Source organism: Colias croceus, chromosome 24, assembly GCF_905220415.1.
Source record: "Colias croceus chromosome 24, ilColCroc2.1".
In the NCBI taxonomy this organism is placed as follows: Eukaryota; Metazoa; Arthropoda; class Insecta; order Lepidoptera; family Pieridae; genus Colias; species Colias croceus.
Genome location: NC_059560.1, coordinates 3,850,756 through 3,922,844, shown reverse-complemented (window position 1 = coordinate 3,922,844; position 72,089 = coordinate 3,850,756). Strand labels below are relative to the sequence as shown.

Genomic DNA, 72,089 nt, shown 5'->3' with positions numbered 1-72,089 from the left:
AATGTTAATATTATAACTTTTCACATTTATTTGAGATACATATAATCTGTAATGCGCCAGTTACTAGGCACATGAATAATATTACGTTCCTAATTCAAAATTAATATCTGACTTTAATGAAAATGGCTGTCAGAAAATATTAGCTTTTTCGTTTCGATCTTGGTTCGATAAAGCAATATTCTTTATTCAAAACTTATTCAAAATATATAAGATTTCAACGTATAAAAACACATGTACATACTACATAGACAACAAAATATCTTACTTGGGATAGTTTGATAGGTACTAACTATTTTCTCTTTGTAAATACAATATGTAGGTACCTACGAATAGATTTAGCAGCTCCGTAGTGTATTGATTCTTCAGCCAAAAAATACAGATTGTACATTTTTAGAATTCGAGATCATAATTCATTTACAAGAAAGATTCAGTTAGAAACGCTATAAAAATGGATCGTAAAATACTGAAGTATTTATTAGCTGTTATGCGAACAAATAATTGGTGTAATAAGTAATCGAAAAGGCAATAAAATCTTGTTGTCCCTTGAGAAATACTGACAGAATTAAAAATATATTAGGTATTTCTTGTGTAAACGATTATTACACATAAATCATATTTATCTTGATCACATGAAATTAAAGCTGAATTTGATTTTACTAGAGTAATTTGTTTCATTTAAAAACATGGATTTTTAAATGATAACGAATCTTCCATTATCGTAAATGTACATACTTAATAATCTAGTTATATATAACTTTATTTATTTATTTTAGACTTAATTAATTGTACAAATAGGAAACCTTATAGAATTAATTACATCTAAAAACAGAGTACAATTAACTTGGCGGCCTTATCACTAAGTAGTGATTTCTACCAGGCTTTATTTAAAGTGTCTAGTATTTGTTTAAAGTTTTTATTTCTATATTTTAGTCAAAATAAATCATGAACATTTCTGAAATTTAACACATAATTAGATATATTGAGACGGAGCGGTAGATTTGTGATTTCTCTCTCACAAATTAAGTTTTATGAATTTGTGGCTATTTTATTTAAATAATTTATTATGATTATGTACCTAACGTATATTCTCGTAGCTAAAACGTCAACATTTCTTATTTATTGAATAGAATATACCTTATTTTATTCATGACCCTTTTTGTATAATGAAAAGCGGCACGCAACATAAGCAATTGCTTATTCATGTTGCAGTAATCGGTAAAGAAAGACTATTAAATTTAGATTTATCCAAACTACGATTGACTATCTATCGGTATTGAGAATAATGCATTTTAAATAAAACGGTACTAACATTAACTTCGAAACGGAAGGTAAATTATCTTGTTTTAATAAAACCATGATAGTGTTTAAATAAAATTGTATAGAAATAAAGTTACATTAAATACATTAAAATAGTTTTTTTTTTCATAATTAATAATAAATATGGAAAAGATATAAGGATTTATATTTATATGGTAAGTAGGTATTCATTGCAATTGCACTATTACGTACTATAACGATAGTCACTGAAAACACAAAGAAAATTTATAACAATGCATTTAATTGATTTAATAATGATACATGTCGTTAATAAATGTAAGTAATACATAATAAGCTTACAAACATAATAAGCTTTGTTTTCAAAGCTGGAAGAAAATTGTATAAAGAGCCTGAATGTTAGCTGAGACAATGCAGACCTTCAAATAATGCTTTATTTACTGATTTTGTATACTAACATACTTTTTAAAGTACTCTATTTAAAGTTACTTTCAACTAGGAAGTAAAGACGGTATACCTACGTCAAATATATCACAGGTATATTTGGCGTATTACCCGTGGTCCCCCCGCTATGACCCATTTGTGGGTCTACTAACCATTGGGTATAGGTACTATTTAGGTACTACTTTCCTGGGAAATAAGACTGAATCGTAATACCTAGGTACATACTTCGAAAAATGATTGGATCGAATGTTATTATATTATTCAGTAAGTAGAAAATATTTCAATCCTACTCTAGAAAATAGCAAAATAGAAATATCACATTCTATTTTATATACAAAGTTATGATTTAAAATGTTATATTTATTGAATTTATTTGAGGTCTAGAAAAATAACTGATGAAAATATTTCCTTCTATTACAAGATATTATATTATAATAAAAAGGTATATTGTATAAGAGAGATAATAAGGACCCAAAAGTAATATTTTTTCAGACATGACTCGCACATGCATTTGCATATTATGCCTTCGCACATACTACTGCACACGCCATCGCACGCACTTTTTATTACTTGTGACTTCGCATATCCCATTTGTATTAAATAAATGCTATTCCTACGTATTTTTTTAGGATTTTATAAATAAATACATTTATCAAAACACTCCATCTCCATTCAAAAAACCAAAAACTTGACAAAATTATTATCAACGTGCCTTTTATAATCCATACAAATATTATAAATGCGAAAGTAACTCTGTCTGTCTGTCTGTTACTCAATCACGCCTAAACTACTGAACCAATTTTAATGAAATTTGGTGTGGAGATATTTTGATAATCGAGAAAGGACATAAGCTACTTTTTATCCCGGAAATCCCACGGGAACGGGAACTATGCGGGTTTTTCTTTGACTGCGCGGGCGAAGCCGCGGACGGAAAGCTAGTTATCTATATAAATGAATATCTCGTAATTGTTCTGCTCACAATATATTGTTTTTCCATATCAGCAAGAATCAAATTGAAATTGTTCATCAAAAAAATAAAATAAATTGCAAAATCTGAACAACCAAGAGAAATCCATATGCGGTTGTACTCATATATCTGCCGTATAACGAGTAGTGGAACCAAATGTTTTATAAAATCAGGTTTTTTTTCTTATTTAAAAATAACACCAAAAAGAAAAACATAACACTGACTCTACGATAACCTACGGAATATCTCTTAACTTTTTAATTTAACATTATTAATTTGTACTCCAAATGAAAAATGTTATATCAACTTAGTATGTATTACTGTGTATTATATTATATCTATTTGTGAGCCAAAAATATTTCCCAAACAAAGGCACCATCAAGGGGTGATTTTTATAGTCCTTTCCACATAAGATGATTTCTGTGACACATCGATTTTTGACACGTGTAGAGATGTCTTAACTGAAATCGTATCAATTGTTTCCGATAATCGATAATATTTTGTATGGAAATGAAATCGATTTGAATAAAGTACCAAAATTAGTTTTTTCGGCATTTCGCCAACAATTAACAAAGGAAACTTAGCAAACAACAGCAACAAAAAGTCAACAATAACAATTAGTAACAATAACAGAATACCACGTAAAGTATCAATATAAAAATGCAACTTGTATACAAGGCTGAGGCACTCGTACAGACGATTCACTCGATTGACAAACGATCACAAGATGGGCGCCGATTATAAGATTTTCCAACTCTATGATTTTTCAACGATCCATTTCATGTACACGAATTGCGTAGGTATTATATTTTTGTGTTATTTTATTTTATTTTTCATTATATTAAACTAAACAATACTGTTTTTATTTATAAGCTTAAGATGTGTCATTTTTATATTTTTGGTAATAATGCCGCCATAAAATAAAAATATTATGCACCACAATTATTTTGGCGTTTTAAACATAAAATACGTAATTCGGAACACGATGAAGTGTCACAGGAATCATCATAGGTGAAAAGGACTATAATCAAAAAATGACAAACAGTTTTAAAAAATATCCACAACTTTCGGAATAAATCTCAAGTGGACGCCAGGCCCGTCATCTTAAAATTAGATAAAATATATATCCCGGATAAATCACGGACCGTGGACACCAACAACTCATATTTTCCACTCCCCGGGGCTCTGAAACCGGTGAAACTTCTCGAAAATCCCGGATCACAACTTTTTACTGGAACTTAAAAATTTCATGTTTCACTCCATTTGTTTCGTTGGAACCCTTTTTATTTTGTACTCGACAAGTGTTAGTGCTATTTTTCTTTATTCTGCGGAGTGCGGTTAAGATTTTTCCCGTTTTAGCCACTGTAAGCAGTTTGAGCGTTGATAGCCATTAATGTTGGCTTGGAACAGAAAATGTACGTTATATTCGACGAATAAAGTCAAAAACGCTTATAGCTTATTGTTTTGTTTCTTCACAAAGCTCTAGATTATACGACTACATTTTTTTTTTCAAATATTAAACAAAATATTATCCACATTATCCTAACTACAAATGAAATCCTGTACAATATAATATTAATACGGTATTTTACAACGAAACATTTCCATGTTGGTTAATTAAACAAATCACATGTTATAAAAACAAGGAACGGCAAAACATCGGCGTATTTCAAACACGCTTGTTACAAATAGAGCCTTAAGGAATAAACGAAGAAATACGTAATACTCTGAGGCTTTTAACAAGCAGAGTTCTGAAGTAACATTGGGCTTATTCAAACAATATTGTTAAGGATAATAATTACTTTCATATGTCGCTTTAATTTTGTGAACATTTCCATGTTTGTAATAAGAGGAATCAATTTTATATTCTCCTTCGTTCAGAATTAAAATAATGTAGGTAGGTAATGCTTATTCCATGTAGAAATATCTTAAGCATCTTATAGGACTGATTATGATAACCTGGACAATAACGTAGGCTTTCGCAGTATCATGAACACTTGAAATATTTTTATTCTTTTTATTCTATTATAGGTATGACGCTACATTTATAAAACTCTCCTACTATGGTTTTCAATATATCTTATTAGGAATTTATCGAAAACCTGTAGATAGTAGAAGAAACTGTAGTAGCATGTAGTTTCACATCATACAAATTTAAAATTATAATATCTGCACCAAATAAAAGACTAACTACATACTTATTAAGTACAACAATTCAAAATAACGATTATATCTACTTACATAGTAATTCCATTGTCTCCAAATATTTTAATCAAGACTCTTCCCAACAATCTCTGCAAATATTTGCCTCAATACGTTTCATTTCATTATGCCATAAATTTCCTCCGCGCAAATCGTTACAACTAGTTATGGGAAATGGTGTTATAACCTCCTCAGAGGATTTATTTCTTATTGCGGTGTTATACCCACCGATAGTGGTAATAAAACAGATCTAATCGATTGTTGTTATTGTTTATTTGACCTCTGTTCTGCCTTTTAGTCGAATACGAATTAGAACTATTTTATACGCAGACTATACCTTACTTAATTAAAAATATATCACGATATTTTCGTAACTACCATAATTTTAGTAAATTATTATTGACAATGAAATAAAGATGAGTAACTAAAAAAATCGTAGGAATTACTGGCATAGGTACTCAATATTTTATAAACGCATTTGCTCCTTAACAAATGTCTGCAAAATACAGACATCGCTACTTTAATAAGCGACATTTAATATATTTTGTAACAATAAGTAAACATTATCTACCACTTTCACACATAAGTAACGAATATTATCAATTAGTTCACGATATGAGCTACCAAATTGCTCTACAAAGTATAAAATTCAACGAACCTTGAAATTCTAACATGGTTTGTTACTCAAAGAGATTTAAAAGGGATATAAATATTCCCAAAATGTTTGTAATCACATTGTTGTAGAAACAAAGGGTTTTAATGTAGTAATTTACAGCCCTTATTTAACAACGCGCCTAAATTTGAATGTATAGTTCGTGTAGATTATAATTAGACCCCTAATTACTCTGTTGTTATGAATTCTCTGCCACAGATAATATAATACAAGCTAAGGTAATTCTTGAGTAGGTATAACAAATGTAAACTACATTTTAAACAAATTAAGTTATTTAATATGAAGGAAAATGTTTTATCAATTATTGCGATCTATAAAAGTTTCACAACACATGTCGTATTTTAATGAGATTTTAAACTCATTGTCCTACTTTTACACTGATGAGAATTTCAATATTACAGCGTACAACTCGAAAGTACAACGTCTATGTATAATAATAATAATTCGTTTATTTATTGTAACATCATTGGTCCATTTGTTACTAACAATATCCTTATAACTATGTTAATAATGTACGTACTTTTAAATGTATTTAGAATACCCTATCATTCCCAGATCATAATTTCGCACTTATATTTTACTGCTTTTGCATCTGTGTGAAAGCCTGTATTAAATGTATGCGTGTTCTATATACGAAAAATTATTCAAAATTCTTCAATATAAATCTACAACTGTACAATATTATGGATAGAATTGACCAACTATTATTACTGAATACTTTCGTATGTAAAAAGCGTTGTAAAAACATAAAATTAGCAACCATTTCTTGTCGAGTTTCATAAACCGCTTGCATATTAAAATGATAGTAATAACTCAAGGCTCCATTCAAAGCATTATGCACCAGATTAAAGCATTCGTTCCGCTAGTTATGTATTTCGTGGCAGTATGGAACTCAACAATTATCCAGGATGATACACCATTTTAATATAAAATGTGTCATGAAAAAACACTTCAATTTCGCTTGTAATGGCTGAAATTTTACTGTGAAATTTTACTAAAAGCTTGATCGTACTCCAAACTATTGGACCAGATTTTTATTAGTTTTATTTATTTATTTTATTTTCTTTATTGGAAAACATACAAAGACAAAGACAGAGATATATAAAACAAAAAAATCTTATTAACTAACCATACATGAAAATGTCTACTTATGTGTATTTATTATTCGACGTATAAAAAAAGCTTTTTATTTTAAGACTGAGCTTTCCATATATGCCTCAAGATACCTGTAATTGTATTTACTGTAGTACCTAGCTGGTTAGTTGGATACCTTTTACACCACTGAGCAAAACTGATTGACATCACACGAACAATAACGTTAAACGGCTTTAATAATCTCATCATAAAACACCACTTCCATTTTTCGTTCGTTATCAAATCCCTTTAATCTAAGAGTCAAATTAAATCATTTAACTAGTACAAACAAACTTCTGGCCTCTTTCATTATCAAGTTAGCAGAACCGTTCATAATTAAGGCGTTACGGCGAGAACCACTTATTAACATCGCTTGAAGGAGACGGGAAATTAACAAAAACTCCCGGATGGATAAATATTTTCTTTGCTTAACCAAAATTTAGAGACGACCTTTACGTAGGCTTAACTCTTAAGTAACTCTAACCATCTTCAAAGAATGCATAATGTATAAAATAGATATTAAGTCTATCGAAAAATTAATTTGTTTAAATGCACTACCACTGCCACGTCACCACAAACTCAGTTAAAAAGTTGCTGTTTACATTAATTATTTCCAATTAATCAACGTCGAATATTTAATTAAAACTTTTAGCATTCAAAAGTCAGGACCTGAAGCACAGCACTGTTCATACCCGTAATGTATTGCTATGTCCGAAAAAAATAGACCACACGTATAGTTCACAAACCAATTCAATACGCCGTACCGAAATGGATTCACTAGCTACGAATAAAATAACAATTCACAAGGATCGGAAATTCTATCTAAATTATACTGCGTATTTGCATCGAAATACACGACGGATTCAAAGGCTTTAACGATCCCGTAGCATGGTCTACAATCATGCAATGGAACCAACTTGAGATCGATCTTACAATACGAGATAATCGGTACCTAGGTGCATAAATGATACCTTTTACATGATACACAGCAAGGGTCGTGTTTCTAAAGTTGGGTCAATTTTTTGTCGGTCTATGTAATTTTGGAGAGTAAATTCGCAAATAAGTACAATATAGGTATACAACGTATAATATGTGGCTTTTAAAAGCAAAGTCACATGCTGCAAGTAGTTCTTAATATTACAGTCCATGTTTCAAAAGCAGTTGAAAAAGATGCTTAGTTGAGTAAACCAATGTTTGTGTTGAGTTTGTCCGAATACGCTGAAAGTAAATAACAACTCTTCAACTAAGTCGGAAAATTACTTTGCAGTCATATCTGTTTATTTTTTTTCTGTTTGTTTGTTTGTTTTCACATTAAATGATATTCTAATCTCTCTATATCTCTAATTTTTTAAATCCGTTAATACCATTAAGAGCACTAAAACAAGATTAGCATGGAAGTTTCTAGATGTGTAGAAGGGGCCATTATAAGTAACGACGTTGAGCCCTATCTAGCTAACTCAAGGAAAATGTCAGTCGAAATCCGACAAAGAACATAAGCGGTTTAATAAAGGTAGATTTAACAATTTATCTGTAATTTCTGAACCAGTTAAAAATTATTTAAATAAAAATTCAACAAGATTTAGTACCTAAAGCTCACCGTGATCTGGTTGTTGGGTCAAAATTTGTTCAAACCTTTCAATCTGAGTGAAATAAAATTGGACACTGTGTCTAGTTTGTCTTGTGCCCTAATATTAGTATATTCATAATACAGATGAGTTTTAAACGATTCTATCAACTGGCGTTCTACTTATAGGTAATGTATTTTATCCTATCTATCTTACATATTATATACAATCTTTCAAATGCATTAAATTACGAAAATAACAACACATTTGTAAGTAACAACCACCACGGCGATGGAGAGCACTCTAAAATACATAAATGGCGATATAAATTATACCTACTAATATAATATGTTATACATCATTATATATTATGCCTAAGTATGTGGTCGTCACTAAACCAAATGCATTAATTTATTCCCTAACATATGCTGATGTAGAACATTCTGGCATCATGCCACGACTGTAATATTTCGTTTTAATACATTTGAGATAATTCCCGCCTGTTAAATTAAATTAAAGCAGCTGTACGGTTAAGAACCGAATTTGTGTTATAGCCAAATATAGTTCAGTTTAACTTACAACAGAATAATTGTTATGAAAACAAAATAATTATTTGGCATGTGTATCTGAGCAACTTTAACAACATATTGTAATGTTTTTGAAGTAAAACTTCTTTAGGTGCGTTGAGAGTAAAATTTCATGTCATGACAATACCGTCACGTCATTATTGGAATAAGACGACGATTTTGGTCTGTGAATATTGCCAAAGAAGTTGCACTTCTGACAGGTGTGCTCGGCATACACGTAATTTATGATTAACTAGGGGTATTATTATTTGTTAATGAAGCTGTCAATGCAACAGTATTTCATTATATTCAGTCAAAATTAAGGCAATTTGCATTTACATTGGCTTCAGGGTCTACATCACTATGCATGGCGGAAAAGTTCATTAATAAGGGATATCTCCCTTATTAATGAACTTTTGCGCCTATTAAAATGCCGCTTATTAAAATTCAGTGGTATGACCTGCATAAGGGAATTGTTTAATCTCATTTTATAGTCAGTATTAATCTTCACTAGATAGTAAAACAAAGTCGCCTTCTACCGTCTGTATGTCTTTAAAATTACGCAGCAGATTTTGATGTTTCTTTTTTAATAGATAAAGTAATGCAAGAGGAACTTTTTAGGAAATAATTTGTCAAGTTTTAGACAAAGCGGCTGAAGCTGCGGGTGGAAAGCTATTATATTTATAAAACGCAAAGATGTCTGACTGAATGACTGATTCAACAAAAAGCTCAAACTACTGGAAAAATCGGACTGAAATTTAGCATACAAATTAGAGCCGCTATGATGAAGCCGGTAAGAAAGGATTTTGATAAATTCTACCCCCAAAGGAATAAATTAGGGGATGAAAGTTTGTTCCTCGAAAATTCCTTAATACCACGCAGGCGAATTTGCGGGTAACAACTAAGTATGTCGAGTAATATAAGACGGATGAATAACATATCAATTATTGTTATCAGCAACCATCCAGGCTCCCTATTGTCCTGATAATGAAATTTGATCATTTTCGGTAGTGAAAGGATCATATATCAATATCATACGGACACAAATGTTTGTAACTTAAACTTCACATATTTCAAAGAAATAACTAAATTCGAACAAAAACACACAATAGAATTGATAACCTCCTCCTCTTTGATAAAAATAATTTTAATTTTATTCAAATTATTAAGCTATTGCATAGCTTCTATCGCGGGCCTTGAGCGCGGGGACCGAATCGAGAAATTCCGTAACGAAAAAACCTCACGCTCTCCACTCCGACGAGTGGAGGTGTGGCTTGAAGGCATGCCATGCAATAGCTTTACCGCGGCAGTCCCCGAGTGCCACACGTATTTTTATGTTCGTCTTCACCGTATGAATAACTGCTTACTTATGCAAAAAGCTTTTCCCATAACTTTTCAAGCTATCAATCATTCAATTCGCCTGCGTTATGCATAAAGAAATTATAAAACATAGAATAAATGGAATTGTTCTTATCCCCTTCCTTCGTATGTATGTCTTATGTATGTATGTAAAGTATGATAATACTAGATTACCGTCCACGGCTTCGCCTGCGTTTTCAAAGAAAAACCTGCATAGTTTCCGTTCCTGTGTGATTTCCGGGATAAAAAGTAGCCTATATGTCTTATACTGGGCCTTTAGCTATCTACCAAATTTCATTGTAATCGGTTCAGTAGTATTTGCGTGAAAGAGTAACAAACATCCATCCTCAAAAACTTTCGCAAAAACCTGGATTGATAATAACCCTTAAAATCGTACAGTGTGAACTAGCCCTTTCTCACCCTCTTGGGCTTAAAGTGCTATTGTAAAACTTTTTTATTTCATTTGAAGGGCGCGAAGTTGTTTTAATGACTGAATTGAAAAACTCCTAATGAATTTTGTGTTATACGACGCGAATTAATTCCCAAACCATTTTAACACCTTTCATTAAAAATGGCTCTGAAAGTCGCTTTTATTTCGAGTTTTTGTTCACCTTACACCATCTATAGTAGGCTATATCAACAATTGTCCTATTTTTACGAGTACATAATAATATATTAATTAAAAGTATAACTAAATCAGTGGGAATTTATACTAAATTCTCTCAATCTAGTATAATATTATGACTGGATGGAAAAGCAGCAGAAGAGCTCAATTAGTAGATAACATACTGCCCTACATGAGAAAGATCAAAATATTATACTGGTACTAATAATAATCCTATCCTATTCTACTAATATTATAAATGCGAATATTTGTGAGGATGGATGTTTGTTACACATTCACGCAAATAGGTACCTACTACTCAACCGATTATTATTATACGATATTACAGCGAAATTTAGCACACATATAAAGGGTAACTTGGATTAGCACATAGGATAGGTTTTATCCCGAAAATCCCACGGGAATAGGAACTATGTGGGTTTTTCTTTCAAAACGCAGGCGAAGCCGCTGGCGGTAAGCTAGTAAATAATACGTAACCGTAATAATTACCGTTACAGTATCAGCGATTATAAATCAACAACACACAATAGTCCCAAACAAATATTTTCATTTCCACGTCCTAAATAAATCATAGACAATAATATAAATATTTAACAGGTCAGTAATGTCAGTGTTTATCTTAATTATTCAGTTATAGACCTAAATAAATTATTCATAAGGGACTACAGCTATATTTATTTTTTGGCATAATTGTTTGTTTTAGAATTTTTTTAGGAACATAGGTAGGAAAGATTGTCTCTAATTGATACAGACGTATCGATTGATAGTTAGTTGGTTAGCAGGTCGCCCATTCATTAATTAATTTTTTTTTTTTTTTTTTTGTATTTTAAGAAAAAATTTCAGCGCTCTTCATTTAATTATAAGTAAGTAGGTACATTATTAATTGATCAACTTATTTTAATTTTGACAAATTTATTTTTAATGGTAAACCATTATGAGCCTAAATTAGTTTGAAAAATGAAGTTTACCTCGTATTTCATTACATTCTATCTATAAGTAGGTATAATATTAAGTATCAAGCGATAACGCGTCTAAAAATTTAAAGTTTATACACTCAATTAGCTAACTAAAACCAACTGGTTTAAAATATCTAATATTATGCTAAGCTACGTCGAGTAATATTATCTATCAATATGTGTATGAGATGGGTCGCATGACGCATCTGCTTGCTTCAGCTTCGGATGAAAGATATTTACTTATTCAGTACACCCTTTAATATATTAAAATATGGTACTACGAGCTGAGCTCAATTTAAACATGACATGTACCTTAGGGCTTGACGATGTTACTCTTATATGAACGTAAATAATAATGTATAAGATATTGAAGTTTAATCTATACTAATATTATAAAGCTGAAGAGTTTGCTTGTTTGTTTGAACGCGCTAATCTCGGGAACTACTGGTTCGACTTGAAAAATTCTTTCAGTGTTAGATAGCCCATTTATCGAGGAAGGTCCACCTTAAAGGCTACGACCAACAGGAGTGGAGCCACGAGGTTGAAACCGCGCGGAGCAACTAGTATTAGATAAAACACGCAGCGAACAACCTTAATAATTTCCGCCGTCATTAGAATATCGGCTTTAATACTCTTTGTTACATTCTACATCTATTTATACGGATTTCTTTAACTGTTTAATTAAGAAAAAAAAAAGAAAATATGTATTACTAACCGAACAAAAGCTAAATTGTGGAATTCTTCAGTAAATCACAGTAATCCTCTTGGGATTGAGCTCATTTGTTTTGTAACTATTTTATAAAATTATTTGGATATGCGCATAGTAGGTATGATTTTTTTAGATCCTATCATTCTACAGATACCTACTTAATATAATACTTACTTACTTAACTAGCTCTGCGACCCAAACAGAGTCTTGGCTTCCGACACGAGTTCACGCCACTTTCCTCGATCGCGCGCAGTTTCTTGCCAATTGACGGCCTCCAGATTGCGTAGATCGGCTGCTGTTGCGTCGCTCCATCGATATCTGGGACGGCCCACGGGGCGTCGGCCAGTTGGAATGCCCAGATATGCCTTTTTCACGGCCCGATCATCCCCCATTCTTAAAACGTGACCGAGCCATCGGAGGCGTTGCGCCTTTGTCTGGCCAATGATGTTGGGCTCGGCCACAAGGTGTTGAATTTCCGCGTTTTTACGGATCCTGAAGCTACCATCTGGCTCTTTAACGGGACCCAGGATTTTGCGCAGAATCTTTCGTTCGGCGACGAGTAGCTTATTTTCCTCCTTTAGCGTCAGCGTCCAAGTTTCACAACCGTACATAAGAATAGGCCTAATTACTGTTTTGTAAATTCTTAATTTGGTCTTAAGACCAAATTAATTAAGACCAAATTACTTAATATAATATTTCAGGACAATTTTTCACACACGGCACGTGGTGGGGAATCGAACCATGTGGAACCCACGACCTCTAGCTTGAAAGGCAGGGCCTCTACCAACCAAGCCAACCGATCAGTAAAGTCTTATCTAAGAAATGTTTAATATTATTATATTAAACGAACCGACACATTTCCTGGTGGCAAATGCCAAGTATGTAGGTAACTACGTCCTACAGACAGCAGACTACAACCTTAACGTGTATACTTATGAATAAATTAAATACAAGAGTATTTCATTTAACGTAGGTCCACAATAATCATAAAATAACTTTATAATATACACCTAAATTCGTGTTAATCAAGTAAACAACATGCAACTCGAGCGGAATACGTAAAGTAACTCATAAAAGCGAACGAAATACTAAATAAACACGCAGATGATACGTATCTAAATTGAACAATCTCGACAAAATTGCGGTTGTACGTGGGTTGTACAGTTTAGCGAAAACATTAGCAAGCCTACACACTACGCTCCATTTTACTGGGAATATTTAACATATTGTGTGCATGGTTTAATTAAACAGTTCGTAAATTTTGGTCGCGTTGTGTGACACGGGTTTTATTATTGATTTATTTATTTTGATAAATATTCACGATTCAGATATTAATATTATGATGTCCGTAAATGCACGATTCAGATATTAATATGATGTCCGTAAATGCACATTAATATACTGGATCTTTATGATTAAAGTAAGCATTACGTTATAAATACGTCTACATCAACGATTTCCTTCTAGTTGATAGAGATCTGAACTTCTACTTGTATCAAATTACATAAATTTTTATTATTTCTACGTTATTAAAATTAAAGTAAAAAATTAGTGTGAGGCTCCTTTAAGCTATAAACTCGATTTACATCGGACTCAGACATCAAAATGTTCCTGGAATAGGTAACCATTACAACTATAACTCGGGAGTGGATTTACTGCCGTGACCTTAGCTGCTTACAGACCCCTTATCATTTACTCGTTACAATGAATATTAACTGAAAGTCACTCAAATTACACTCAGATAGGCTAACATTTAATCGTAATAGTTTTGAATGTAAGGGTTTATTAGATTTTCAGGTTACTTAGGTTTGAAAAGTAAAAGTTTTATCCATTAAAACTTCCCTTACAAAGTGGATAACATATTCTATTCAGTATAGATTTTACGTGAAACTTGAACAAAGACACAATAGTGAAAAGTTCTATAAATCGCTCTTTTGGTTTAACACAATATTTTTTTAGAAGAATATTCAACCACGTAGGTACCACAAAATATTATATTCATACTTTATTTCATATTTTACTTTATATAAAATACACATTACCCATGTAAACTGTTATATTACCTACACATTGCAATTTTTACCAAAATCAGGCCACTGATCTTTGAGTTTTATAGCCCTTCATCCATTGCAGCAGAGATGTGACCACAGATAATATACTTATATAATAACTATAGTGACTAAACTTCTGCCTTCTGATGAATTTATAGGTATATTTACAGAAAAAATATTATTTACAGTCTCTGTAAAAGTTTTAATGAGACTAACTACTAGGTCACTTTTTTTTATAACCCACGGCCCCCGGGGAAGGAGCCGTGGGTTATGTCGGATTCTTACCGACTAAAACCCCACTGTGTTCCGTCGAGCCGCTTTAATGATGGGGCCGCGGGTATTAACACTATTAACTACTAGGTCACTTATTATTTCACATCAATCGACGTTTTCCAAACTTCGTTCTAAGCCTCACATTACACTCAAATATGTAATCGGATTACGCATACGAGATGTTGACGCTGAAAGATAAGAAGGATCAGCTTAGCTTGAGCCGTGCGAGTACATGTAGCTTTTTATACGATTATATATTTTGTGAATATTAATAATACGGATCAAATTCGTGCGTTGTGTGCTAAGAAATGTTTACTCTAGGTACCTACCTACTCTTTGACGAAAGCTAGACTAGCGAAAGAGTATCTCGTACAAGTAATTGCAGATGGACTCTGAATATAATGGATTTGGATATCGGTTAAGATATTATAGATATAGCACAGAGAGAAATACATTTCTTTTCTTCTTGCAGAAATTTATAAATGACATTATCAAAGCAATCAACCACAGAACATGTTATTTGACCAGTACCTATATGAAGATAGGTATCATATTCATATGTGTTATGCCATATGGATGTACTCAGTTTGACTTTATCTTGGCATAAAACTGCAAGACAACTCAACGAGGAAGTACCTACTTCCATCTATGGAATCTCTAAGGAAAATAGTGAACGCGTCTTGCCTCTCAAAAATGTTTAGACCGTACTATATTTTACATCCATATTTATAAATATTATAATAAGTAGGTAGGTACTATCTGCGCAAAAACACCGCCTAGCGTCATGTATATTCAGTAGGTAGGTAGATACCTGGTAAAGGGTAACTTTGTGAAACTTTTAATTTAGTTGATTAACAGACTGCGATTAATGACGAAGAGCGAATAAAATATAAATATAATTTCTTGTTATTATGTCTCTTAAAAATTAACAAACTTTTAATCCCTTGTGCGACTAATAAATAATTTGATTAATACCTAGGTAGTTAGTTAATAAATAAACTTTACTTTCATTCTCTTGTAGAAAATTACGGGACATGTGTTTTTTTTTTTCAAATTAGATTATTGAAGCTGGTAACTACGAGCAGCTTTTTGTACATTACTTTTTTATTACCTATGTAAACGTTCGATCCATGTTCAATCGTTAAATTTAAAATAAATCTAAAAATTAGGTAGGTAGTTGGTTAGCGTATGTGAATAGGCACCTACCCTACTTACAATTATATGTTTTGAGTCAAGAATCAAGATAGTCAGATTTCACAAGTCAATACTAATAGGTAGATAAATTAAAAGTTTATCATTAGCTTCGGCTTTCAGCACTTTCGTTTCATACAACAGTAATTTTATGATAAATTTACATATAATTACCTACAAAGATTTTGCATAAATTTTACACTATGTATTATCATTTACCGTGCTTTTACTATACTTTGACTTAATATGGATAGACTCTAAAGTCGATACAGCGCTTCAATAAAAACTCACGCGAACACGCTTTCCATAAGACTAGACTAAAACAACAACTAAGTTTAAGTAAGTAAATTTAACAATGTTGCACAAATTGGTATCTAGGTAATATTTAAATACATTGTAATATTTCCACAAAAGAGCATATGGCAATAACAAGTTACCGCCTACAATGTTGAGCCGACATAACATAAAGTGACTATATTGCCTCGTCAGCTGAGGTGCTATAAACACAGTATGACATCTTTTTATGAAACGATGCTTATGCCATTATTGCTACAAGGATAACTAGAATATTGCACGCCTCATAAGCGAAGCGTTGAGGTGGGTACTACTGTCACTTCGCGCAAAACATCTGACTTTTCAAACTTAAAATGTCTTTATGTATCATACATTGCACTTGTAAGATAATACATACACACACATATTAAGAAAAAACACTATTTTTAACATTCATGACATGATGTCATTTTTGTTATTTAAACTAGTTAAAAAACAGTTTAAAAAAGTTCTGTCTTGGACGTCCGTGTGTCTGTATGTGCGGAGGATTTTCTTGTTAACACGATAGCGACCGAAATACTTTACTAATCGAGTCTTTTTTTTTTTCTCTTACGCTTGAGTATGCTCAGGAATAGAACCCTTTCATTTTTCAGGGTCTGATTCGATGTGGTTTAATTGTTATTAAATAAACAAAAAAAAATATCGACTGTTCTCCATAATTTTAGTATATCTATATATTTAGTATTCTTTATTTTTTTTATATATATATATTTATAATGTACTCAAAATTCACCATTATAAACTCGATTCTTTATACTATAAGCCAAGGTTTAAAAAAATAAGTTGGTAGTCAGTCCCTTATAAACCTGCGTAGTTTCACATCTAGGTGGGGCCACAAGAAAAATAGCTCAATTATTACGGTACCGCTTTCTTTACTTTTCCAACTGTTTTATTTTATTTCTTTTTTATATTTATAGTGTACCCTTTATAAATAATCAATTTTATTGTAAAGGATGAGATTATGAGGCGTGCACTTTTGGATTTTCCAAACTATTTTAGATAATATAAACAGTTTTCTTTTGTACATAACATACAGTATATGTAACCACCTAATTAGGTGCCTGCCTAGATACATACATGATTAGATTACGCCCGCGTTATTTATATTTTTATTCTCATTATTTACTTAGTTATACCTATCCCTCTAATATTATTTAGTAAGCAATGTCAAGTAGATACACTTGGCAAGTGGCCATGAGATGAGTAAAAGATAATAATCAATTATCTGGTTAAGACATTACTCGTAAAGAAGCCCTTCTCGAACCTATGTAAACAAAATCGAACATACATATATGTCTGCCAGAAAGATTTATAGACCAATAAATTGCTTTGATTTCCGCAAGTGTTTATAAGCCTCGGAAACGCTGGTGACTGTCACAGAATAACCAGAAATAAAATATGGAAAATGACTTCACTATCAATATAATATTAGGTATGTTATTTATCAAAAAATTTCTGAATAGGTACATATAGATTTTTATAAATCAATATAAGTACCAAACTAAGTAGTTTGTACATAAATATAAAACTATGTAACCACTATTATACGAAGGCTTTCCACCTCATTGCTCGTAAGTCGTAATTGATAGTTAGGTACAAGTGGCACCTACGCCCTACAACTTATATAAAAGAAGAAGGTTCATTTACCTCTAACATCTGGTAGATAGGCGTAGATTCATTTTTTACCTTATTACAACCCGATTTTAATTGAGATCAACGGCCAGCTATATTTAGCATAGCTTGAAACTAAACCATTAATCTTACTTTAGAAATAGAACAGGGAATAAAGGCCATGAAAAGGAATGATAAATGATGGCCGATAGGGGGAATGGCGATTTTTGTTTGTAACCGTTGATCCGACATGCAAATGCCAAAGACCTTTTTATAGGTCTATGCGAAATTGTAGGAATAACAATTCTTATTATCTATAAAACAAACACAGGTAGAGCAGACAATAACATTGTGATAATATGGTTCAATATGTATGTACCTCGCTGTTAGTCGTTTAGAATATAAAGTGATCGTAAATGAGCAGAAACACAGTATAAAATAATAGGTACAAGCCTATCTACGACCTAAAACTGATCTAAAATTAATTGCTCTTATTTTTCAATCATTATTTCACCGATTCAATTTATTTACATGTGAAAACATGTAAGTAAATAAATTGAATCGGTGAAGTTATGGGATTTTTCTTACTGCAGTACAAAAAAAGCCCAAATTTGAACTGAAATTATTATTATGCGGTAATTAATTTCAAATTAGAACCTAGAGCATCAAATTCATATTTGCCAAGTGAAGTTTGTAAGTACTCAATTTCAAACAATGGATATAATTTGAACAATGAATTATTGTTCTATTGAAACACAAATAATTAGGAAATACCACAATTTCAACTCATCAACAGTATGTAGCACAGTATGTAGCCATTTACTTATGAGATATGTAACCTTTGCAAACTACTGACTCAAATTATAAAGATTATAATATTATATAAATTTATAAAGAATAGAAAAAATTCGATCACGAGGCGGGACTTGAACCCACATCCTTCGCGCCATTCCGGGGCGGATGCCTAACCAACTCAGCCACTCGTGACCCGCCTGAGCAATCAAATTTATTCTATCCTTTCAGTTATATGTGTCACACACCGCGCGCCATCTATTGAGATGATTTAACAACCATCTCAACCAATATGAAGCACTTTTCAGTGAATACAATATTGTAACGATGGAACACGACCTTTTCTTGAATTTATATTTTTTGGTTTTTATGGCATTCAAATGCTTTATAAATATAAATTTATAAAGAATAGAAAAAATTCGATCACGAGGCGGGACTTGAACCCGCATCCTTCGCGCCATTCCGGGGCGGATGCCTAACCAACTCAGCCACTCGTGACCCGCCTGAGCAATCGAATTTATTCTATCCTTTCAGTTTTATGTGTCTTAAGGGACACACCGCGCGCCCATATTAAGATGATTTAACATATAAATTTATATTTATAAAGCATTTGAATGCCATAAAAACCAAAAAATATAAATTCAAGATTATAATATTATCTATAATAGACATCTCATTTATCCAGAGCCTATGAATTCGTTTAATTGTATTTAAGAAGAATGTATAATAATAAAAACGAAATGTAATTATATCATCATTTATTTTATATTTAAAGATTGCAACATTTATTAAACAGGATACAGTTGCAAAAAATGTACATAACTCTATGTAGGAAATATCAAATCAGTTACAAAATGTGTTCAGTAGAACTGTATAAGTACATTATAATTATGTTTGGTTCTCCTACATCAGTATTGCATGTCTGGGTGGTCAATAGACAAATAATAAAATAATAACTCCCTCTATGGCAGTGGGCTGCTTATATGTGGAAAGAAAATTATTTATTAAAATTCCCTTTTACTCTTCAATAAGCGTAACCCTGTTTTTATCGACCCTCACATTTGGAGCACTCTTCAATTTCTTTATAAACTTATCAGCAATTCTGTCATCTACCTCATCACCAGTGTATTCAGAATATTCCCCCAGGACCTTCTTCTGTAGCCTTTTGAATGGAAGCTCATTGCCCTTCTTCTGTAGAACAGATATGATAACTTCATGCCAATCGAATTTACCATTCTTCTTTTCTTCTGTCTCCTCACTTCTAGCAACATTCTGGTCATGAAGACAAATACTTTCTTCAGCCTCTTCTTCAGTCTTTAGTTTTTTCTTACTCTCTTTAGCGACTACTCCATTATCAACAACTTCTGGATTTGTCACTGTATCTTGTCTCTTACGTTTTTTGATCTTATTTTTACCATCGAGGGGTACATTTTCATCATTAACCTTTTCAGCTTTATTTTTGTTCTTCTTGCCTTTCTTCTTTGTTTCGCCATCTTCTTCTGCATCATCTGCAGCTGGTGCTTCAGCACTTAGAAGCTCTGCTTCATATTTTTGTCGCTTTTTCTCTTCTTTTCTTTGTTTCTTAGACAATTTCACAGGTTCTTTTGCATCTCCATTTATTTCTTCTGCATTATTTTCTTCACCTTCATCAGCCTTTCCATTTTCTGTATTAGCATTATCATCATTTTCATCATTTTTAATTTCATCATGACCATTCTCTATTTTGGCACTTGTTTCTGAAGATTCATCTGTTCCATTTGTTTTGGGTTCATTCTCTTTTTTATTTTGGTTCTGATTTTGCGAGTTCAATTTGGATAGTTCTCCTAATTTCACAGAAATGAGGTCCCAAGCTGCATCTATGTCTTTTGGGTTTGTTTTATGTCCACAAACATTTTTAACAAAGTTGATGAATTTAGGCTTCTTCCTTGGTGTATTGTTATGTTTACTAATAGTCTCAATTATGCGCAAAACATTTTTGGATGCATCCTTTTGTTCATCGAGCACAGCCTGCAACATTTCCACCCAAGCATTTTGCTTCTTCTCGCCTTTCTTTTCTTTGGCCTGAAATCCTTTTCCTGAATAACGCTCCTCTTCAGTTATACACTTTGTGTGAGACTCATAATCATTTCCCCTGTAATCATACAAAAAACTGGTTGAGATACATTATTTTACATCATAGATGTAAATGTTGTATCATCATGTGTTCTATCATCATAAATAGATTTAGTTTCACTCAAAATATAAATCAGTATTTTATATTTTTATTTAAAAAAGGATTAATTTAGCAAAGAGTTGTTGATAGAATATCTATTATTATCAAACAAGATGGAACATTTTATATAAACATTTAATACTTATATGTAATAAATGTTAAAGTTTAAACATTTCAATGGATAGATTTCAGTAATTCAAACTATGTTCAGCGCCACAGTAGTAAGTAAGTAGTAAGTATTACTATCATATTAAGAGCGCTTATTCAATTTAACACAAGTCAAAATCTCCGCGATCTATTACGATAGATCGCGGCTTGCGCTATCCTTTTACTATGAACAGCATACCTCTCTCTGGAAAGGCTCGCTGCCGACTGATTTTAATCGGGTCGCACGCAGTGTTTTATAGTACTTTAAAAAAAATTGTAGAAAAATAATAGAGGTAATATGTATAAATTATATTCAACTAAGTCAAATATCTTGGTGAAAATAATCATTTTGTCGACTATAATTTCTAAAAAAATTCACATTGTTCGGATTTTAATTCCGTAAGTTAGGAGTCCAAAATAAAATAATCTTTTAACTAACTATTTTAATAAGGATTTTTGCAGTAGTTTAGTAAAATTGTGTGTTAGATCTATCAGCAATGTCAGATATTTTTAGCTTCGAAATTGACACTAAAAGTGAAATCAAGTAATCATCGGCTCAGTTATCTTGATAGTATTCACAAATACTGTATTAATTGAAAAAAAACTCTTAAGTAACACATAGACAATAAAATTTACTAAAATTATTAGTAATTCATATGTTTTTAAGATAAGTGGTTGATGGACAATCTGGTTTGAAAAATCACATATTTGAGCCAAACAGCGCACGGACCGCGTACACGGCCTTAACTCTGTAGGTGAAATTTAGCAACTATTTTAATTAATGCCTATTAATAACTCAGGCCCCGGAACTACAGACACAATAGAAAATCTATTGTGTCTGGGACCGATAGGGCCGCTTCATGGGGCTCAATGGGTTAATATACATATGTTGCAGGCAAATTGTATAATTTTGCAGTTTACAAACAGCATGGTCACTTTATGTTTGGAAAAAATAAATTCTTAGTAGGTATATTATTACAATATAAATGTAAAGTGACAGATGACGTTTATAAAGGAAAAATTATAATACTCCAAAATTAATAATGCGCATGCAAATCTTCGCTAATTGTCGTATTTCCAAAATGTATTACATTTGACTAAATAAATATTACTAAATTATGCATGAAGAAAATGCATTTAACCACTCTATATACATAACATCTTCGGATGCTCTGGGAATATGACAGTTACCGAACTGTGACGAAGATTTCTATGTGCATTATCACTTTTGGAGTACTGTACACAATTTGCCTGTGACACCTACATGTGCTGAAGAATATTACTTTCATTTAGTACTTAGCAGCCAACATGGCATACACAAATTAGGGAAATAATCATTATAAAACAAAATAAAACTGTTTACTTATCACCCTAAAGTCTCTGACACTTGTGTGATGCTTATTTTATCTTCAAACCATAATATTATTGGTTGTGTGGTCGATGTATTATGTATAAACAAAAACAAGCTTCATTGATTTTTCATACTCACAGGAAATCCTTAAAACAGTCCATGCACGATAAGTTAGGATTCTTGTTTCTGCATTTCGTCAAATAATGTTTCTCAACTTTCGGTTTTTGAACAGATTCTCCGCAATGACCACAAGTAAACACAACCATATTTTTTTTTTCAAATTTTCAAAAGTAATCTGAAAATAGAAAAGATTGCGTTCTAATAGAGTTGAAAAATAACTTGCTATTATTTGATGCAATATTTTAATTAATTGAAATGTTAGGTATCGCAGCTGTATACCTACAATTTTAAAAACTTACAATATTTTTCTGGAACAAGAAATACTAAACACATGTGCTGTCGCCTGTCGATAAATCTTTCAGAATTGTCAACACTCAACAGCTGACAGTTGTCACTTTGGTTCTATGGTTCGTTCTTTATGGTTCGTTCGATCAAAGTTCGATGTTAGGTTCCAGCGTACCTACTATAGTATTAAACATGTTCTTGCTGAATAAAAACGCGAACAAATGCACAAATCTTATTGTATCGCTATATGATACGTATAATATGTTAAGAAATATACAGTGGTGGACGTTTAATTAGAAACACGTAACAGGATGAAGTGTTCATCAAATTTATTTACTTTTGTGTATTAACGTAGGTATTAGAGATTAAGCATTATTTCATATGTAATAGAAATCCTTTCTAGATTTATAATAAATTGCTTAATTTTAATCAAACGTTAGCATAAATTAATAAAATTAAACAACTTTAAGTGAAGTCTGATTTCCGAGCATTTTCAGTCTGGTCTGGACAACAAATTAGAAACAGCATGGTTCGAGTGTTCCAAAGTCAAAAACCTGTTGAAATGCGGGCAATATTTTTTTCTTCTACAATTATTTGCACTGTTTTTTTAAACATTCCAATTAAAAGTTGCTTTAGGGTTGCTTTAAAATTAAAATATAGTATAATCAACACCGGGCAAGGTTTAAGAGTGCCAAGCGGAACTGACCATCTGCGTACTGCAATAACCCCTGTACTGCGCATCTACGTATGAACGCAGATTTATTGACCAGTGACACAAAATTCTTGATGCTCATTGGTGAATTGGTTTTGTGTTTGACAGAAAATTGATCTCAGATTCTCAGCAACAAAGCGGGCAGCGGCTTCAAAAGATTGACAATTCAGTATTTCGGGTGTGTCCACAAAAAGTTTAAATAATTTGTTTGAAATATACAAAATGTTAGTGTAGAAATATATAAAAATGTGGACCTCGTGTATAATTTTATCGTCGCTATTAATTGGTAAGTCTTTAGTGAGTAACCTGTTGGATTCATGGACGTGGAATATATTGATTTCGGTATAATGAATTAAAAGTTTCTGTAGGACGTTGAAATAGATGTTGAAAACGCATTTATATTTGTTTTTAGCAACCGTAAGAAGTAGTTATTACGGTAGCGAAAGTCTTTCAAATGGTATTCACAGAGAAGAAAAAGTCGAAGGCAGGGACATGGTCACTTGGTGTACAACATCTATACCAGAACAAACGAAATGCGAGAAACTCGCAAAGGCCGTGTTACAAGACAAGGGTTTGTTTGGGAAAGATTTCATTGAAATTGAATGTAAAAGGGTAAGTACCTATTTTCCAATGAACTTATTTGTATGCTTCTAAACATCAAATGCATAAATTACTTTTTAACTGATAAATAAAAATGAAGTATTTCTCCTATTCATATTAGAGTTCATGATTTACTAACATATTGTTACAGGCGTTTGATGTAGAGGAATGTATGACATGGGTGGACCAGGGTGATGCGTCCCTCCTTGCTTTAGACGCAGGTGAGGTATATGTCGCTGGACGATACCATTCCCTTGTACCGCTGTTACAAGAGGTAAGTTAAATTCAGAAATTGCTATTTTCATTGTTGTTCAAGTTCATGTATTTACTTATCAAATAACAAAAATTCAAAGAAATGTAATAAATTTACCATAATGAATGGCAAATGCAAATTAGATTACTAATATCTACCTCCTTTAAAATGTGTTCATCTTAACTTCCAATAAAAAATTAATAACTTCAAATTTCCAAAAAAAACTTTAAAACTCAGAAATGTATTCAAAGCACTACAACTTTGAAAAAATGCCATCATATTCAAAATTTAAACATAACAATCTAATATATCTAATATATATATTATAAAGGCGAAAGTTTGTAAGGATGTATGGATGTATGGATGTTTGTTACTCTTTCACGTAAAAACTACTGAAGCGATTACAATGAAATTTAGCACACATATAGAGGGTAACTTGGATTAACACATAGGATAGTTTTTATCCCGGAAATCCCACGGGAATGGGAACTATGCGGGTTTTCCTTTGCAAACGCGGGCGAAGCCGCGGGCGGAAATCTAGTATACTATAACTGCATAGTGTAGAAGAAGGGAATGCTACTATTAAGTATTAAGTATGTTACTAAATAGAAAACAAAACTCAACAAACATAACATTTTAAATCTTTTTTTTACTATACAGCTCTATGGTGCTGGCGAACCATATCAATATGCAGTAGCAGTGGTGAAGAAAGGTTCTCTACCACATGTGCAGCCTGGTATTGGGCTGGCTGCTCTCCGAGGAGCGAGAGCCTGCTTCCCTGGTGTGGGATCGCTGGCTGGATGGGTGATGCCTGTACATGTGGTAAGTACATGAATAAAAAGATATTGAGTGTTAAAAATATCCTCATTTATAGCAGAAAATTCTACAGATAACTAAGTAGTAGTAAGTTTAAAAATAGTTGAACCAGTTCTAAGATTTTAATTGCATTGGTTTTTAGTAGAACTAATAAATTTGCTATGTCCATAAGTTTATGCATATTATGTAAGCAAAAATGTATTAGATCCGTCATTTTATACAATTCCTAGGAAATGTATGTTGTCCTAAGAATTATTGAATATTTGTGAAATAACTAGCATACGGAAATGTACTGTTGTTTTATGTTAAAATGGTTTAGCAAAGCAACAACAGTGTTTGGTTGTTGGTAATTTAGCGCTGGAGCTGAGTGAAGCGAGCGTGACGCCAGCGAGTGCCAGAATCGACTTTAGGGCGTTTCCCACTCTAACAGAAAAATTCTATGTATTGAGGAATACAATAACTTATAATTAGGGTGCTCCTGAAAACTAAATCTTATGAAACTTGATCTTTATTTTGATTTACAGTTTAAGCGCGTGTATTATTGATTATACATATATGCAAAAAGCATTTGTTTTATAATTTCCTAACTCAATATAAAAACTAAAAAGTATATGTACAACTTCTAGAAATGTATATAATTCCTAGATTTAATACAGTTCCAGTACACAAATAAAGCAATAATTCAAATTTATTGCATTAAGTAGAACGGGCTTTTGCTCATCCAAATTTACGATTTCAATTGTTACATTAATTTTCTTACTTTGCATTAATTTTAATCTTAAATTCTCTTCATTCAATTCATCTTGAATCATATTTTTTTAGCTTATCAGAGAAGGTGGTTTAAAAATAACAGACTGCAACAATCACGTTAAATCTGCAGTTGAGTTCTTTGGTGAATCTTGTGCACCTAATTCACTGAAAGATATGTACAACCCTATTGGAGATAATCCTGACCAGTGAGTGTATTTTATATATTAAGTTTAAAATAATTCTTGTTATATTCTCAATAGCACATAAAAAAAAACATTTCAACTTGTATTTTTATTAGAAAGTACAATGATGAAAAAATGAATTATATGTCGCCGTAAAATTGCTACCCTAATCCCTATTGCTCCTTTTTCGTGTTTTCTATCCGTTATAACCTTCCTTGCGTCTTAACGAAAACGTAATAACGTCGAATCGATCGAGACGTCCTTGAGTTTTATCCTTAGCAACACGTTTGGCGATTCATTTCTATTATATAGATTCAATATTTAATAAAATCTCATTTAAACAACTTTCTCTACAATTCCTTTAACTTCATTCATTGATTTATTTATTCATTCCTAGGTTATGCAAGCTATGTATCGGTGGTCCGGGAATACGTTGTACATTAGCGGATCCATACGCGGGGTATGAAGGAGCGCTAAAATGCCTTGTTAGTAACGGAACGGGAGAAATTGCCTTTGTCAGAGATACCACTATACAACATGCTTTATTATCGCACAAGATTTTGGGTAAGGATAATAAGAATATAGTATTTACTTGTGTTTGATTTAACGCGAGTAACTATATATTTATAAATTAAAGATTTTAACGGATTTTAAATGCGATTTATTAATTTTATCCCGTGCCGCGAGCGTGGTCACGGGGAGACTGCCCGACTGAAATCTTTAATTTCTAAATGATAAGAATATGTTCTGTAATAATAATATTGCATACATTTTAATGAACAGTTTGTTAAATGTACAGGTTGGAGTTATGACGACGGGTCAGTATTTAACCACCTTACTGACCCGTTTCATAAATCCACCCTGTATATTTCATGGCGAAAGTGGAATTACTAATTACACTTCAGAAGATCTTATTTTATAAGCAACATACACGGCAGTAATACTGCAATGTTATGATTCAAATGTTTGGAAAAATAAAGACTGTTAATCTGGAGATACTAATTTTGACAATTTTTATATAACTTATAGAGAAATATGTAATTAACAGAAAAAACTGTTTTTGCTTACTTTTAAATGACTTACAGAGAGAACTCGAGTTTTTATAACTTATTATCTCTTACCAATCTTGGTCTCTATAAATAAATTATAAATAAATATGGTTATTTTCTCCATTTCACTATGCTCACATCAATAATTTTCCTACTAACAGATGCAATACATACCGAATGCTGTGGAAGTTTTCTAGCTGTCTATCAGTTGTTCTTCTTATAGACGGTTCGAAGATTCCAACAGTAGATTGGATTGCTTCAGAGGATGTCTTACTATCTTACTTTTCTTGTGGTTTCTTTGGTGATGGTATGTGAAAACAAAAATGTATGCTTTGTTCGCTAATTTTATATTTTGTTGGATAGCTAGATAGCCGTGGGTGTGGTTTACTTTGGAGCTTTTATATCTGTATCTGAATAATTAAAATAAATTATATGTAGGATTTTTAATATGCTTTATTCAAAATTGCATAGATTAGCGTAAAAGGAAATGGCAAACTAACAAAAAATTTACAACCATTAGTAACTACTTAATAAAATAATACTTAAAGCTTACTACTAATACTTTGATACTTTCATGATTAGGACATAAGTAGAACCTACTTATTTTAATATTGCCCTCAGCATTTTACCTAGCATACTTCTAGTAATGTAGTTGTGCTAAAAATAATATAACATAAAGTAAAAAAAAAAAAATCATTATTCATTCTCACGAGTACATATTTCCTTTAAAGTATTAAAACTAATATTCCATCTAAAATATCGCATCAGTCACTAACAAAATATATAACATTGCTACAGCGAATTTCTATACCTTAAGGCGATTAAGCTAACTACCCCTTAACAAACAAATTTGCCAAAAAAAGCTTATCATTCATAGATATAGTATGTAAAGAACTATTCCATCAAACTGGCTATGCGGTGTAACAGAATGGTATCTGACTGGGAGTCAATTTCTTTCCTTCCTTTCCTTTAAGATATGCATAGCTCAAAGTAATAGGCAAAAAAACTTATCTTAAACATATAATAAAATCCTACGAAAGTCAAAACTGTATGTATGTCCATGCTAAGCTCAAGAAATACTGCATGGATTTACTTCAAATTTTGCATGAATATTACTAACAGGTCGGGTCAACATAATATTGTCTATATATCATAACTCTAAGACCAGTAAGAGCGGAGCAATGCGGGTAAAACCGCGGGGCACAGCTAGTTTTAATAAATATGTATTTTAATGTGCACAGGTGGGGTAACAGAATCAGACTTTGAACTGATATGTCGTGATGGATCTCGCGCGTCAGTAACGTCATGGGAGACTTGTAACTGGGGTCGAGTCCCGGCAGATGCTGTGTTAACGTCTAGTGTTGCTACGTCTGCGCAGAGGGCAAAGTATGTATAGAATATGATACATATTTACATAGACACTAATACAAATACGGATTTTACTAAATTGAAGAATGGATTGGAGAAATAAATCAAGAACATGATCTAATGCTCAATTCCAATGTGACATTCTTATATTCTCTTTATTCAAAGTCAAGTTAAATATCTGTAAAATTTAAATTAAGACCAATTGAAATATTGATAAGGTCTATATTGTGTATTATACCTATATTCATTGAATATAAATCTAAAGGATTCTACTCATTTATTCAATATTGACAATATACATTAATGTGAATTAGAAACAGCAATGGTCCCAACGGTGATCCTTGTGACACCCCTCTTCAAAAAACACAATTTACCACAAACTTAACTTGGATTTCTTCACAAACTTAATTTTGATCTTAATATCTTTGTATGTACCATGTTTTTATGCAATAAATGATTTATTTATTTATTTATATTCTACACAAAATCTTCTTATACCCAACCAACAATACATGTTAACAGGTACCAAAACCTAATAATGAAAATAGTGGAACTGTACGGTGAACCGAATCCAATGAACAAAATGTCGAATCGAACGGACGCATACCAACAAGACGCGTATGGGAATTGGTTATCTTCTACTACGGAGAAAGCGCGGTATTTCGATCAGTTTAGAAGAAACCAGTTTGATAGACAGGCTGATGAAGACAGGTAAAACTTTAATAATAGTTTATTTAGCAGTTTTAGTTTGTATTGTTTTAATGGATACATATAGGAAGCTCTAAAGAAATTTTTTAAATGTTACAGGGAAAAATATTTTTGACACAGTCAATTATATTATGTTTATAGTATTGCAATTGACTATATTTGTTTGGTCGAATTTGAGCATAAAGTTGATACTGAAGAAAAGCTTAGCAGTATAATATTATACTAGCCTCCACCCTCGACTTTGTACGTGCATCCCTGTTTTTCCCCGTTCCCGCAAGAATTTCGGGAAATCCTTTCTTAGCGGATGCCTACGTCCTACCTAACATCTACCTGCATGCCAAATTTCAGCCCGATACGTCCAGTGGTTTGGGCTGTGCGTTGATAGATGTAATTTTTTTCTGCAAATAAATATAATTTGAATTTGAACGTATAAAACATTTTCAGTACATTATCTCCATACAAGCCAAGAGTAGATGGGCGTGGTCAGCCCATTGAGTTACCGTTTAAACTGTTTCAATCGGAAGGAACTACAGATTTGTTATTACAGGTAAGATTATTTAAGTATGCTCCTAGAAAAAATTTATGATATTTTTAAAAACCCTTTTCTGCTGGAAGAGATCTAACTCCGAATATAGTTAACTAATATATACGCCAATAGCAATTGCATAGTTTTATGATAATGGTAAATGAGTTATAACATTACCAATACTAAATTTAGGAATAATTAATCAATATAGATCAACAACATACTACATTTTATTGAATAGGACGCAACAATAAGTTTCCGCGTGCTAAAAGAAGAGGAGCAAGCTGCACAGCACATTCTCAACAATAAATACGTGGGCGAGCAAGCGGAGAAAGCCGTGATCGGTATACGAGACTGTCCGGTGAAACGGGCTGTGCTGTGTGTCACTAGTGATCCTGAGATGGAGAAGTGTGTTAAAATGCGGGTAGGTGGATAAATAAATAGATATATTTCTTACTAGATTTCCGCCCGCGGCATCGCACGCGTTTTCAAAGAAAAACCCACATGGTTCCCGTTCCTGTGGGATTTCAGGGATAAAAAGTCTTGTCTTATTCTGGATCTTCAGCTACATACATACGAAATTTCATTGTAATAAGTACAGTAGTATTTGCGTGAAAGAGTAACAAACATCCATCCATACATCCTCACAAACTTTTGCATTTATAAAATTAGAAGGGTGCATAGTAATGTTGGAAAGGAAATAGAGTAATTTTACTGGGTGGAGAGTAAATTGTCAATAGTAAATACGTGGGCGAGCAAGCAGAGAAAGCTGTGATCGGTATACGAGACTGTCCGGTGAAACGGGCTGTGCTGTGTGTCACTAGTAATCCTGAGATGAAGAAGTGTGTTAAAATGCGTGTAGGTGGATATTATAAATGCATTTTTGCATATAGTAGGTGAAATAAAAACAAATATATATTGTATAGGATGGCGGACTCTTTTCATTTTGTATTAATTTTTTTTTTTTTTTTTTAATTTACATGGTGTACTCTATGTATTATTTTAATTTGTATTGTACGTTTTGCATAGTAAAAACTATCTAATTATGTACTAAACTATCTTATATTAATTTTATATTTTACCTGAAAATCTATGATTGGAATCGAAATTATATGTATCAAGCAATTTTTGAAATAGAATGATGAAAACTAATATTTTTTTGTGAATGAATCAACCCCCAAGACATAATCCATATTTTTGTATAAGAATACTTAATTGAATTTATATTTAATAAGAATTTAAGTAACTAAGGGCTGATTTTTCAATCCTTGGTTAAAACTTATTCATCAAATAACGTATTAAACTACCATTTCAAAAATGTATTCTATTTGACAGTTTACAAGTGAAATTTATTAGAAAATGTTCGTGTAATACTTTATTGGACGGATAAATTTTAACCAAGGATTGAAAAATCGGCCCTAAATATAATATTGAGCACATATAAACAACAGCTACACAACAAGAAGACATCGCTCCACATTAGACTGCTGACTGCCCCATTATTGAAGTGATTTATTAGTCAATTATCTCACTTCCTTACTGGAGTGCTTTCAGGAGTTTTAAAACTGCGCGTGAATTGAAGAATGAAGATATTCTAAATTTTTCATCACAAAAATGTATTAAAATCGGTTCAGTCGTTCAGGAGAAGCTCGGGGATACACTGCACAAACATAATAAATTTATATATATTGTGTTCACACATTATGTAATTATGTAAAATATGTATGGTAGTTATAAGTATATTAAATATAAAGCATTTATTTTATGTACTAAAGTGTCTTTTAAAACTATTATTGGAGCTGCAAACATGTGAGTGGTGTAATTCCTACATGTATATTGATGTGTGTATTTGTTTATTTCGTATTATATACCAAAAATACATAAACTTATTTTCGTTTTGTTAGACAGCTGCATTGGTTATTTTATTTAGTTTTATTTGGTTAGCAGATGCTTTATGTATGACTTTGTATTACTTTATTTTTATTTTATACTCGTTAAATAATGATGCATTGAATGATACCTCTGAATTGGTAGGAACTTCCTTATGGCCTATATTCTGTTCATTCATGTTTTATAAAAATAAAATCTTTCCATTTTTCCGTTTTCTTCTATTTGCTTTATATGTCGAAAACAACCTTTTAAAATATTCTGAAAATTTAACGTAATATCCCACACTAGGTGGCGCTAAAAGCAGCCTTCCTTTCACCCGTACTCGTCTGCTGGAGAGCGCATTCAGCAAGACACTGCGAACGTGCTATCGCAGACGGTACAGCGGATATGGCGTTGTTGGACGCAGCTGATATGCTCCACGCGGCGTACCAGCACCGACTGGTGCCGTTCATGCAAGAGGTGAGAGTTATATACCTAGCTTTAAAATTTTTGAATTTAGAACGCGCTTATATTGGTCGAGTGAACTTTCACAGACGGTATCGCAGACATGAAAAATGAAATGCTACACGCGGCGTATCAGCACCCACTGGTAACGTTCAAACCAGAGAAGCATAGGATTTTTTGACAGTTTTGAACGCACGAATTCGTTGGATAGGTTAAAACTAATTTGCAACTTCCAATTAAAAACTTTGAAGTTATAGTGCTTCGTGCTTTGTCTCATCAAAAAAAAAAAGTTTTATGTGGATAAAATTACTTTTCATGTGGGTTTTTAATTATGTAAATATTCACTATTTGACGTAGTTACATGCGAAAAATTATCAAGAAATATTATATTGATAATAATTTATTACTATTATTCCTAAGGTCTATTCAAGCGGTTACAGCTGGTACTACGCAGTGGCCGTTGCCAAAGAGCAAGATCCGGACACAGATCTGACATATCTAAGAGGAAAGAATACATGTCACACGGGAATCGGAATGGCGGCCGGTTGGATATACCCGCTCGCGTATTTGATGTCTAATGGCTGGATCAGGTATGAGATGAATACAAAAATTGTTTAATGAGAAATGTTTTATTACGTTTTTGTATTGATAGAAAGTTAAGCAAATAAAATTATTTGGACTCTCAAATAAAAAAGTTATTTTGTTATAACTGGTGTTTTGTATAAGAAAAAAGTTCAGGTAAAGATTAATTAATTAAATATGATGAGTAGGATACGTTAAAAAATTTTGACTCAAAATATTTTGTAATGATCAAGATGACTTTAGCAGAAAAAGTTATTTCGTTCTAGATTATAACACAGATTTTAATTTAATATGTAAAACTCCGGAAATAAATTGGTCTACATTATAACAATTATTTATATTTGTAATAACAAGATTAAAAATAACAGGCCATACGGGTGTGACGGAGCGCACGCGGCCGCGCAATACTTCGCGAAGTCGTGCGCGCCCGGTTCGCTGAGCACGGAGTACGTGGACTCCGGGACGGTTCCACATGATAATCTGTGCCACCTGTGCCATGGCGCTTCTTTCCGGTGAGTTGCTTTTTGGGAGTAGTGTTTCTTTTTGTTTGTGTGTTTTTACAATAATTTGGCGATTGTTGATGTTGATGAAATTTGATTTAAATTAATGTAATTTTTATATAATTTATTTTGACAATGTTTAATTATTTGTGTGCGTGAGGTAGATAGATGGCACTAGTACTATCGATCCTGTATGTGTGTGAGTGCGTGAGCTAGATGGCAGTAGCACTATCGATCTCGTATGTGTGTGAGTGCGTGAGCTAGATGGCACTAGTACTTACGATCCCGTATGTGTGTGAGTGCGTGAGCTAGATGGCACTAGTACTATCGATCCCGTATGTGTGTGAGTGCGTGAGCTAGATGGCACTAGTACTATCGATCTCGTATGTGTGTAAGTGCGTGAGCTAGATGGCACTAGTACTAATGATATCGTGTGTGTGTGAGTGCGTGAGCTAGATGGCACTAGTACTAATGATATCGTGTGTGTGTGAGTGCGTGCGCTAGATGGCACTAGTACTATCGATCTCGTATGTGTGTGAGTGCGTGAGCTAGATGGTACTAGCACTATCGATCCCGTATGTGTGTGAGTGCGTGAGCTAGATGGCACTAGTACTAATGATATCGTGCGTGTGGTTGCAGGCGGTGCCGGCGCGACGCGAGCGAGCCGTACTACGGGCACGCGGGCGCGCTGCGCTGCATGGTGGAGGGCGGCGGGCACGCGGCCTTCGTGCGGCACACCGCGCCGCACGAGGTGGCCGCCGGCCGCAAGCGGGAGTGGTGGGCGCGCGACCTGCTGCCCGACGACCTGCAGCTGCTGTGCCCCGACGGTGAGTGGGGGGGACCTGCAGCTGCTGTGCCCCGACGGTGAGTGGGGGGGACCTGCTGCTGCTGTGCCCCGACGGTGAGTGGGGGGGACCTGCAGCTGCTGTGCCCCGACGGTGAGTGGGGGGGACCTGCTGCTGCTGTGCCCCGACGGTGAGTGGGGGGGACCTGCAGCTGCTGTGCCCCGACGGTGAGTGGGGGGGACCTGCAGCTGCTGTGCCCCGACGGTGAGTGGGGGAGACCTGCAGCTGCTGTGCCCCGACGGTGAGGGGGGGGGGGGGCGCGACCTGCTGCCCGACGACCTGCAGCTGCTGTGCCCCGACGGTGAGTGGCACGTGTGGGGCAGCGAGCGGAGGGGGCAGGGGTACGGGGCGGGGCTGCGACTGCCATGCGTGCTGAGTAGTGTGTGGTTGGTGGCGTGGCGCCGTGCGAAGACGGGGGAGAGGGAGGGTATCTGTGTTATAAGCAATACGTGGCAGTACGTGGCAGCGGGGGCAAAACACGACCGCTACTGTTCTACTGTGGAAGACAGCAGCAGCTGTTGGGTATTAAGTTCAATGAGTCGTTATGGTTGTTTTATTATACAAGATGTAAAAAAAGGAACAAAACTTTATAAATTGTATGTACGAATAAGTAAGCATTTGTACTACAAAAATTATACTTAGCATAAATAGTAGATAATAAAATGTTAAATTGTATTTAAATATTTTTCTTTTTCTTTTCAGTAACAATGGTAATTAAAATAAGATTTTTTATATCTAGATACTTTCATAGAATTCAATGAAATAAACATAATATTAACATGGCCATTCTCCCACCCATAGGTACAAGAGCTAAAGTGCACGAATACAAGAACTGTAACCTCGGTAAAGTCCCGGGTTCGGTGCTCATGGGGCGCGCTAATCACACAGAATTGGATACGTTCTCAAATCTCATGCTGTACGCGCAGCAGTTCTATGGAGCCACTGTGAATGATGATTTTAGGTAAGTTTTATGGGTTGTAAGTGAAATTAGTGAAGATTATTTCAAAAATATTCAAAATAATGTTTTTTTTTTTTATTCCTGCACTATTCTCTATTAAGCAGAACAATCACTTAGATTTGAATGAATTTTTAAGAACTTTAAGGCTTTTAGGCTTTGCAACATATTATAAATTCAGTTCAATTAATTAATTAAAGTGGTTGTTTTAATTTAAAAGTTATAATATTTATTAATTATTTGAATACCAGTAAATATCAGACTATTTATCTGAATGTTATATAAATTTTGTTTACGTTTATACTAATTTTACAAAACTTTTCTCCAAATTTCCAGCTTCAGCATGTTCTACTCGCAACCGCCATACGCCGACCTAATCTTCAGCGACGCAGCTGTCCGTCTAAAGCCCCTGCCACACTACAAGCGATCAGCTGAAATTATCGCGGGCAAATCGCTTCCACGGGCGGCTAGAATTGTTTCGTGTGACGCGCCACAAGCTTCTTATTATATCGCGTCGGATCCAGACTTTTTGTCCAACGCGAATAGAGAATATGTGTTTGTCTATGGCATTGTTTTTGCATTGTCTATGCTGGCTTTATTACGATGATTACAGAAAAAAGTACCTAAATATTATGTAATCAATAAGTCATTCTCTTTTTCGTTAAATTTAAATATTTCTTACATTAATGTCTGTCCAATTATACTTCAAATTATGTGTGTCCAACGCACCATGTGTTGGACACACATAATTTTGCGTAGTCTACTCTCGCTTTGTTGAGATGATCTTAGGGGGAATAGACTACTGGAAAAAGCCATTGTTCCATGGATTTTTTTTTCACAAATATTCACAAGTATTCAAGAATTAAATGATTTTAATAAATTGTATACTGTATAGTGTAATTCTGAAAAATGTGGTGGCCTTATTTTCTTTTGATTGGTATTTACATACTAGAATATGTAATTCGTGAAATGCTTTACATGCAATGCACTTTTGATCAGATTTTATCCATATTGATATTATCTATTTTTAGTTTATAAGATTAGGAATATTTCGTAATATTAAATATAATATTTCGTCCGTCCAATTATACTTAAAGTTTTGTGGCTTTACGCACATGACGTATTACCTCTTAGGATGTTTATTTTTGAATGGAATCTAATAGATATTCATTTTTATATTACAAATGTTTCTTGCAATTTATAAATAATAAGTAAGCACGATTTACTTAGAAGAAATATTGTACACAAAGTTAATTTAAATGTCGTATTTATATTTTATATTTTTCTTATTAATAAGAAGCACTGTGTTTATATTTTAAATAAGTTTAAATATATAAGAATCCATCCAATGATAAGTGCCTGATATTAGTATGTAGCATAGATTTAATCCGTCCATTTTAAATCATGACTCTAGGGGTTTCTTAAACATACATAATTATTATGTTTCTCCAATAAAACAATTTTATACAAAGTTGCCAGTTTTATTTCTAAAAAAAACATTCTTAATATCCTTGACACAAATAATTAAAAAATAATACGCTATACAAATATATTTTTATAACACTGAAAGCCAGCAGGTAAATCGTCAAAGGTTTTCATAATTTTTCTAAGGTCTGGTCGTCTACAAACTATTTTGACAGCAGAACGTCCGATTTCACCAGAACTTTTGATCCGACACGCATGTTCCCGCCATTTTCCAAAAATACAATTTGATTTCGATAATTCAACATCTATATAAGGTATCAGCGGACTACATTTTGCAGTCTTTTTTGCACATAACAACAAGGCTTTAAATGATAAATACCGAAAATGATTTATACAATACACAAAGAGATAGTCGTTCGGTTTATTTCTCAATAACACTTCAATCATCGTATTACATAATTTTACAGTGATTTTCTTCTTGTACAGTGTCAAATATATTAACATGTCTCTCTCGTTACATAGTATGGACAAGATAGTACAAAATTTATTTGCTGATACGCAAAATGATGTAAAAATTATACGCCAAATTGTTTCTTCATCGTTGTATTTTAAATTAACCCCTCAGCTGTCGCGGCGCGCCGCCTCAAAAAGGTGCTGTCTGTCGGGCAAATTCGAGCTTTCGGCGCTGATTTGCCGATTTTTTTCGATATTAAAATTTGTGATATAAACTTTAACCTGTGAGACTCTTGTAAATTTTGATGCTAACTAGATAACCAAACTTTATATTAGTTACCTTACTTACTCCCTGGCATGCTTATTTTACTTATTAGAAGCATTTTTTCCCACATATTTTGAATAAATGTTACATTGTAAAGAAAAATACTCATAAAAAAATAATATCAAGGTATTTTAGATTTTTATTTTTGTATTTTCATACTAGAATAGACAATCTTTTGAGTGAATATAACAAAAACATAGGTTTATTTAATAAAAATTCGAGAAAGTTGATTATGAATATCATCGTTTACGCATGAGCATAAGCGGGCGCGATCTCCAATCATGTTCATACAAATACAGACTTTACAGGGTGCTCCAAAATGACAACATTTCAAAATTTTTTGCTACTTGTTTTTATTTTTATTTTAATCAAAACTAGATAAAAACTAACAGTAATTTTTACTTTTTGGAAATATTTAGGTTTTTATTAATGTTTAAAAATCGTCTTATTCCTAAATGACGTTATTCTTATAGTGGGCTTTGTTCTAACGTCTGTATGTATAACGTCTCCACATGTCTAATTTATTTTCTCTTAAAATTTGCATTTAAGAAAATATTTTTTGTGGAAACAATAGCATTATGAAGAAATGCTTTTTTTTTCTTTCATGCTCTTAATTATTATCTATACATATAATAAATCTGTAGAAGGGTCAATTCTGTACATTGAAAATATTGAAAATATAAATAGCAGGGGGTGTTACTGGATCGATACCAAGCCCAAATATGTGATTAAAAAAATTATTGTCTGTCTGTCTGTCTGTATGTGAAGGCATCACGTGAAAACTAAGGTTTCGGTTTCGATGAAACTTGGTATAATTATACCTTATTATCCTGGGCGTAAAATAGGATACTTTTTATCCCGGAAAAATACGTAGAAAAAAATCTTAATTTTTTCCGTGCGGACGGAGTCGCGGGCGGAAGCTAGTAATCGTATAATATGAAATGTTGTCCAACTACAAATCGAAAGGCACTGTATCCATTCAGAAAAATGTCTAAGCTGTACAAATGTGAAATCTACATTTAATTATACCATAACTTAATTATAAACCGTTACATTTAATTTATAAATCAAAAATTTACGGAAATTTGAGTTTGAAACATTTTTTATAAAATACAGCTTATGTAAAGGATAAAAATCAATAAACTTAAAGATTCAGAATAAATAAACAATTACATATAAATGATATTATACATCTAAATGTTATACTTATCATTCTAAAAATCAACAAATAATAGGAATCAGAAAACATACTAAATGAAAATCATTATATTATTATGTCCCTAGTTGTATAGAAGAAAGAATCGTATCATATTATTGTTTTATTAAAAAAATGAACGTTATGCCTTAATAAAATTAACGCTCCCAATCCTATTTATGCATATAACTTAGCCACTCGTTACTCAAATAATTTTGTCCGTGGGCTAAATTAGCTTATGAGTAAATAAATAGTACAGAGATTCTTAAAAAAAATATCAATCATCTAACGGATTGAAATAATAGGTAAGTACTTAAATAAATTTTATTTAACTGATAGCACTATAAAAAATTGTTATGAAGCTTTGTGTCTGTACTATTTATATACTCATGTGGTTGTAATGTGTGATGTTGACGCCAATATTGGCCAATTAATAGGAATATTTGCAACTTAGCACAAATAACGTCGAACAGAACGAACTTCTGTTCATTATTTCTTGTAATATATCGAACACAACGACCGCCTTGAGACGACGATTTATTACCACGAGGTTCCACTTGAATTTGATCAGGAAAGTGATGAAAGCTATCCAATCTAGTTTTTATTTTACTTCAATACATGCAGTATTTCCAAGCATATTGTAATTAAGATATAAACTAATCGGTAAAATTGTATTAAAATCGGTTCAGTAGTTTAGTCCTAACTACTAAGTCCGTAGTACACAAACGGCATGGAACTTAAAAATATTTTGATTGGAATAAAATAAAACGTAATGTGTAGAATTTCATGAATAATCCTGGTATCAGGAATTAAAAGCTGCAAATTCCCAGACACTGATCGTGTAAGTATTATTATCTGTTCATTTGACAAAGTATACAGAGTTATATTTTCTTGATTTCAAATACTGTTACGTCCTATTGTTGAAGTAAGCCTTGGAGTGTCTTGTCTTCCATTGCCACAAGGATCGTTGTTCCATTTGAATTCTCTTTTATTGATACTCAAATGCTTACGAATCGGAAAAAGGTAATCCTATCAAATAGTTACTTAGATATTTTTATCTTCAAATGAAAATTAAAATATCAAGGTGGAAGTTTATTTAGGGTTACCTAACAAATAAGTAATTATTGATTATATAGTTTTAGACAGCAATGTGATATCTTCAAATAAAAAAATTGCTTTCTTCTTCTGGGTAATAGAAGCAGTTTTGACACCAAAAATACAATAATTGTTATCGCTAGTCATTTACAAAATGAGAGGATAGATTTATATTTTCAGGCGTACTGCAAATGATGCATTTAATTCGTTTTATTAAATCTGTAATGTTCCAAGGCTATTTAAAGTCATGAATGCAAAAAATAATCGTCTTCAGACAGCGATCTACATCTATGACGTTCTGCCTACGAATGTACTACATATAGTACATAAGAATAAAAAACTCGCACACCGAGGGCTCCGAACAAACCAATTTTTTATTATGTTGTAACTCTAAAATTTTATGATTTTCGAAATTATTCCTCAATCTGCGCTATAAGAGCTTATTTTACCCCAATTTCAAAACTCTACGTACACGGAAAGTACCCTGTAGGTGTCGATTCCCTTGCTAATGTCGAAATTGCTGTATCTTTTGATTGCGTTGGTTTATAAGTTTGATTTTTTCGCAGCTTCAATCGACTCAAGTAATCAATATAAATTTCAGTTAAATGTCACATTACGCGCTCCTTATAAAATGGGTCTTGACAGACAGACAGACAGATGGGCAGATGGGATGGACAGACGTAATCTTATTAGGGTTCTGGACCCTTAAAAACCAAACCCTTTGGGATGCAGCCGTTAATACTGCAATTTTTAGCAAATTTTGACATTTGCAAGGCAATCAAAACCGACAGGGTACTTCCCAAGTACATAAAATCTTTAAATTTGGTAAAAAGCAATGTTTTATAAAAACAGACATAAGAATAATTGCAAAGAACATGATTTTTAATTGCCATTTACAAATAAAAAAAGTACTTAATAATTTCAACTTTCAACTACTATGAACGCCTACGTGTATTAACTTGATATTCACATTTAAAACTCAGATTTACAATTTAAAAGATACCTACAGCATAATAAAAAAAATAAGTTTGTACGAAGCCCTCGGTGCGCGAGTCCGACTCGCACTTGGCCGGCTTTTTATTTTTTCTGAAACTTAAGGTTCCCCAATAAATAATAATATGTTGTACAATTAAAGTGTTAAATTTCTTTTTGAGTTTGTCCTACACAAATTACATAGTATCACTTTGTCCTATATATAGGTCATAGTGAAAACCATTGTTCCCTTGTTCATTGTTGTTTGTAGGTTTTTTTACTATTTTTCCAGCATATATACACTTTTAACCATAATATACTAAAACTAAAAGAATTAAGAAAGAAAATGTGTCTCTGGAATTTTTTCGTAAGCAGGTTACGGACTATAATTTTTGTAGTTGATTATGTATATCGTTTTTAACCTGAGGACAATTATAAATACCACAAAAACGATACCTTTCAATATAAACAAAACATATTATCATGTACATTTTATTTTGTATGAAAATGAAAAATTTAATTAAGACGAAATTTAAAAAATAGTGACGTTGAATTTGTGAACATCCTGTATGCGGATTTTACGGGGAAATTATTGTCGGTTTTGATTTGAAAACGAAATATCTCTAAAATGGAACACAGTATCAAATTTTGAATTATATCATTAAATTCTTCATAAAATTTCTCGTAAAATGATGTAAAGAACAAATACAATATGTAAAAAAAAATATGATTTACCAGGGGTCAAAAACTAAGCAACGTACAGTTAAGTGATAGATACATATTTGAAACCATTATTTATGGTATAATTGTTGGTAATTTTCATTATTTCGGCACATAAACATTAGGTTATATAGTCAATAATAATAAAAAGACCAATAAATAATTACCGTTTTTCAACTTTCCGCAAAATTTTACATTTTGTAAAACTTTAAAAGTTAAAAGTTACTCGACTAAAGTATGACATAATTACTGTTATATTTCGAATATTTATCGGTCAAATTATTATTGGATGGACTTTAAATATTCAGTAATTCATAAGCTATCAATTAAATAGTCGTTTATGCAGATTTGAACTATATTTGCGTTACAATGAGCCAATTTCCAACCGGCGGTGATTTGGCACAGATCTGTGCCCCGACAGACTACGGGTACAAAATTTTTGGCACAGATCTGTGTTCCGACAGACGAGGGTTTAAAGATGTGATCGTTTAACGGAATTCCAGATTGACCGATTCTGTTCTCTATAAAATTTTCCGTATCTTCTATTGCAGATGAAAAAGTTATTTTATAGCACATCTGTCCAGTATAAATATTACTAGATCTGTTTACATTTAAACTATTCGTGTTATATGTATATCCCAGAAAACTTATTTCCTCGCACATTTTTATGTCTGGATATTCGAAATTTACGGCAGTTTTACTGTAATTAACATTTTTATATTTGGATAACGACTTCAGAAAACTATGTGCATCATCAATGTTGTCGGTAATATAAAGATAATCGTCAACGACTCTGACAAACAGTTTTAGTTGATTATTTGATATATTCATATGTTCGGAAAAAATTAATTTATCCATGTACGAGTAATATAGCTCGGATAACGCTGGCGAATATTTGTATCCTTGAACTAGTCCAGCTTTCCACTCATATACTGTGGATCCAGCACGAATGAGCAATGGTTTCTTAAGCTCTTCCATCATTTCCTTATATTGTAGAGCAAACTTATTTTTTACATGTAAAGGGTATAAATCCGATTTTTGTATCAGACTAAATTTTTCGGAGACAATCTTTTGGAGCAATGCTTTGTTTATCGATCCGAAAGCATTACTTAAATCGGTTTTCACAAAATACAATTTAGGTTTATTATTTTTCACCCAGCATGAATGAAGCGCGGCAAATTGCGTTTCCAGCTTTTCATTTTGCTTTCCGTGCAATATTCTCAGAAAAGCAAGTCGTTCTTTTATTTTATATTTTTCCGTGTTATTTATAGCTCCGTTTTTATATCTCACAATTGGCCTAAAATCATTGTTGGATTTTAGTACGAGATGAAGTTTAGGTATTTCTTTACTGATGTGTTTTATATCAACTCGCTCTTGCAAAATATATTTAATTTTCACCTTTTTTCCTAAACAATACGGTTCATACTTGGTTATTATATTATTTATCCTCATAGTTGAAATTTCTTTATCATAAAATCGTTGCCATTCACTGATCCAGAAATAATGGAGCTTGTTTTCGTCCGAGTCTACTTTACAAGTTGTAACATAGAAATTTAGACATATAAATGCAGATAAAATATTTCGAAATACCCACATCAATATAGTTTCTAAAATATATTGAGATTCAGATTCAGCAACTCCTAAATTTTTCCACATATCAGCCGTGAAATCCCAGGTTTCAAGGAGTTTTCCAAAAAATATATGTTCCTTTCTCATGCTATAAATTATTCTTCTAATGCACGATTTAAATATTTTGATGTTGTGATTGTTTCCAAAAAACAATTTCGGCATAATTTTTAACATAAACAGTATAGATCCATTTAATATTAGTTTCTTATCAACAACTTCCAAAGACTTGCCGCTTGTTTTATTATTTAAAAAGTTTTTAAAGTCGTCACCACAATTATTTTTAATATTAATCCTCAAACATGACAATATCTCTTGAATAATCTGCGGTAATTTACTTACCGAATAGTCTTCTTGAAAAATGTTATAAAGAAACTTCTCATGATTTTCTGTTTTTAATATTTTTAAACAGAAAACATTATTGAATGATCTAGCATTTTGTTTGTTTAGAAAATTGTAAGAAAAACAAACTGAACCAATCATTTTAATAATATCTTGATATTGACTACAATATTATAGATCTCACTTTCGTAGCGACCACTATGCTTTAATTCAAATTTTGCGGCGACTTGTTCAAACATGTATGTGTTGCGGATGGGGATTCTCGCTCTACGGGATGGGGTAGTAAGTAGACGTTCCATTTTAAGGAATATTGTCATCATGGATGGAATAAATAAAATAAATATATTAACTTAATATACCCATTGTTCGGTATTGATACTTAATCTATACTTTTAACATGCTTTTAACAACGTTTTAACACCATCTGAAAAAAAAAAATTATTAACTTTTTGAAGACTTTTTGACTAGTGCAAACTTAGCACCCCATCTATGGAATTTTGGGTCGAAAATGACCTTGATCGTTAGGTCCCCGTTAGGTCCTTTAAGGTCCCACAATTTTTTCGTTAGGTCCCCTTTAGTTTTTTTTTTAATTATTTTTTAAATTTTAGGTATAAAAAAGTGCACTTTAGCACCCCATCCATAGAATTTTGGGTCAAAAATGACCTTAATCGATAGGTCTCCGTTAGGTCCTATAAGGTCCCACAATTTTTTCGTTAGGTCCCCTTTAGTTTTTTTTTTTAATATTTTTTTTTTTAATTTTAGGTATAAAAAAGTTACACTTTAGCACCCCATCCATAGCAAAATTGGCGAATTTTATTAAAATCGTATTCTTTACCGTTAAGTCCGTAGAGGCCCATCGTTGAAATTGTTAAATTATTCTATTAAAATTTATATATACATAATATATAAGAAAGTCGTGTTAGTTACTCCACTTATAACTCAAGAACGGCTGAACCGATTTAGCTGAAATTTGGCAGGGAGGTAGTTTAGAGCCAGGAGAAGGATATAGGATACTAAATACGTACCACGGGCGAAGCCGGGGCGGACCACTAGTTATAAAATAATTGAAACCTGCGCATGCGCCTTAGAGCATTAAGGCATGCGCACATCATACATAAACAGTGCGAAATTTAAATTGGTATCGTTTCATTTATTAAATTAAATCAATAAATAAATCTATACTAGTCACGTCTGGTTCAAAAGATGAAACTGGCTTTTTATTTTGAAAATTTAATGGCAACACTTGACAGTTAACTGTCATTAAAACCTGAGTTGTTGATGTGTCAAAGCTTGTCAAAGTGATCTTTTTTTCTGCGATTTTAGCTTAGGATTTTAGTGATTTCAAAAAAAAATTATTTTTGAAAACTGAGTTGAAAACATGACGAAAAGTTTAGTGCGAAATTTAAATTGGTATCGTTTCATTTATTAAATTAAATCAATAAATAAATCTATACTAGTCACGTCTGGTTCAAAAGATGAAACTGGCTTTTTATTTTGAAAATTTAATGGCAACACTTGACAGTTAACTGTCATTAAAACCTGAGTTGTTGATGTGTCAAAGCTTGTCAAAGTGATCTTTTTTTCTGCGATTTTAGCTTAGGATTTTAGTGATTTCAAAAAAAAATTATTTTTGAAAACTGAGTTGAAAACATGACGAAAAGTTTAAACTATGATTAATAAATTTAAAATGAAACAATTTGAAAGAGAACAAGTTTTCAAGGAAAAACAAGAGTGTTTACGAGAAATATCTCAATGCATTGTTAAGTGTGACTTGATATTTTGATGCTTTTCATCTTGATTGCATTGCACATTATTATAAGTAGGTATGATTTGTTTTATATTATTATTATTATTTTGCTTGATTTATTTATTGATTTAATTTAATAAATGAAACGATACAAATTTAAATTTCGCACTGTTTATGTATGATGTGCGCATGCCTTAATGCTCTAAGGCGCATGCGCAGGTTTCAATTATTTTATAACTAGTGGTCCGCCCCGGCTTCGCCCGTGGTACGTATTTAGTATCCTATATCCTTCTCCTGGCTCTAAACTACCTCCCTGCCAAATTTCAGCTAAATCGGTTCAGCCGTTCTTGAGTTATAAGTGGAGTAACTAACACGACTTTCTTATATATTATGTATATATAAATTTTAATAGAATAATTTAACAATTTCAACGATGGGCCTCTACGGACTTAACGGTAAAGAATACGATTTTAATAAAATTCGCCAATTTTGCTATGGATGGGGTGCTAAAGTGTAACTTTTTTATACCTAAAATTAAAAAAAAAATATTAAAAAAAAAAAACTAAAGGGGACCTAACGAAAAAATTGTGGGACCTTATAGGACCTAACGGAGACCTATCGATTAAGGTCATTTTTGACCCAAAATTCTATGGATGGGGTGCTAAAGTGCACTTTTTTATACCTAAAATTTAAAAAATTATTTAAAAATAAACTAAAGGGGACCTAACGAAAAAATTGTGGGACCTTAAAGGACCTAACGGGGACCTAACGATCAAGGTCATTTTCGACCCAAAATTCCATAGATGGGGTGCTAAGTTTGCACTGGTGACTTTTTGACATACCTATCGATATCAGAATTTTTGGCGGTAAAATTTAAATCTATAGTACCTACCAACGAATATTATGTTTATTTTATATTAATCATCAAAGTTCACTTTACATTTCACAGATCTATAGAGCAATCATTATTTTTATTATAATTATAATTTATGTATCACATAGAACTGTAATCAGTAAGAATAAGTTTAGAGATAAGTAAGGTTAGGTATTTGGAGTAGGTACCTACCTATGTGTATTTGTGTTTTTGATAACAATCATATCTGGTTCTAAGATTATAAGAAACATTTTAATTTTATGGTCACTACATTATTTGCTCTGTATATCGAATGAGTTCATACTGGGATTGAAGGTTTTTTTTCTGTAAGTATATTACCTACTTATTCTTACCTCAATATTCATTCACATAAACTTAATCATTTCATTTTGTTTACAGGACCTACTTTGGCACTTTAAAATAAAGCTATGGCTAAACATACATTTGAACATCTGCTTAAAATATTTCAAAGCAGTATTACACCGGTTTTACCTGAAAACTTTATTAGAAAGACTATAAATTACAACTCAGCCACAGAACAACTTAAAATTTTTGGCTGTGACCATCCATTGAAAAATAAAAATTTATATGTAGTTGGAGCTGGAAAAGCTGTAAAAAATATGGCTTTGGAAGTAGAAAAGATATTTGGGTCTAAAATAGAAAATGGTATAATCAGTGTCCCTGTTGGGAGTAAAAGTGGTGATAATAATAAAACGTTATTAACCTATTTGGAGGGTGCTAAAAATAATTTACCAGATAAAGAAGCAGAATATACCAGCTTAAAAATAAAAACTTTAATTTCAACTCTTACTGAAAAGGATTTTCTCTTAGTTTTACTATCTGGTGGAGGATCAGCTCTGCTCCCCTTGCCTAAAGAACCAATAACATTAGAAGAGAAAACAGAATTAGTAAAAAAGTTAGCAAATGCTGGGGCAGATATAAAAGAGTTAAATACTGTGAGAAAAAGGATATCAGATATGAAAGGTGGACAGTTAGCGCTACAAGCTCAACCAGCTCAAGTTGTAACTTTAATATTATCAGATATTGTAAATGACCCACTAGATCTTATTGCAAGTGGACCCACTGTCATAAATGAAGACCCAAAAACAGCAGCTTTGGATATCATACATAAATACAATTTATATGATCACCTTCCTGCTTCTATTAGACATGTATTAGAAAAAAGTGAAGATAGTCCATCATTTCCAGATAATGTACAAAATTATATTATTGGTTCAAATAAATTGAGTATAGAAGCAGCCAAATTACAAACAAAGAATTTAGGATATGTTGCGTTAGACCTTTCACATACTATTACAGGGAATGTGAAACATGTAGCTAAAGAGTATCTTAAAATGACTGCACTGTTCTGTGATTTCATGAATAAGAAAATAGAATGCCAAGCCCTAAAATCTGGACTTGATAAAATTGATTTACCTATCTCTTATGATAACATAGATGAGCTGGATGCCCAAATTAACAAAGGTATCTGCCTAATCCTAGGTGGAGAAACAACTGTTGAAGTAAAAGGATCAGGAATAGGTGGTAGAAATCAGCAGTTGGCTTTAGAATTTTCGTCTTTACTACATGACAATAAGAATCATCTAAATGCTGATGTATTTTTCTTAAGTGCCGGCACAGATGGGATTGATGGGCCCACAGATGCTGCAGGGGCTATAGGGTACTTGAATTTAGTAGCAGAGTCTAAACAAGAAAATCTAGATGTTGATACTTATGTAAAAAACAATGACTCTTATTCATTCTATAAACAGTTCAGAAATGGAGAATTACATGTTATTACAGGGCATACAAACACAAATGTCATGGATATTCATTTAATCCTTATAAAAAGTAATATTTCATTATAGTAGCTAAGTATATTTATTTATTTCTTATGAAGATGGTTTTAAAAATAAATTAAGTTTATTGTTTTTATCCTTCTCTTGTTTTATTTTAGCAGATGCTAGAACGGCTCGCTGGCATAACCCAGCAAATTTATCTTTTTTCTTTTTGTTGTTTTTAATTGTTTCTGTTTTAGCAGTTGATTTGAGTTTATTATTTTCATTTTTCAAAGAAAATATGTCAGAGGTATTACTGTAAACATTTAATGGCTTCATGGAATTTTTTGGGGCTTCTTTCTTTTTTGAGAAATCTTTCTGCTTTTTAATTGGAAGTTTTTTATCTTGCTGGACTGGAATTTCCACTTTCTTTTCTTCTCTTTGATTTATAATTTTAACCTTTTTATTAAATTTTGGGATGTCTATTGAAGTAACGTGTCCACAAAATGAACATATCTTTTCCTGAAAATAGTTATTGAAATATAATAAATAATAGCATAATTCACAAAATGATATATTATATTTAATCAGATCTGTTTCATACACACCAGTTGATTACAATTAAGAAGACTTTGTTTCTTTGGGTCAGTACTTGCTTTTATCCTTTGCTTTTGTTTCTTGCTTAGTTTAGAAGATTTAATCTGAAACCAAATGTTTAATATAAATACAGTGTATGCTTTACTGCATAATATTTAATAATCATCGTACATAATAATAAAAGATACACACTCTACACTTTGTCTTTCTTTTCCATTCTAAGCAGCAATGGGAACATCTTAATTTGCTTAAACTGCTACTGGGGTCATAATTGGATACAAATTCTGAACAACGCATCCTAAAATATAAAATGTGTGTAAATATTTCATAATTCTTTGATCACATCTCAGCAAACTTGATTTACATACAAGTAATAACTTTTGAGAATATCGTTGACTTTATTTTCTACCGGCCGTGACAGTACCGAAGCTGCTTTAAATAAAAAGTCAGACTTATTTTCATTCATTTTTATATCCAAAAAACTTTATATTTAATTTTTAATTAAAAGTCACAAAATTTATCAACATTTTGTAGGAGGTTATGTTTTTGACATATTTTGACAGTGATGATTGATTGATTGACTCAAGGATTGACTGGATAAAAGACATCACCGTCATCGTTCAATATTCGCTCCTTTTGTAATATTAAAAATTGATATAATATAGTACTGTAATATACCTAAGAAGACTATTAAAAGCCAGTCAGGGTATCAAACATCTAACAACAGTCCAAAATCGTAAACTTGGGGAATTAACGTAAACAATATTTGTTTTTGAACGAATGCCGCATCTTTTCCCGCCAAATCTACTTAATGTCATTATGTCAGTGTCATGCTGTACACAAACACCGGCTGGCGGCAACGTTTATTTTTATTTCAGTTTAATTTTTAATTTCCTCAATAAACTGAATCAAAGTGCCCAAGTTATATACTATATGCTATTTTCAACAGTGGTAATCAACATAAGTTACAATGGATGTCGCTGATACATATGCTACGCAAAGCCAAGTTAAAGATGAGGTTGGAGTTCGTTGTCAGAAACTTTTTCAAGATTTCTTAGAAGAGTAAGTATTTCTATTAACTTTAATGATTTTATTCATATTTATAAATTAAATAGTTATTTAGATGAGTACATTCATGATCCAACAACCATTTTTTTTCAATCGCGTAATATCTGCATGTTGGTTATCACTTTCAAAAAGATGCACTTATTGTAACTTGTACGATTGTAATTCCAGTTTCAAAGAAGACAATGAATTAAAATATGAGAAACAGGCTAGAGAGCTACTTAAACCCGAATTAAGTACATTAGAAGTAAGTTTTGACGATGTCGAGAAATACAACCAAAATCTGGCCACAACAATCATTGAAGAATATTACAGAATATATCCGTTTTTGAATCAAGCTATATTGAATTATGTGTTAAGTTTAGCTGAAAGTGGCATGAAAAAAGAATTACAAGGTAAAGAATGTTATGTGTCCTTTGTTGATGTGCCAACGAGGCATAAAGTGAGGGAATTGACGACGGCTAAGATTGGAACACTCATCAGAATATCGGGACAGATTGTAAGGACGCACCCTGTACATCCAGAGCTTGTATTGGGTACTTTTGTGTGTTTGGACTGTCAGACTGTTATTAAAAATGTGGAACAACAGTTTAAGGTATGGAATTTTTTTTATAACATTAATGTTTGTCATTAATTCATGTTTTTGTCAATGTTCATCAACTTTCTATATTGCTGTTAATTAATTGTCCGTATTTAAGCAAAAAGGAACCAACCAGCAAATACACACTTCTGAGATATCAAAGGATTTACAAAAACATTTGCAGCTCTGTTAGATGAAGTAAAATTAATATTTATTTTATTTAAATTCATTGATAAATTACTTATTTAAGTATGTGTATATAAATTTGTTCTGAATACTCTTAAACTTTCTAGATAATTAAGAAAATGTGCATGTGGTTCCTTTTAACATTTATCAATTGATAGGTTTTCTCTTATACAAAAAAGAACCACAACCCAGGGATTTAATGATATAAATGAAACTATGTATTTATAATATCGTAATAAAGCTTTTATTAAAAAGATATATAAAATAATACATATAAAGGACGTTTATTCGACGTTATCATCAAATTGGATTTCGAAATCCACCTTGTCTAGTCCATCTATGTGGTCTTCTATTGCATCATCACTAATGAGATTGTTATAAAAACTCTGTGCATATTGTGGAATGAGATGTAATATGGCCTGAATATCGCTTGAAGGTGAAGAAAGCTTCTCCAGAGGCATCGACGTATAAGGTTCTTCGTTATCTTCTGTAATAAAAAGAAAAAAAGCTTTAAATCAAAACAATAAAGCAATATACGTAGATATATGGCGACAGCAAAATATTATTAGTTCTTATAAAGCCGTGTCCCTACTAGACGACTAAGTATGTTGTAGGTACATGCGCTATGTACAAAAAACTGGCTAAGTGCGAGTCGGACTCGCGCAACGAAGAGATTATCTATAGAAACGGCAAAAAATCACGGTTTATTGTATGGGAGCCTCTTAAATATTAATTTTATTCTGTTTTTTAGTATTTGTTGTTACAGCGGCATCACAAGACAGAAATACATCATCTATGAAAATTTCGACTGTTTAACTATCACAGTTCATGAGACAGAGGGACAGACAGACAGACGGACAGCGGAGTCTTAGTAATAGGGTCTCGTTTTACTTTTTGAGTACAGAACCCTAAAAATCACACGCAACAGTGACCAAACCTAAAAAAAAATTAAATAAACTTGTTAAAATTTTCAATTTCGCGGGCTAGGGCCTTGTTCCGGTCAAAACAGTGGCAGCGCGACTTTTAAAATCAAACAAATTATTATATGCGCTGAATGTACTGTACTGAATCTGAATCTAAACGTATTTTACCAAAATAGTAGGTAGGTACCTAGATCATCGACAGTTGATTTTAAAACAGGGTTTAGTAGTTTCATCTCACAATGACAGATGAATCGTAACAAAATGACTCTTAATAATTCGACTCGCCTTCGTGAACAACAACAGTGTCGTTAAAATACGTAAATCCACACAGGATTCCTCTTGTACTTACTAATTCATGAACTATCTTTTTAAAATCACTCCACAATCGGGAATGAATCAAAAGTGGATAAAGCGTACATAACTGCATCTCATAGATTCAATAAGTACCTACTTAAATGCATTAAATAAAACTACTTACCCGTTGTATCTTCATTATTATCTTCGGTGTTCGTCTCCAATGCTTTTCTTTCCAATTGCTTCCTTATTTATTTATTACTAAACATTTTCACATTTAATTTTAAAGGTAATTAACAAAAACAATAGAACTTACTTCGCGGAGAAAAAAAACGGCCGTCACGTATTCGAAATACTTCGCTGAATGTCACCTATATTGACAGATGTTCGACGTTTTACTTTAAAAATTGGAGTTTTGCACTTTGAGCTATATAAGACGTAATGAAATACGTTGTTTAAAGATGAGAAGCATTCTGCATTGTGCACAAGTCAAGGCATTTGGTTCCGTATAGCGATGATGGGTTTCTGGATGTTTTACAATATTTATTTATGCATGATAGAACCGAATGCTTGTGGTTTTATTTTGCAATAAAAAATTACAATTAAATTATGAATTTATTTTACGCATAACCATATCATAGAAACCTGGTTCCATTTTGTGTATTAAAAATAATTGTTATTAATAGAAATATGTGTAATGTATAATGGTACCAAGTATCTGCGGATCTGTTTTGTATATAATGACATGATAGTAATATCGTTTATTTGTTTGAACAAAGCAGTCCCGTGGTGCTGTGGTTCGGTTTTGCTTCATATGTATTATTCGTTGTTGCTGGTGGTTCCTTTCTGCTTTTAGTATACCTTGTTTCCAAGGTAAAATTCATGTGGTTCTTGTTTGTATAAGAATTTAGACCACTTTTAAATGAGTATTCTTCAAGAAACGGAAAAAAGCAAATTTGTCGAGTGGTTCCATTTTGCATAAATACGGACAATTTCAGTATATTATTATTTCTCAGAAAATCATTTTTAATAACTTTATATAACAAGACAATGCCTATTTATTTTATTTTTTGTAAATAATTGTTTATTACATTACACACTTCGAATAGTTATTTACTATCCTTACAAATAACCTTCTTTTTAATGTTTATTTGCAGTACACAATTCCAACAATTTGCCGTAACCCAGTGTGTGCAAACCGTCGCCGTTTCATGCTGGATGCAGATAAGTCAGTATTTGTGGATTTCCAAAAGATTAGAGTACAAGAGACACAGGCTGAATTACCTAGGGGATGTATACCTCGCTCATTGGAAATTATACTTAGAGCAGAGGCTGTGGAATCTGTACAGGTATTGTAAACATATGAATAACTGAATTATTTTTATCTTTAAACTACTTAAGCTATGAAGATTGATTATAATTTATATTGGTGCCACTAGTATCTAAAATTTCAAGTTGAATAATATAATTAAATTTCATTCATTGTATTTAAGTTATTAAAATTTTTATCTCATACTTATCTAAAATAAGACAACATAAAATACTAGACAAGAGATCAGTTAAGGATTAAAAATACATATTGTGATAAACTATCCTACTTGTATATTCTTCATTAAAAAAATAATTAACATTTCCAATCTAAATAGTTAAAATTTACAGAAAGAACTTACTCCAGTGTATTTTTATTCTAGGCTGGTGACCGTTACGATTTCACGGGCACACTCATAGTTGTGCCTGATGTAGGATCTCTATCAATGCCGGGCGCTAAAGCCGAACTCACGACAAGAACTAAACTGGCCAATGAAGGACAGATGGAAGGAATTAAGGGCTTGAAGGCTTTGGGTGTGAGAGAGTTGCATTATAAGTAAGTATTGTTATAATAAAGTTTATATTGAGAATTAAGATGATTAAACTGTGATTAGTGTAAAAAAGTTTAAATAATAAACATAACAAAACTTTATGTTAAGAATTAACATGTTTAAACTTTGTATATTAATTATAAAACACTGATTAATGAAATAGATAATAGTTAACTAAAAAGTTGTTAACTATCAATAATAGTTAACTAAAAAGTAGTTAATAGAAGTAGTATAATAATAGTGATTTGCCATAGGTAGCTTAATTTATTTCCTCTATAAATGTAACATGTGCACAAACCACATTAGAATGAATATAGATTTCCTTCTTACATTTATTAAATAAAGATGATTACTAACTTCACTATTAGCCATACATAATAGTTTCTATTTTTAAAGACACATAAATCTAGTATTAAAATCTTCTAAATCAACATTTTTAAGCAAAACAATTAAATTTCAGGACAGCATTCCTAGCATGTAGCGTACAAGCCACATCTCGACGTTTCGGCACGGGAGATTTGGCCACTGACGATCTTACAACTGAAGATATGAGAAAACAGATGACAGATAAGGAGTGGGATAAGGTTTGTACTTATTATTCTTACTTAAGTGAAGTCCCATGTCCCCTAGTGGGGTAAGGGGCAGATGCATTAATCATTATACATCTGTTTCACTGATCGATTTTCTTTAGGGACAAGTAGGTGATCAGCCATCTGTGTATTGCCAGACCGAGACATTTTTTTTCTTCGTCTCCACCGGGAATCGAACCCAGGACCCCTCGGTTCTACGCTCACGTGTCTACCACTGTACCAAGGAAGCAGTCTCTTACTTTGTAGTTAGTACTATCTATGGAAGCGGTCTCTTACTTAGTAGTTAGATAATATTTTGCAGTGATGTAGCTTATATGGCAGGTTAATACATAAGCTATAGAAATGCTTGTGCCTGTCCGTAACAGCTAAAAATACATAAATTTTAAGTCTATCATATCTATAAGATTCTTATTTCCAGGATTTAATTTATATTACTAAATCTCTTTTTTGTTATACAGGTATATGAAATGTCCAGAGACCGTAATCTCTATAATAACCTGATCACAAGCTTATTTCCGAGCATACATGGCAACAGTGAGGTTAAAAGAGGAGTACTGCTTATGCTGTTTGGTGGTGTTGCCAAAACCACTATTGAAGGTAAATCAAATAGTGCTTAATATTTTAATCTATGAATAAAATGTAAATTAGATAATTTATTCATGACCATTGATCACTCTTTACTTATAATATTTTGTTTTTTGTTCTATTTTTTTGGTCATTGCATTCCTTGATTTTTTTATAACTTATAGAAAATAGATAATATGTATATTTAATAAATTCTACATATCCTTAAAATAACAACATATTATTTACAAGCTATGTATATTGCAAGATTGCAAACAATCGAAAAATTATGAACCACATCGAACGATTTACAATTCAACATACATATTAAATATTAATTATCGCAACTTTACAATCTGGCGAGATATATTATTATATAAACTAATGTTGTTTATAGTGACAAATAAACAGATTAAAATAATTATTTTCCAAAACAAATACCTGTTTTAAAGGTACAACCCTCCGTGGAGACATCAATGTATGTATAGTGGGCGACCCAAGTACAGCAAAATCACAATTATTGAAGCAAGTGAGCGAGATCTCACCGAGAGCGGTATACACTAGTGGGAAAGCCTCATCTGCTGCTGGTCTCACTGCGGCTGTTGTAAAGGTATGTTTTATTGTTATTTAAAAAGTCTATTAATGTGTAATTTGACGTTTTTTAGATTAGGGGAATTTATTTTATTTTTATCTTTCCTCTAAAATAAATGAATCATAATCATTTACAACTTTGTCTACTATATAAAAATAAGGTTTTTCTTCTTGACGCTATAACTCCAGAATTCACGAAGCAATTTCCACGGTTTTGCATTCGTTGGGAAGGTCTCGGGCTTTATAGCAAAGAAAAGGTTTCTCTGGTGGCAAAACGGAGTTCGCCCGGTTTGCTAGTAATTTATAAATTTCATTAAATTTCTGTAAAAATTAAGGACAAAGATTCAATAGAATATATCCAGCGTTATCAAGAATGATTGTATCCTTACAATATTCGATTTATTCGTATTCTTTAAATTAATTCGGTTAATATTATTTTTTTGCAATCATAATAATTTTTGGCTACATATATTAATTAATAATTTCCCAATCGCTTATTAAAATGAAGATAACATTAGTGTTATTAAACAACGTAAAATTTTCAGGACGAGGAATCATTCGACTTCGTCATAGAAGCAGGTGCTCTAATGTTAGCGGACAATGGAGTGTGTTGTATCGATGAGTTCGACAAGATGGACCCAACTGACCAGGTTGCTATACACGAGGCTATGGAACAACAGACTATCTCTTTGGCCAAGGTAAGGAAAACGTGTCAGAAGTGTAACTTCTTTGGCAAGATTTAAAGAAACCAAAATCGTCGCCTTACTTCATGGCTTGATGGTATTGCCATGACGCGACCTTGAATTTTACTCTCAACGTGCCAAAAAGAAGTTGTACTTAAATAATATCGGAAATAATAATTCAGATATTAATTTTATTTAACCGATTCAACACGACAATACAATCATTTTACAAATATAATATTATGATATCTAAATCATACATAGTTTGCTGTTTATACCAATTTATTCTATGTAAAATTATTAGTCTCTCTGTTTTTTAGGTTATACATAATTATTTACCTAACTAGCTTTCTGCCTGCGGCTACGCCCGCGTTTTCAAAGATAAACCCGCATAGTTCCCGTTCCCGTGGGATTTTCTGGATAAAACCTAGCCTATATTACTCGTGGATAATATAGCTTTCGAATGGTGAAAGAATTTTTAAAATCGGTCCAGTAGTTTATGAGCCTATTCATTACAATCAAACAAACAAAGTTTACCTCTTTATAATATTAGTGTAGATAATAAATATTCACACTTACAGGCAGGAGTCCGAGCCACACTAAACGCCAGAACATCAATATTAGCCGCAGCCAATCCCATCGGAGGTAGATACGATAGAGCCAAATCCCTCCAACAAAATGTAGCGCTCAGTGCTCCTATCATGTCAAGATTTGATCTATTCTTCATATTAATTGATGAGAGCAGCGAAATGGTGGACTATGCGATTGCAAGAAGGATTGTGGATCTACATTGTAATAAAGAGGAAACATATGATTGTGTGTATACGAGGGAGGATTTATTGCGGTATATTGCGTTCGCGAGGAGTTTCAAGCCGCTTATTACGGAGGTAATATTATTTATATGTTGATTTTTAATTAAAAAAAGACGTGTGTCACTCGGGGACTGGGGCGGTAAAGCTATTGCATGCTATGCCTTCAAGCCACACCTCCGCCCGTCGGAGTGGGGAGTGTGAGGTTTTTTCGTTACGGAATTTCTTGATTCGGTCCCCGCGCTCAAGGCCCGCGATAGAAGCTATGCAATAGCTTAATAACATTGTAGGTATATATAGTTTATCCTTCCTCGATAAGTGGGTAAAGATTAGCGCGTTCAAACAAACTCTTCTTTATAGTACTAGCTCTACTACCACCCGCGGCTTCGCCCGCTTTGTCCCTTCCTCTTGAATCACTCTATCTATTAAAAAAACCGCATCAAAATCCATTGCGTAGTTTTAAAGATTTAAGCGTACAAAGGGACATAGGGACAGAGAAAGCGACTTTGTTTTCTACACTAATAAAAAAAAATTGTTTTAAACAACACTCTGTACATAACAGGAAGCGGGCAAGATCCTGGTGGAGTACTACACAGTGCTCCGTTCCCGGGACGGTACGGGTGGTGGTGGGTCGTGGCGCATCACGGTGCGGCAGCTGGAGTCCATGGTGCGGCTCGCGGAGGCCATGGCCAAGATGCACTGCAGCGGACATGTCACCCCGCAACATGTGCACGAGGCTTACAGGTCATCCTACTAATATTATAAATGCAAAAGTTTGTATGGATGTATGGATGTTTGTTACTCTTTCACGTAAAAACTACTGAACCGATTACAATGAAATTTAGCACACATATAGAGGGTAACTTGGATTAACACATAGGATAGTTTTTATGCGGGTTTTCCTTTGCAAACGCGGGCGGAAATCTAGTGGGATATATACAGGATGATTGAAGTGAAACTTCTTTATCGGGGTTGGAAAAAAATTTAGTGTAACATTTTTTCGTTACGCGTGACATTTTTCCGTTACACGCCGTCTTTTCTTATCGCTACCACGCGTGATTCGACGTATTTCTGTAAAGTTGCATATAGTAAATTATTTTTTGAAAAATAATGTCATAAAGAAGTTTCACTTCTTACGTGTGTACACTAGTACACGCACACATTTCTTTTTCAACTGGGTACGGTAGACGAAATCTGAAACTATGTGGAATATGTAAATACGCACGCTGATAAAGTCTGATTTTGATGAAAGTAAACTACATTTTGCAACATCACCACTGCTCGAACGGTGAAGGAAAACATCATGAGGAAACCGACATGTCGAAGAATTAAAAGTTCGACGACGTGTGGCATCCGCCAACACGCACTTGGCCAGCGTGGTTGATTATGGCCTGTACCCTCATAGGAGGCTCTTGTCCCAGCAGTGGGAACGTATATGGGCTGATGATGATGATGATGATGAAACTACATCGTTATATCGTTGAAAAACTAATTCGATTCAAAATTAACGAATAGGAATGTCAAAAATCTGATATTAGTTTTTATCGAGATCGCCTCATAATTCCGATACGCTTTTTCGATACTCCTTATTGTTTCGATTTTCAACGTCCACGCCCAGTTGAAACAAATCAATATTATATATGAATACGGCTAAAATTTTTATTTATATCGTAATAAATAACCTATGATTAAAACTTATTATTGCCATTTTAGGCACGTTTCAAAATTAATAATTTACCGCAAATTATTTCTTAACCTAAATATTTCTCTCTAGGTTACTCAACAAATCAATAATCCGTGTGGAACAACCAGACATTCATTTAGAAGAAGAAGATCCGCAGTACGAGCCTAGTATGGACGTCGATCAAGACACACCTAACGGCAATGGTATGTATATTTTTCATTATTTCTTCCTAAAACTAGATTAATGTTTTACCATTACCTAATCTTAAAAATTAAAATTAAAAAAATATAATATGTCCCTAAAACAAACATACAATGACACATGCTATTTTTATATCCATCAAGTCTACATTAACAAATAATAATGTCTACATTCTAATGAAATGTTGCTATCATAAATCTTAATTCAGCTATAATAGAAACATTAAATTATTAATAAGTAATAATTCATTATTATATAATAATTCATATATATTCATAATAATTCATATATATTCATAATAATTCATATATATTCATAATAATTCATATATATTCATAATAATTCATATATTTTTAGCGAGTGAACAAACAAGCACAGATACTGGGTCAAAGAAAAAACTTACATTATCATTTGAAGAGTACAAATCGCTCAGTAACATGCTGGTCGTGTACATGAGGAAGGAAGAGGGAGAGGCTGAGACTAGAGGTAAATATCACTAACTAGCTTTCCGCCCGCGGCTTCGCCCGCTTTGTCTAAAACCTAATCTATACTTATATTATAAAGCTGAAGACTTTGTTTGTTGGTTTGAATGCGCTAATCTCGGGAACTATTGGTCCGATTTGAAAAATTATTTCGGTGTTAGATAGCCCATTTATCGAGGAAGGCTATAGACTATATTATATCATAACGCTAAGACCAACAGGAGCGGAGCCACGCGGGTGAAACCGCGTAGCGCGTAAAAATAAAATAAAAACGAATATATTTCCTTGTGTGAACTTCTTTAATTATGTACCTATTTGTTTATTTCCTATACTTTAAGGGCTGCCTGGTAAAGATCGCTATCTAGCGATAAGGCCGCCTTTTGCTTGTTTTATATGTGTTGTGTGCTTTTGTATTTGTATTTATTTATTTTTTGAGCAATAAAGAATTTTCATTCATTCATGTATCTGTTATTGTTGTAAAGGTGCATGCAAGTACCATGAATATTAACTCACATACCACAAACAGATAAAAATATCGTCTAAAACTATTTTCTAATAGAAATCTCATAATTTTCAGGCGAAGAAAGCGCAGGCATGCACAAGAGTGCTCTAGTGAGTTGGTATTTAGAACAATTGGTTGCTCAAGGACAGATCGAAACTGAAGACGATCTTTTGGAACGGAAGACCTTGGTCGAGAAGGTCATTGATAGGCTTATGTACCATGTGAGTGTTTTTGCAAAATAACTGTATAAGAAATGTAAAAAATTGGATTGAGAAAGTTTGTATAAATCAGAAGAAATGATTCGTTTTTGTAACAATGAATAATTATAAAATATTGCAGTGTGCACAAAAATTTAATTTGTGACATTGTATTGTAATTTATTGTCCAAATTTTTTTTTTTTTATAAGAACACAATTAATAAGTTTAAAAAAATTTAATAAAAAAAAATACGTGTGGCACTCAAGGACTGCCGCGGTAAAGCTATTGCATAGCATCGCTGTACCGGTTGGATTGGGGGGTGTTAGGTTTTTTCGTTACGGAATTTTTATATTCGGTTGCCGCGCTCAAGGCCCGCGATAGAAGCTATGCAATAGCTTAGTAACAATTTCATATATAGACTACTATTGCATAATATATAATAGTAGTCTATATTATATTACTTATCGATATTCTTTGCAATGTAGATTGTTAAAATTGTTAAAAGATATTATTATTAATATAAAAATGTAATTTTCCAGGACCAAGTAATAATCCCGCTCTCCACAACGGGTCTAAAAGCAACTCAGAAGTCAGAACAAGAAGTAGAAGACGACCCCTTACTCGTAGTTCATCCCAATTATGTTGTCGACGCGTAACATTCCGCCTTGTGTTTAATAAATGTTTTAGTTTTTTTTTATTTTGTGTTTCATTTATAACTAACTTTCCGCACGATTTGTCTTAAATCTCATAAGTTATATATATAAAAAGTTACCACGAGAATCATTCTATAAAAAAAGGCAACAAAATCCGTTGCGTAGTTTTAAAGATTCACGCTATTTTAAAAATTAAGTTCACTACTTAGAATTCACAGTATTTTATGAGTATTTTTAAACATTTAATCATACTTATATACTGACGTAGAGTCGGTCTATGCGACTAGCACTAATATTCTACCCACACAAACATAGTAGGTAACGTTCATTCACGTACTCCGTAGTAAAACAAAGATATAATATACATTTACATTTATCCTTTAGCCAAAAGGAGTTAGCAACGTAACCTACTACATGCAACACGGCTAATTTGCTGATTTTAAACGGAACGTGTTTTTACTCATATGCCGCTTCTACCTCACAAAGCATGAGCGTCTAAACACACTGCTGAAATTCAGCACAATTACGCAAGCAATGTTATTTGAATGAATTACTCACGACAGTCGACACATAATGCCGAAACTATAAAGATTCGGTTTCGTACGCCACGACAGCGCTTTAAACGCTGGTAAGTTCGGCTCCACAGACATATTAATGTATGTCTGTGTTCGGCTCTTATTGCCGCACATAAAATTAGCCACGGAACTTCGGCATAGTGTGTTTAGACACTTAAAATTTTCTGTATCAAAAAAGTTATCAAATAGAAATCAGATTACAACGCACCAAAAATAAGGTCTGATTTTCAGTATATCTGAATGAACTTTTTTTGTACGTTTTATGAATACGCCTTGAAGTTATAGCAATAAGCTTGATTTTCCTTTAACGATTTCGAATAAAACGATTTCGAAATGAGGAAGAACTAAAAATTGGAATAGGTTATTCAGTTGCCTAATTTAGCAGCAGTCTCAAATCTACTTAGTAGATAGTGTAGTAAAATGTTACAATGTAGTAAAATGTTACATTTTAAGTCTCAAATCTACTTAGTAGATAGTGTAGTAAAATGTTACAATGTAGTAAAATGTTACATTTTAAATATCATGTTACTAAAGAAGTGGGAAAATAAACTGTTCCACTTATATCACGTAGTAGGATTGAAGTAAAACAATAAATAAACTTAACAATTCTTTATTCAACAAACTTAACCTAACACCTCTCAAACACTTTATACAAATCATTCAAGCTGGCTATTTGTAAAATGGCGCCATTATTAACAAAGCTTGTTGGAGGGAGAAAATATTTTCTTATGGCGGGAAAAATAATATGTTCTTGTTTCCACTGTTCTGACTTCACAGCTTCATTAGAGTCACTTGGATTTGGTTGTGAATAAAAAATAGCTGTTTGTCGACTGAAAGTCTCGAAACAATCTTTTTCCGAATCCCAGTTCACTTCCGTGACTAGTCGAACGAGGTATGTCGGTAAGGCGCCCATGAATGGAGTGTGACCATCTGCAAAAATATAAAATAAAATTATAACATTAATTTTGTAATTGGTGGCTCGGTAATGTGTGGCTTAGAAATAATAAAAAAATAAATTTTGTAATAATTGGATGGCTAGGAGTCCTGGAAAATGTTATAAGAATTTTACGTAGTTTTAAGTAGACATCTAGTGAAAGACCATAATATACTGAATAGTTCTTATAAATTTTTAAGGAATAGAAAAAATTCGAACACGAGTTATTCGAATCCGGGTCTTCTGCCTTTACGAGGCTACGCCTGACCAATCGGCGACTCGTAATCCCGCCAGAGTAATAAATTTATTCTATTCTTTTTGTTTTGTGTGTTTTAAGGAGGTTCATTAAAAAATTAGAGTATCTGTGTAGGAAATCTTTAAAAAACAAAGCTTGTTTAAATTCTTTAATAAAAAAATCAAACCTAGAAGTAACGGCAGTGCAAGCAGTTCTCCGTTTTCGTTTACTTCGAAGGAAAAATACTCTTGAAGCATCGCCCTTTTGGCTACCAATAATTTTGTCATTTGCTTCGCCATCTCTCGCATATCACCTGAAATTAATTTTTCAATTACAATTATTTAACTTTTTTTTTATATTTCGCTGAAATCTGACTATTAATATACAATTTTATTTTATTTTTACACTTTTTATTCTTCGATATTATTATAATAATTTGAATTTGAAAAATATGACTACATACAATCACAAACGGTAAGATACCATAAGATAATCTATACTAATGTTATAAAGCTGAAGCGTTTGTTTGTTTGAACGCGATAATATCAGGAACTACTGGTTCGATTTGAAAAATTCTTTCGGTGTTAGATAGCCTATTTATCGAGGAAGGTATAATATCATCACCAAAAGACCAAAAGAAGCGGAGCAATGCGGGTGAAACCGCGGGGCACAGCTAGTAATAGATAAATAACATTTTTTTAAATACTTAGAAGATACATAAATGCGTAGAATAAAGCTAGCTAGAAATTATAGTATACATAGGTGAAAGGTGCAAGAGTAAGACGGTCGAATATCTTATCGGAAGCCATCTTATTTTAGATTAATATTATACTAACCAATATCACCAAATTCTGCATTCGCTTCTGAATCTTGAGAGTTCAATCCCAACAAAAACAGCTCTTCTAAAGGCAAAGGATTTGTTAATTTTATAAATCCAAAATTTTGGAAATCATACAACAATGTTTCGTAGAATAGTTCTTCACTGAAAAACAAATAAATGCCATCAGATAAAATACATCTAAAAATAATGCTGGTTAATCTTACTTTAAAAATGAGAAAGGCGATTTCAGAAATTAAAATATATAATCATGAAATGAAAAAAACAAATATTTACTGAGACATCAAATAATGTAAATAATGTAAATAAAAATTTTCAAAAAAAGACGTGTGTCACTCGAGGCCTGGGGCGGTTGCGCTATTGCATGCTATGCCTTCAAGCCACACCTCCGCCCGTCGGAGTGGGGAGCGTGAGGTTTATTCGTTACGGAATTTCTCGATTCGGTCCCCGCGCTCAAGGCCCGCGATAGAAGCTATAGCTTAAAATACCTACTACTTTTGAAGTAAAACTTCTTTAGACGCGTTGAGAGTAAAGGTCAAGGTCGCGTCATGGCAATACCGTCACGAGATGGAGCAAGGCGACGATTTTGTTATCTTTGAATCTTGCCAAAGAAGTTTCACTTCTGTCACGTGTGCTCGGCACACACGCTCTTTTTTACAGAATTTTTAAAATAACTGTCATATATCATACACTAGCTTTCCGCCCGCGGTTTCACCCGCTTTATCTAAAACCTAATAAATTCTTAAACCTTCCTCTTGAATCAGTCTATCTATTAAAAAACTGCATCAAAATCCGTTGCTTAGTTTTAAAGATTTAAGCATACAAAGGGACATAAGGACAGAGACAGCGACTTTGTTTTATACTGTGTAGTGATTGAATGTATAAAAACTAAATAACTTACGCCAATCTCGTAGTATCACACAAGAACAATTTCGTCGAATGCTGTATCAACGTCTTATAGCAATCGATACAAGCTATAAATATCAAATTAGCCAATATTTCCCTCAAGTTACTATTACACGCATCTTCTACCGCCATTCTTAACTTTTTTACACTTGTTAACTTAGTTTCCACTCTTTCGTACTTAAATATTCTGGTTTTAAACGATTCCTTTGGATCCACATAACTTAGATTTGCTTGGTCTATATTCATGTGATCTTTCCATTTATCTGTATTCCTATTTTTAGTATCTGGTTCGGAAATTTGCGAATCTTCTAAAATGTCATCATCGGTTGTTTCATGAATTGTTATTTTTGGCAATTTTACATTATCTTTAGGCATATCTTCGTCATCAAGTTTATCATTTATTTCTCCCTTATTTGTTTCACATTCTTTTGTATCAAAATTAATTATATTTTCATATTGTTCATTGCGTTTTCTTTCATTTTCATTCATAGCATCAGTAGTTACACTTTTTGCTGCTGAATGGAAAAACTTGTCGATTTTTTGTACATCAGAATTAACTCTAACTAAATCTTTAGCATATACTTTTGCGCCGTCTGTTGTTTTTTTGACAATTTCTTCAACCGCGCTCGCTCCAGGTAACCTTGCCTGCATATTTAAATATAATATATATATATATATATAAATCTTGTGTCACAATGTTTGTCCTCAATGGACTCCCAAACCACTTAACCGATTATAATAAAATTCGCACACCATGTGCAGTTCGATCCAACTTGAGAGATAGGATAGTTTAAACATGTAGGTACCACGGGCGAAGCCGGGGCGGACCACTAGTATAATATATAATATTACTTTTTGTAACCTTATTACAAATTTACTATTAATTTTATTTTATTGCTAACTAGCTGCGCTCCGCGGTTTTACCCGCGTGGCTCCGCTCCTGTTGGTCTTAGCGTGATGATATATAGCCTATAGGCTTTCTAACACCGAAACAATTTTTCAAATCGGACCAGTAGTTCGTGACATCGAGGAAGGCTATAAGCTATATCATCACGCTAAGGCCAACAGGAGCTGAGTCACGCGGGTGAAACCGCGGAGCGCAGCTAGTAGCATATAACTAAAGTGCCGTTCTTTATATCAATAGGCATATTGGCATGTGTATTACCTGCGTGTACATAACTCTAGAAGAATTACAACTGAGCAGTTTATTCTCAATGCAACCTTTTATTTTTTCTATAATTTGCTCTTCATATAGAAACTGAACTTCGTGTTTCGTTGGATGCACATTTACGTCAACATTTCTTGGATCTGAAATTATAGGAAAGTAACTATTATTTTTTAATTATTATTCACTAGCGGTCCGCCCCGGCTTCGCCCGTGGTACATATTTCGCAATAAAAAGTAGCCTATGTCCTTTCTCGGGTATCAAAATATCTCCATACCAAATTTCATGCAAATTGGTTCAGTAGTTTAGGCGTGATTGAGTAACAGACAGACAGACAGACAGAGTTACTTTCGCATTTATAATATTAGTATGGATTGTGATTTATTATGAGAGTATTATCAGTTACCTATTTTTTCTCTATTTGTGCTAGTACAAAGTGTACAAATATCAATAAACATGCCGTCTACCCGTTGTCCGAGTTTCACGCCAAAACGACTAGACGGATTTTGATAAAACTGTTGTTATTATATCTATCAGACCTTCGAATCATATATTATAATTTATTTTTAATAATCTACTTAATTAGAATTCGAATCAACGCACGCGCGAGCGATGTCGCTGCCTCAGCTAGTTTAAAATAACTACAATTATTTATGTGTTACATTCCTTTAATATTTTCTGATGAAAGTTACAACAAACTTTAAAGTTTTATTTATTCAATAGTATACTCACCTAATTCTATACTGAGATAGACAAAGGAATGTGAATTCTTCGGTAAATACGTAGAATATACAGCAACTATTGCTTTTCTTATTGCTGCAATAGAAATTATTAATTTAATTAATTTGTATAGTGAAACTTTTATTACATCGTCTCAAACTTTTTGCTCTGTGTAGCGCATGTCGCGTGACGGTCGAACCGTACGATAATTATCGTACAAATACGATAATTTTGTGCCTAAGTTTCACTTTTACCGTGGTTTCATAAAACCACACAACATTTTTTATTCATTATACATTTTTAGAAACTCGCACTTCTCTGTACAATCGTTTTTCGATTCGAAAATCAGGAAATCGGAAAATAGTCATAAATGTATTATAAAATTATAATATATTCGTAAAAAGTAGGGTAGAGTTAAATACAAATAATAATAGTTTAAAAAAACTAAAAAACACGCTTTTTACAGAAAGCCGAACTAAAAAATAGAAAATTTTATCAAATAAGTGTATTGTCATCGGTCCTCAATAAATCTACAAAGTTTGAACGAAATCTGGCCGTTTAAAGTGGGTCAAAATCGCGCCCAAAGAAGTCGGTTACAAACATACAAACATACAGGTGAAGCTAATATAAAGCGTGTAAAAACGAGCATGCGCCAAGAACAAGTCAGAAATGGAACTTCTTTGGCAAGATTCAAAGATACCGAAATCGTCGCCTTACTCCATGACGTGACGGTATTGCCATGCCACAACTTTGAAATTTTACTCTCAACGCACCTAAAGAAGTTTCACTTGAATAAAATATTGCTATTACTAAATAATTGGGTTTGTATAATTATTTGAAATAAAAAATAGAATAGAGAATACAAACTTACAAACACAATCAACCAGCCTGTGATTAATAAACAGCAGCATACAGCCTTTCTTGTGCGAGTAATTCACATTCGTGACATATCCGTGTAGCGACATCTTTAACGTTGCGTCTTTTAACTCTATTTCTAATAACTCTCTTGCTATTGAGTTTCCATGAATCTGTTAAAAAAAAACTTGATGTATTTCTCATAAAAACTTTAATGTATGTTTTTTTTAAATAACTATCACAATATGCTTAAGAACTATTAATCTCAAAAGAATTGTTACATATTAGAATAAAATTTAAAAATATAAGTAAGAGGCAATCATTCTAGGAATATGTTTTTGAATGATGTTGGTATATAGTTGATTTAAAACAAGTAACTAATTGAAGTAGTAAAACAAATACTTTAAATAATTGACAGATACTCACAATCCTAACATTTTCCACAACCGAAGATTTGTTTGGCGTCTTTATATCTGTATTTTCACCAAACTTCTTCAATGTGAAGCTAACATTACTATTATGTATAGCGTAGCCTCCAACCACCTCCATTATATGTGTATATTCTTCGTTGGGGCTTCGTAATGCGCGTTTCCTCGCTATCACATTGTAAAATAGATCTTCTACAGTTATTTGAGTGCCGTTGTTGCCAGCGCAGGCTTTAATCGGTCCCTTTAGTTTGCCATTTTCATAAGACGCTCTGAAAGTTTATATTTTTTTTTGGTTTTATGGCATTCAAATGCTTTATAAATATAAATTTATAAAGAATAGAAAAAATTCGATCACGAGGCGGGACTTGAACCCGCATCCTTCGCGCCATTCCGGGGCGGATGCCTAACCAACTCAGCCACTCGTGACCCGCCTGAGCAATCGAATTTATTCTATCCTTTCAGTTTCATGTGTCTTAAGGGACACACCGCGCGCCATCTATTGAGATGATTTAACAACCATTTCAACCAATATGAAGCACTTTTCAGTGAATACAATATTGTAACGATGGAACACGACCTATTCTTGAATTTATATATTTTTTTTTTAATTTATATTTTTTTATTTTTTTGGTTTTTATGGCATTCAAATGCTTTATAAATATAAATTTATAAACCAAAAAATATAAATTCAAGAAAAGGTCGTGTTCCATCGTTACAATATTGTATTCACTGAAAAGTGCTTCATATTGGTTGAGATGGTTGTTAAATCATCTCAATAGATGGCGCGCGGTGTGTCCCTTCAGACACATAAAACTGAAAGGATAGAATAAATTCGATTGCTCAGGCGTGTCACGAGTGGCTGAGTTGGTTAGGCATTCGCCCCGGAATGGCGCGAAGGATGCAGGTTGAAGTCCCGCCTCGTGATCGAATTTTTTCTATTCTTTATAAATTTATATTTATAAAGCTCTGAAAGTTTTTGAAAATGTATTAGAAACCTAATGTGTTGCTTCTAACATTCTAATAACAAATCCAATATGAATTATTCGGTGGTGGTGTTGTTAAAAGGCTATAATTTTAATTTTTAAGAGACATAATATATAGAGTGAGTTACCAAAGACTTCATTGGCTAGTTTTCAACAACAATTTAAGGAAGAATAAAAATAGAATGAGACTGGCATTTGCCTTCTTTTTGTGGCTAAATAGTTACAGCTCATTATTATAATATCTATTCTATATCAAAATTCATAATTAAACTATATTAAAAAAATAAATTAACTGAATGTAAGAAATTGATAACTTACTTATAAGCGCATTTATCATTTGCGGTTTTTGTCAATATACTCAGGTGAGCCACATGACTGATACTGGCTAGGGCCTCGCCTCGGAACCCATAAGTGCTGATAGCTTGCAAATCCTCATATTCCCTTAATTTTGATGTTGTGAACCTTTCACAGACTATGTTAAGGTCTTCATTCCTTATGCCTGTACCATTGTCTTGTATCTGTAAACAAAAATTGGGTGTATATTAATAAGAATTTTTTATTGAGATAATGAATAGATTGCATTTAAACTCTTTAATTTTTAGATAATAATATTTGTGAATATTATTATTTTTATCTGATAATACATGAATTTGTGAATATTCACACTCAAGTAAAATAATTAACGCATGCACAATTTCCAACTCTAATAAAACTTCCTGGAAACTTTATGTGTTCATCTATTATGCTGTGAATCAAATTTGAATACTTTAGTTTTTAACAATGTAATTATTTTTATATGTAAATGTATTTATTACCTGTAAGTATTTCAAGCCACCAGCTTTAACTGTGATGATTATGTTTGTAGATTTTGCATCCAAACTGTAACAAATTCATATGAGTAACATTTATAAGATATAGAATAAAGTTATAAGCTAACAACTATAATATAGAAAAATAATTTCGTATTAGTAGTACTTCTTACAAATAAATACTTATAATTTGTTGTTTGGTGATCTTTTGTTCACGAAGCGATAAAATTTTTACGTTGTTTATGTATAAAAATCAAGTTGAACCGAATAAAATGTATAATTTATGAACAATAATAAGGGTAAAACTAGAATTACCAATTCTCAATCAGTTCCTTTAGCGCATTTGCCGGTCTTTGAATAATTTCACCGGCAGCTATACGATTTACTACTTCTTCATCTAATTTTCTAATAACTCCGGGTTGTGCCATTTTTATGCCATTAGGTAAACGTATTTTAATTCTTCTATGCACATAACGTTCCTTTCTATGAGCTTTTGCAAAATGTTATTTAAACAAAATCTTGATTCTTGTTTTGTTTTGAATGTGTGTGAAACTTTAAATTTTACGACTGACTTGCGAAGTTGCGAGTTGCGACTGACCGCCTGATTGGCTGATTATTTGACGTTCAATTGACACACCGTCCACAGGTAAAAAACGAAAACCGTAAACAAAATTATCTGAAGTCTCTATAAATATTGCTTATTTTTAAAATAAAATAACCAGTACTATGTGCATAAGGCCGCCTATACACCTGTAAGTTTTACTTACGTAAGTCACTTACGTAAGCTACTTACGATAAATTTTCAAGTGTAAACACTCGTTGTAAGTAACTTACTGTAATTTTTTACAACTTTCGTAAATTTAAAAATTACAAGTCTAAACGTGTTCGAGTTTGCTTACGGAAGCGACTCGCAGCTTATTGAATTATTTTGATAAGTTGAGAACTCACCAAAACAATGTCCTCTAAACAAAAACAAAATAAAACCTGGTCACCAAACGAGGTAAAAGCTTTAATTACCGCTTTTGAAGCACGTCCCATACTGTGGGACTATAAAAATAAAGAATACAAAAACCGCGTAAAAACAAATTCACTACATGTTGAACTTAGCGAAATGTTTAATATCACTCCAGATGAAATCATTAGAAAGTTGCATAATTTGAAAGGACAATTTAGCCAAGAAGTGACAAAATTAAAGAAAAAGAAGAGCGGCAGCGGTACTAACGAAGTTTATGTGTCAAATTGGCGGTATTTTAATGCCCTTTCTTACGACTTGCCCTACTGATTTAATGTAAACGGGCGTGTAATAATTTATGTAAGTTTAAACTCACAAAAATTACGTAAGCATTATTTACTGTAAGTTTGTTTTAAGTGTAAATGCAACCGTAAGTCAGTTACATAATTTTTACGAAAGTAACTTACAGGTGTAAAGGCGGCCTAATGCTTATATGTCAAAAAATATGAGCTGTTGGGCCACTTCTTGCTCTGTGCCTTGCTTGCTCTTGCTTCGCTCTGGCCTCTGGCCACCACAGAGCAAGTAATATGTGCCACTTGCCTGACGTCTGTAGTCATTGCGTCTGACGTCCACTGACGTCTTTCTGTGACGACTTTTTTGCTTTTTTTGCGTTTGACTCTCTGTTTGACTGTGTTTTTGACTTAGAGTATATACTATCTATAGAGTGCGAACAACCAAGTGGGAACAGTAGGCACAGGTGGGAACAACACGACGTTCCCGCCGCGAGCGCTCGCAGTCGTGGTTGAGTGCTCACGAAGTGCGTTGCTCTGGATTTTTTTTCATATTACGAATAAACATGGTGAAATGTTCTGTTCTATCTTGCAAAAACGATACTAGAAAATACACAAAATTGAAATCCACTATCACATTCCATCAGTAAGTCGATTGTTATACTTATTTTTATGAAAATAAATCTAGCATCGCGGGGGTGAAGGGTAGGTGAGAGGCGGACACGCGCAGGCTTGCTCGCGCGCCTCACTGCCGCCCCGTGATCGTAGTGATGTGACCTGACCAACGCTGTACTCGATATAAAGTTTACTAGAAGAACTATATTTTAACAAATTATTTATTTAACTTAAAATTTAAAACTCTTTTAAAAATGTATTATTAATATATTTGTGGTGTGTTTTGTATGATTGTACACTTTCTAATATTATGAATGCGAATGTAAATGTAAAGTATGTAATGTTACGATATATTTTCTGAACCGCTTAATTGATTTTGAAGATTTTGATAGTAGAATGGATAAAATTAAATAAAAAAATTATTAATATTATTTATTATATTATCATTTTAAATTATTAATTATTTCTTAATATTTTTTACCATTTTTAAAACATTATTATTATGGTTTGATTTATTATTAAAGAAATAGCACTAAACTTATTAACTTTATTATTTAAAAAGTACTCACGTTTTTCTGATATTCCAATTAAACATATTTTTTTAAAGTACTTATAATTAATACAAGAAAATTTCATATATAATATTTAATATTCAAATGGAATAAACAAACTTTATTCAGTTGGTAGACAAATTTAAAATTACATATTTATACTTTATTCGTATATTTTTCCTTTAATAACTTATTGAACATAAAATTTACTTATGATACATATTTATTTACATAACTTATCGACAGTTCAACACGCAATTGATACCTACCCATCCCTATTTGTCACACACACATCTATATAGTATCTATAGCTCATCTGCCTACGATGCGCAATAAGCAATTTGTGCAATACACTCGCTCTATACTATTGTAATATACAGGGTGTAATCGTTAAGTGTGCACAGGCGATTATTCCGTAACTATTACAGATATCAAAAAACTTTAAACTGATATCGAAAGTACTTAACCTAATGAGTAAAATGGCCATAATAAATTTTTAAAAATAAAACGAGAAATATCTAAAAAATTAACTTGAAACCCTCCCATACATTTAGTATGAGATACGAATATCCCATGTACATGGGTTGATCCAAAAGTAACGATAATCAATATTAAACAAGGTCATTACAGTTATAATAATTATGTAGTTCTCTAGATAGTCTTCTAACTAGAAAAAAAACTTATTTTTTTTTTCCTAAACTTAAAAAAAAAACTTTGACTTCATCCACAAAAACCCCTCCACGCGGCCATCACTTCGCTGTCGTCTTAAAATAATTTATTGCTAAGAAAGTGTTTCTTGTGCCGAGGAAAGAGGTAAATAGGAGCTAGATCTAAAAAATAGGGTAGGTGTTCCAGCATTTGGAATGCCGATTTTTGAATGCCAGCCATCGCAACTGACCTGGTGCGTTGTCTTGGTGAAACAGCGTTCAGGTCCGCAGTTTGCCATGTCTCTTTTCCTTACTAACCTACCGCAATCTTTTAATTTGGTCTGTTTAGTAAGAACCCAATAAATTGGCTACCTTTTTAAAATATTCCACCATGATTATTCCTTCAGCGTCCCAAAAAACTACCGCTTTAATCTAACCTACTGATTTTCACTTTGAATTTCTTCATCGTCACTTTGGAAGCTCGCATCCAGGACATTGATTGTTTTTTGGTTTCAGCATAAACATGGTGAACTCGGGTAACGTCCATGATCA

General features: G+C 32.6%; 7 protein-coding genes across 8 annotated transcripts; 3 read left to right on the top strand and 4 right to left on the bottom strand.

The window, feature by feature from the left end:
* Window positions 1–19,467: 19,467 nt before the first annotated feature.
* On the bottom strand, window positions 19,468–22,951 carry LOC123702943 (cell growth-regulating nucleolar protein). Its single transcript, XM_045650802.1, has 3 exons — window positions 22,856–22,951; window positions 22,575–22,731; window positions 19,468–20,857 (listed from the first exon to the last, which is right to left on the bottom strand). Exons 2-3 carry the CDS (start codon window positions 22,700–22,702, stop codon window positions 19,744–19,746), a joined length of 1,242 nt encoding a protein of 413 aa, XP_045506758.1. The 5' UTR covers window positions 22,703–22,731; window positions 22,856–22,951; the 3' UTR covers window positions 19,468–19,743.
* A 705-nt stretch (window positions 22,952–23,656) lies between these two features.
* LOC123702935 (melanotransferrin) lies at window positions 23,657–36,492 on the top strand. The gene is made up of 16 exons (XM_045650793.1): window positions 23,657–23,839; window positions 23,966–24,165; window positions 24,305–24,427; window positions 25,067–25,228; window positions 26,045–26,178; window positions 26,552–26,718; window positions 28,445–28,589; window positions 29,094–29,282; window positions 29,724–29,826; window positions 30,047–30,229; window positions 31,984–32,154; window positions 32,560–32,729; window positions 33,090–33,233; window positions 33,861–34,048; window positions 34,868–35,027; window positions 35,358–36,492. The coding sequence occupies exons 1-16, from the start codon at window positions 23,800–23,802 to the stop codon at window positions 35,626–35,628; spliced, it is 2,550 nt and encodes an 849-aa protein (XP_045506749.1). The 5' UTR covers window positions 23,657–23,799; the 3' UTR covers window positions 35,629–36,492.
* Window positions 36,488–46,171, bottom strand: LOC123702940 (telomerase reverse transcriptase-like). The gene is made up of 3 exons (XM_045650798.1): window positions 46,149–46,171; window positions 41,683–43,598; window positions 36,488–37,063 (listed from the first exon to the last, which is right to left on the bottom strand). The coding sequence occupies exons 2-3, from the start codon at window positions 43,313–43,315 to the stop codon at window positions 36,561–36,563; spliced, it is 2,136 nt and encodes a 711-aa protein (XP_045506754.1). The 5' UTR covers window positions 43,316–43,598; window positions 46,149–46,171; the 3' UTR covers window positions 36,488–36,560.
* Window positions 45,851–47,732, top strand: LOC123702941 (glycerate kinase). 2 transcript variants are annotated; one of them, XM_045650800.1, is made up of 2 exons: window positions 45,851–45,961; window positions 46,195–47,732. In XM_045650800.1, exon 2 carries the CDS (start codon window positions 46,224–46,226, stop codon window positions 47,661–47,663), a length of 1,440 nt encoding a protein of 479 aa, XP_045506756.1. In that variant the 5' UTR covers window positions 45,851–45,961; window positions 46,195–46,223; the 3' UTR covers window positions 47,664–47,732. The 2 variants fall into 2 exon arrangements, with proteins under 2 accessions (XP_045506756.1, XP_045506755.1); XM_045650799.1 differs by having other exon boundaries at window positions 45,877–45,979.
* LOC123702947 lies at window positions 47,617–48,725 on the bottom strand. The gene is made up of 4 exons (XM_045650807.1): window positions 48,539–48,725; window positions 48,363–48,468; window positions 48,182–48,274; window positions 47,617–48,095 (listed from the first exon to the last, which is right to left on the bottom strand). The coding sequence occupies exons 1-4, from the start codon at window positions 48,634–48,636 to the stop codon at window positions 47,688–47,690; spliced, it is 705 nt and encodes a 234-aa protein (XP_045506763.1). The 5' UTR covers window positions 48,637–48,725; the 3' UTR covers window positions 47,617–47,687.
* A 271-nt stretch (window positions 48,726–48,996) lies between these two features.
* On the top strand, window positions 48,997–60,075 carry LOC123702936 (DNA replication licensing factor Mcm6). Its single transcript, XM_045650794.1, has 14 exons — window positions 48,997–49,232; window positions 49,407–49,830; window positions 52,376–52,567; window positions 52,910–53,082; window positions 53,538–53,661; window positions 54,126–54,264; window positions 54,684–54,841; window positions 55,368–55,520; window positions 56,087–56,392; window positions 56,877–57,058; window positions 58,089–58,201; window positions 58,557–58,685; window positions 59,259–59,404; window positions 59,921–60,075. The coding sequence occupies exons 1-14, from the start codon at window positions 49,141–49,143 to the stop codon at window positions 60,035–60,037; spliced, it is 2,448 nt and encodes an 815-aa protein (XP_045506750.1). The 5' UTR covers window positions 48,997–49,140; the 3' UTR covers window positions 60,038–60,075.
* Window positions 60,076–61,203: 1,128 nt separating this feature from the next.
* LOC123702939 (DNA mismatch repair protein Mlh1) lies at window positions 61,204–69,059 on the bottom strand. The gene is made up of 11 exons (XM_045650797.1): window positions 68,798–69,059; window positions 68,489–68,552; window positions 67,992–68,191; window positions 66,689–66,959; window positions 66,279–66,435; window positions 65,420–65,503; window positions 64,688–64,830; window positions 63,518–64,167; window positions 62,615–62,760; window positions 61,966–62,091; window positions 61,204–61,539 (listed from the first exon to the last, which is right to left on the bottom strand). The coding sequence occupies exons 1-11, from the start codon at window positions 68,908–68,910 to the stop codon at window positions 61,238–61,240; spliced, it is 2,256 nt and encodes a 751-aa protein (XP_045506753.1). The 5' UTR covers window positions 68,911–69,059; the 3' UTR covers window positions 61,204–61,237.
* Window positions 69,060–72,089: the final 3,030 nt, after the last annotated feature.

Coding starts and splice junctions, on each gene's coding strand:
- LOC123702943 (XM_045650802.1), bottom strand. CDS start 22,702: ATGGTTGTGTTTACTTGTGGTCATTGCGGAGAATCTGTTCAAAAACCG. Junction 20,858..22,574: donor GACTGTTTTAAGGATTTCCT/GTGAGTATGAAA, acceptor GTATGATTACAG/GGGAAATGATTATGAGTCTC.
- LOC123702935 (XM_045650793.1), top strand. CDS start 23,800: ATGTGGACCTCGTGTATAATTTTATCGTCGCTATTAATTG. Junction 25,229..26,044: donor GGGTGATGCCTGTACATGTG/GTAAGTACATGA, acceptor ATATTTTTTTAG/CTTATCAGAGAAGGTGGTTT. Junction 34,049..34,867: donor GCAGCTGCTGTGCCCCGACG/GTGAGTGGGGGG, acceptor TCCCACCCATAG/GTACAAGAGCTAAAGTGCAC.
- LOC123702940 (XM_045650798.1), bottom strand. CDS start 43,315: ATGATTGGTTCAGTTTGTTTTTCTTACAATTTTCTAAACAAACAAAAT. Junction 37,064..41,682: donor TCCGTTAAACGATCACATCT/TTAAACCCTCGT, acceptor ACAGCTGAGGGG/TTAATTTAAAATACAACGAT.
- LOC123702941 (XM_045650800.1), top strand. CDS start 46,224: ATGGCTAAACATACATTTGAACATCTGCTTAAAATATTTCAAAGCAGT.
- LOC123702947 (XM_045650807.1), bottom strand. CDS start 48,636: ATGAATGAAAATAAGTCTGACTTTTTATTTAAAGCAGCTTCGGTACTG. Junction 48,469..48,538: donor ATTCTCAAAAGTTATTACTT/GTATGTAAATCA, acceptor TTTATATTTTAG/GATGCGTTGTTCAGAATTTG. Junction 48,096..48,181: donor TTCTTAATTGTAATCAACTG/GTGTGTATGAAA, acceptor AACTATTTTCAG/GAAAAGATATGTTCATTTTG.
- LOC123702936 (XM_045650794.1), top strand. CDS start 49,141: ATGGATGTCGCTGATACATATGCTACGCAAAGCCAAGTTAAAGATGAG. Junction 56,393..56,876: donor TCAAGCCGCTTATTACGGAG/GTAATATTATTT, acceptor TGTACATAACAG/GAAGCGGGCAAGATCCTGGT. Junction 57,059..58,088: donor CATGTGCACGAGGCTTACAG/GTCATCCTACTA, acceptor ATTTCTCTCTAG/GTTACTCAACAAATCAATAA.
- LOC123702939 (XM_045650797.1), bottom strand. CDS start 68,910: ATGGCACAACCCGGAGTTATTAGAAAATTAGATGAAGAAGTAGTAAAT. Junction 65,504..66,278: donor CAGGCTGGTTGATTGTGTTT/GTAAGTTTGTAT, acceptor TTTCTATTGCAG/CAATAAGAAAAGCAATAGTT. Junction 61,540..61,965: donor TGCACTGCCGTTACTTCTAG/GTTTGATTTTTT, acceptor ATATTTTTGCAG/ATGGTCACACTCCATTCATG.